This window comes from Solanum lycopersicum, chromosome 8, assembly GCF_036512215.1.
Source record: "Solanum lycopersicum chromosome 8, SLM_r2.1".
Lineage (NCBI taxonomy): Eukaryota > Viridiplantae > Streptophyta > Magnoliopsida > Solanales > Solanaceae > Solanum > Solanum lycopersicum.
In genome coordinates, this window is record NC_090807.1 from 56,125,112 (window position 1) to 56,197,200 (window position 72,089).

The window sequence follows — 72,089 nt, forward strand, 5'->3', positions numbered from 1 at the left end:
TTTGGGAGAAATAAATAAGTTTTATTTGACAGGAACGGTCAATGGTCGTGTGGGTTTATACGTCGTAAATATTATGGTATGTTTGTTATGAACTACCGAAAGAGCAAAAAGAAAGAAGTAATTCTTGCCTATAAAAGTTGTGGCCATGATCAAATATACTGTGGCAATAAAAAATTGTCATTGGTTGTGTACCTATAGTACAACAAAAGTAAAGCTAGAAACATGTGTTGCTCGTAATAATTTTAACCATGACAATAATGATATAATTTCTCCTTTAGGGATGTAAACCATATAGATGGTGTTATGGAATGTGTGATAGTACACAAAATTAATTCCAAGCTCTAACGAGTTGTGTTATTGTCGGAGGAACAATATTGGGGTTGTAGTAAGTTTCAAAAGAAACTTTTTAAGTTTTAGATGAATTGAAAAGAAATATTGAGACTGTAAATTATGAAAAGATTTATTATCTTTAGATTACTACAACCGAAGCAGGTTACAAATATTATGTAATAGGTTACCCATTGTTCCTCTTGTTTATTGTATACAAACATGGACATGCTGATGAATTCACATGCAAAAGTAAACTATACGTGTACTGAAATAAATATCAGTTGGAATGACAAGTTGACCATTCTGGTTTAAATGTACTGCAAATGTAATTGAGAATACATGTGGATTATATGATGAAGAAATAAAAGATTCTTCAAGAATTCTCTTGTGTTGCTTGTTTTCATTGTACCAGCTAAGGTTGAGATTATAATTCCTAAATCTTTGGAACATATAAAAAGGTGATGAGCCCGTCAGCCATATGATCGATGCATCTATGCTATGGTCACATGTGCTTTGTTGTCAACTTACAAATTGGTGTTTGTAAGGTTGTTTTGCTCGAATTGTTAAATTAAGAGCACAGTTCCAAATTATGAAATTATATTGATAATGTTGGTTGATTTAGCAGAAATTGTATGCCTCCAATTATAGATAAATCATGGTTATGAGAACAAAACTCCCCAATAAGATTTGGTATGAGATAATTTTATTTAACATGTAGCAACACATATATGCATCAAGTCAACAAGGTTTTCCCATTGGTTCAGGTCAGCAACCAAATAATTTTCATCTAAAATGTTGCATGTGCGGTTATGATTTTAATTGTTCCACCATGCACAATGATGAATTCTCAAATAAGGTTGGGATGAATGTTAGATTTCCTAACATTAGGTGGAGATATGATTCACAGTTGAAAATTATTTATGAGGTTAATTATGAATTATTTGGGTCCTCATTAAATAAATATGTGAACTTAAAGTTCAAGTGATAATTCATTTGCATAATGTTGCAAATCAATTGTCAAATGAATGTACTGACCCTATCATATAAATCAGTTGCAAATGCTCCAATGTGAAGTTCTTCAAGGGCGGAATCTATGATATGCCGGAAGCGTAATAGATCAATCAATTCCAAATATAAAATTTCTTGACAAAAGAGAGGAGCAAATGATCAATATGATCATGATAATGAGGCAAGTGCTATAAGAGAGCACCACAATATAACACTTCATAAAACCTTGGAAAAGATTCAGGAACCTAAAAAATAATGAAAAATGAAGAGATCTCGATAATTTATGTCATATTGGAATCGATATCAAATAACCATCGAAGGTATCTTTGGTATGAGGTAGCGCTCAATGATATAAATTGTAACGAGGATCTTGAATTCAAATCTGTCATAAAGTGTGGACAGATAAATAATTGGCCAAGGTAAATGCATAATTTAAGTATATTGTTTCACTTAGAAAAGTGACGTTTTGGACTGATAGTCCATAAATCAAGGTATAATGTCAGTGGGGCACAATAAATTATTATGTCATGGTATAATCAAAATATCAAGTACAACTTGTGCCTTGGGGCAGAAACGTTTGTCGCAAAATCCCTGACTATTGGAGATTTTTTCTCCTATGGTGGATGCATTGGGGTTTGTTTTGATCTGACAATATATGAAAAACTTGAATGCAAATAATGAATAATTATCATGTCTAGCTAGACAATAATGAAGCTTATATAAAGATTCTTGAAGTAATCGAGGTGTTTGAAGCATATAAAAGTTTGAATGAAACTTATTCTATAAAACTTCAAGAATTCTTATATGGATTGAAATAATCAAGGAAGAAAAGAGTACAAAAAGAATGACCATTATTGTCCTTGAATTTTATGAAAAGTTCAGGATCTGAATTTGTTATAAATTGTGTATGTAGATGACTTGAAATTACTAACACTCTTAAGGAGCTTTTAAAAGCTATTGAGTTTTTTGAGAAGGGAATATAAAATGAAAAGATTCTGGAAAGACAAAATTTTATCTTGACCTAAGATTGAAAATTTGACGAATAAAATATTTGTCCATCAATCAACATTCACAAAAAAGCTTTGATGCAACTTTATATGCAGCAAGTGTTGCTATGCAGAAATAAAAGCCCTCCATGAAGCAAGTCGAAAGTGCGTCTGGTTGAGATAAATGACACCATATTCAGGAAATGTGTGGTTTTTCCTTGAAAAAGAATATACCAACCACAATGTACGAAGATTGGAGACATCATCACAAGAAATTAAGTGATGTTTTAATCAGGGAGAATATAATACGCGTTGCATTGTTTTTTCCTTTACCGATGTTTTGTCGCACTGAATTTTACTGGCAAGGTTTCAATGAGGCAACAAATAATGTGTATCAAAAGATATGTGTACTCTTTTCCTTCACTAGAATTTTTTTCCACTGGATTTTTTTTCTTAGTAAGGTTTTAACGAGGCACATTATCTATAGACATCAAAGGGGGAGTGTTATAAATCTATTGTTTTATTTGGATGATACATAAGAGTTATCCAACAATTAATTGGATCATGTATAAGTGTTTCCAAGGTGATAAAAACCTTAAGAGATAACTATGTATCTATTAATGTGGTGACCTTTGAGAGTGATATCTCAACACTATAAGTAGAGATATCACTCACCATTTGATAATATACTTGAATAAGAAGAAAAGTTCTCTCTTCCATTTTACTTCTCCTATCTTCTTCTCTTTCTATTATATTATGAGCTTGATTTGATAACATTTTTGACATTTTTCATAATTATTTTTATTTATATGATACGATAAAAAGCCTATAAAATGTTTCTTAATTATTATATCTTTTTTCGATATACAAAGCTTAAAAGATATTTTACTAATTAGTAATTTAATCATATTTATTATGCAATATAATAAAATAAATCTATACACCTAATATATAGCCTAGACATTAGGACTAATTTTGGCGAACATTTTTCTTGTTCTGACTTTTTAATCCTTACATGTACCTTTCCCCTATATAAGTCATTGACAGATTTAAGACTCATAAATACTGATTTAATTTTGCAGGTTCTCATCCTAATAAAGTTTTGGAGTGGGTATCTGTTGTTTTGATTCGATTTTTGAATTTCAATTTGAAATTTTATTTTTTTCATAGTGTGTATCAAATATTATATCAAATTAATCTGATTTGTTTGAGTTCAATTTTTGTAATACAGCCAAAGAGTCAAACTGTCACGACCCAAAACGAGCCGTGAGTGACACCCACACTTATCCTACTATGTGAGCGAACCAACCCATCTAAACCCCAACATTTCAAACATAATAGGCAGAATATAATGCGGAAGACTTAAAACACATTAACGAAATCAATTAAATAACTTCTAAAGCTCAAAACTTATCATTATCCCCAAAATCTGAAAGTCATCATCACAAGAACATCTATCCTCAAATTACTAAATCTAAGAGTATCTAAGAAGCTAAAATAACTAAACAGCTAGTCCATGCCAGAACTTCAAGGCATCAAGATATGAAGAAGAAGATCCAGTCCAAGCTAGAAACAATAGCTCACCCTGAAATCCGACGTGATGAAGACTGGCTAGAGTTGAAGACGACGGTACGTTTGCTGCACTCCACAAATAACAAAGAGAAAACATACAAGTAGGGGTCAGTACAAAACACGAGTACTGAGTAGATATCATCGGCCAACTCAAAATAGAAAGCAATATATATATTAGATAATATCATAAAATCAACTACAATACTCAACAGGTAGCAACAACAAGTACAAGAATCATTGATAACAACGCCAAGTACACCCATGAGGACTCAAGCCTCCATACCATACTCATTTGGGGAAATAGGTTCATTAATTTGAGTATATTAACATAATTCAAGATTCATTCTCTTTATTCCTCTTGTGTCGGAACGTGACACTCCGATCCCCTAATACTACGTGTCGGTTCGTGACACCCGATCCACTAATACTATGTGTTGGTTCGTGACACCCGATCCACTAATACTATGTGTCGGTTCGTGACACCCGATCCCCTAATACTATGTGTCGGTTCGTGACACCCGATCCCCTAATTCTATGTGTCGTTTCGTGACACCCAGTCCCCTAACCTCATTCTTTTAGTTCATCAAGCCTTCTTTTATACCAAGACATCATCATTAATAGAGAGGTTTTAAGGTGTAAGATTCAACAGCCTCATCATGCTAATTCATCACAATTACATAATCATATCATGCAAGCACACAATTAAGCATATAGAAGACTTTACAAAATTACCCAATACGTATCATTTGCTATTAAGAGTTTTACTACGAAATAGCATAAAAACCATAACCTACCTCCACCAAAGAATTCGCGATCAAGCAAGCTACTTTCCCAAAGCTGCGTTCTTCTCTTTCTCTCGCTCGTTCTCTCTTCCTCTTCTGTTTTTTCTATTTTTCCTTATTCAAACTCTTTTTCTTTTACCCTAATTACCATATAATTAAGTATAAAAGATGACCAAAGTAACCCACTAATTAATTCAAGGTTATCTCCTTTAACCCCCAAGTAATTGAATTATTAACATTCACCCACTAACTTTAAAATTATAAGCAGGAATAGTCCAAAACGCCCCTTAAAACTTTTAACAGAAATCTGACCCAGTCAGGGTTACGCAGTCTGTGACGGGCCGTCGTGCCTGCGACGGTCCGTCCTGCTGAGTCGTCACAGAGTTCAGAGACTCAATTTTTATTTTAAGACCCTGTGACGGTCCGTCGTGCCTACGACGGTCCGTCCTGCTCTTCCGTCGCGAAGTTCAGAGAATTGTTCTCAGTACCCAATTTTTCAGAATTCTAAGTGTTTTGGAACGGGACACCCTCGACGGTCCGTCGTGCCCATGACGGTCCGTCGTGGGATCCGTCGACCCAGACAGTTATTACCAGAAATAAATTCTACTGCTCAAAACGACTAACAGATCGTTACACAAACAATTAATATCAGCAACAACATCATAAAAATTAAATTATACTTAATAGGTTGTATGATAGAGCATATTTAAAAAAAAATGCATGTATATTAGCAAAAAAGTTAAGAAGTAATTTGATCTTAAATCATTATGCAATAAAATAACATAAATCTGTATTAGAATCTAAATATAGCTTAAGACATTAGGAGTTTAAGACGTCTCTTCGGCCAACATTTGTTTTTCCTTCATCTGTTTTTTTCTTAAAAAATAAAATAAATTCACTATATTTAAATTTGCAGTTCTTTCATCCTAATGAAGTGAATGTAGCCATTTATTTTATACTCTGCCTTTTCAGTAATGATTTGACACATATTTTAAAGTATTTAATAAATAATAGAAATAATATGACTAAGTTATCCTTTAAATATATTAAATTTAATACTGTGAAAAATGTATTTAATATTAAAGTATAATATTTAATATAAAAAAAAGTTATTTCTTGATTCTTTAAATTTGTGAATAATTGAAGAAATCTTCTTCTCTCGTTGTTTCAATTCATGTGATGTCACATATTTTAAATTTTGAAATTCAAATAAGTCTATTTTTTAATTATAAATTATTCATATATTATTTAATTATTTTGAATTGTTAATTATTATGCATTGTAGTACTTTTTATATAGTTTACAAATATATAAATTTAATTTTTAAAAAGAATTAAAGATTTCATGCACAAATTTTCAATCAAAAAACATATTATTTGACTCTCGAAAACAAAAAATGTCACATAAAGTTGGTACTCAGAAAATAATTTGTTTGTAATGTTATTTTAATATTTTATATTGATCTTTCTCGTTGCTTTTTTCCAATTGTAAAATTCTAAATTTTTAGTAATATATTTTTTAGAAGTGAGAGGATTCAATTTTTTCTTCTCTTTAAGCATCACAATTCTTTTCCAAAGCAATCAAATTAGACTAGAAAAAATCTGGAATGAAAAATAGTAGCCAAAATTAATAAATTTAGTAACTAATGTTTTTTTTTCAAACATTTTAAAACACGAACAAAATTGCTAATGTGTAAGAAAACATGTGTAATATAAAACAAATATAAAAGAGTCTACGTGCATCGCATGAGTACCTATATTAATTTTAGCTTGAAAATAAAAATAATATTTGTTTATTTCAAACACTACCAATTATTATAAAACTGTTTAACTTAATTGGATGCACCAACTTTGACAGGTGTTAATTCACTTCAATATTCAACCAAAAAAAAAAAAGGGTTAAAACGCAAAGCAACTTAATTCATTTGTTATAAATTGGAGGAGCCAAAGATAGTGAGACTCACAAAACTTTCATCTCTAAGAATGGAAATTCAAAAGGTATCATATTTTCTAATATTGTTTTAATTATATATGTCTATCTTAAGTTTCAATCATATACTCATGATTAATTTATTGATTATTTTAAACAATGAAACATATTTTAGATTTAATTTTATTTATTTATTTTTATGACCTAGGAGTTTGATTTAACGGTAGTTCCAACAGAAGGTGAAATTGATGCACCATTATCGCCAAGGAAGAATTTATGTCTCAGTGTGGTGGAATCCGATATTAAAAATGAAACGTCTTTTCAAAAACTTGACATGATTTTGACTCAATATTTAGAGACATTGTCAAAACGGAAGAAGTATCATATAGGTAAGGATATGAATATGTATAGTCTTTCCGTACAAACATAGTTACTTTTTACTCAACGAAATTATACAAGCATTAGCATCGAGGTAATTTAATCTCAATTTTATTTAAATAAATACATTTTCATTTATTTTTACCTGTGTAATAAACATAAAAGTATTTATAAGCAAAATTAATCAAAAGTTATACACTAATAAATCATCCCTAACTTTATTTTACATATCTTTTAATTTTTCTTTTTTTTTTGATTTGGCCAAATAATATGTTACGATTTTATTCATAATTATATCTTTGGTTATTTAATTTACAGGTTATCCAACAAACATGCATTATGAGCATCATGCCACTTTAGCCCCACTTTTGCAATTTCATTTGAACAATTTTGGAGACCCCTTTGCTCAGCACCCTACAGATTTTCATTCAAAAGATTTTGAAGTGGCTGTATTAGATTGGTTTGCACAACTCTGGGAAATAGAGAAAGATGAATATTGGGGATACATTACTAGTGGTGGCACTGAGGGCAATCTCCATGGCCTTTTGGTTGGGTAGGTTTCACTTTCAGAGGCGAATCTAGTTTTTGAGCTACGAATTTATTTATATAGTCGGAGATGTCTAAATGATATAATGTGCTTTTATCACTTTCACTATGCATTATTATATATTTGTGCAGAAGAGAGCTACTTCCAAGTGGGATATTATATGCATCAAAAGATTCACATTACTCAATTTTCAAAGCAGCAAGAATGTATCGAATGGAGCTACAAACTATCAACACTTTAGTTAATGGGGAAATTGATTATGAAGATTTACAATCAAAGTTACTTGTCAACAAGAACAAACCAGCTATCATCAATATCAATATTGGTAAAAATACATACATATATATTCTTACATCTTATAACATCATTTTTGTTAAATTAGTATATATGTGTTTATAGGAACAACCTTCAAAGGAGCTATTGATGACCTCGATTTCGTCATACAAACACTTGAAAATTGTGGTTATTCAAATGACAATTATTATATCCATTGCGATGCAGCATTATGTGGGCTAATTCTCCCATTTATCAAACATGTAAGCTTATTTTTATTCAATTTTCCTTCAACGTTTATTGATCAAAGTTACAATGACATAGTTTCTTTTTATGGTATTTGACAATAGGCAAAAAAAATTACCTTCAAGAAGCCAATTGGTAGTATTTCAATTTCAGGGCACAAATTCTTGGGATGTCCAATGCCTTGTGGCATTCAGATAACAAGGAAAACTTATGTTAGTACCCACTCAAAAATTGAGTATATTAATTCCACAGATGCTACAATTTCTGGTAGTCGAAATGGATTTACACCAATATTCTTATGGTACTGTTTAAGCAAGAAAGGACATGCTAGATTGCAACAAGATTCCATAACATGCATTGAAAATGCTCGGTATTTGAAAGATCGACTTCTTGAAGCAGGAATTAGTGTTATGCTGAATGAGTTTAGTATTACTGTTATTTTTGAACGATCTTGTGACCATAAATTCATTCATCGTTGGAACTTGTGTTACTTAAGAGGCATGGCACATGTTGTGGTTATGCCAGGTATTACAAGAGAAACTATAGACAGTTTCTTCAAAGATCTAATGCAAGAGAGGAAGAGGTGGTTTCAGGATGGAAAAACTCAGCCTCCTTGTCTAGCAGATGAGTTTGGATCTCAAAATTGTATGTGCTCCCATAACAAGATGCATAACTAAACTCCTTGGAACCATGACTTGAAATGGTCATGATTATCAAGTATGTTTTTGATGCAAGAGTGACTCAATAAAATTTATGATCTAAATCGATCTATAGTTTTCTAATAAATTTATATGTATACTTTCTTTGTTGTGCTTTTACACGAATGTTACTCAATAAAATTTGTAATATAGAGTCATTTAGAGTTTTCAAATCAATTTTTATGTATACGTTGTTTACAAATTTTGTAATTTAACTTTTTACAATTAGGAATGGCAATAGTTTGGGTTCGGGTGGGTTAGGGCGAGGCAAACCTCAACCCGCTAAGAGTTAAACCCCCCCTACCCCGTCCCATTTAAAAAATTTTCAATAGTGTTACTTGTCCCGCCCTGCCCCGTTTAAGTTTTAATTTACACTTTTTATATGATCTACACTCTTATTGATCTACAGTCCCATTAATTCATTCACTTGTTACTAACACACGGTTTGACAGTTGATAGGAATTTTGGATTAGTATTACAATTGTACTAGAAAATGAGACATGTTCAGGGGTGGCTCGACAGTATTAAAAAAAAAAAAAGGATATTGAATTTTTATAAGTTATAATTTTTAAAAAAAGGGATAATGCCCAAGTACCCCCTCAGCCTATGTCCGAAATCTCAGAGACACACTTATACTATACTAAGGTCTTATTACTCACCTGAACTTATTTCATTAATAATTTTTTACCCCTTTTTGACCTACGTGGCACTATCTTGTGGGCCCAACGATTGTTGACTTTTTTAAAAAAAACTAGTGCCACGTATGCTAAAAAGGGGTAGAAAATTACTTATAAAATAAGTTCAGGGGGTAATAGGACCTTAGTATAGTATAAGTGTGTCTCTGGGATTTCGGGCATAGGTTGAGGAGGTACTTGTGCATTATCCCTTAAAAAAATATTGAATTGTAGAAAAAGTAAACTTTTTATGAAAAATGAAAGAATTATTAGAAGAAATTTGACTTATTTGGATTACTGTATCTCTAAAAAATATTTTAAAATAAGAAAGGATATATTATCAATTGAAAATTAGAAGAAATCAATCATATAAAAATTAATAACTATTCAGTTTAAGGCCCCGTTTGATTTTTGCTTTAGGCCACTAATATGCTTGAGCCGCTCCTGGACATGTCCTTTTCCAATCAAACCCTTGAGTTAGTGTGTGTTCGGTTGTTTGTCTAAATTTTCGAAAAATATTTTCTTTATGAAAATAATTTTTTAAAATAAGAAAAAATGATTTTTTAGTGGAAGTAATGAAAAATAAATTCCACAAACTCTTTACATTTACTATGTCCTCCCCACTTATTCAATATGATTAGGGTGAAAAAATACATTCTAAGAAGCAGTATATATCAGTTATAGGTTATTAATTCTAAATATAGAAAGATGGAAAATATATTGAACATTCTGAGGATAGATGAAAGAGCTGCTGTTAATTACATGCACTTGTTCACTTATTTCATTCAAATATTGTCTACACATTTATATATACACTACTCTTGGAAACGTGCGTTGCACGTTTGATCTCTACTATTATAGACAATTTATATAAGCCTAACTTCATAGATATAAAAATGATCGTGGTTACTAATTAAAGTCGCGAACATTCAACTCAATCGTCAAAAGATTAATTTCAGTCTCCTTGAAGAATCCAACATGTCTTCTCTCATTGCAAGCTCCATTAGAAGTAGTAAGAATTTGCAAGAGAACATTTGATATTTTCACGATCTTTTTGTAAATATCCAAGAATTTATGAGATACTCGAGATGCATCTTTGAGGAATATATATTAGCCTTTTATAACGACATGATCTAGAGTGTAGAGTAACCTCCAAGAATCCTAACAGAAATAAAACCCGTCTCGTGAAGTACAATTCCAAGGAATTGAAGAACACATCTAAGGATCCAATTCTGGTGGTTCTTGTTAAAAATATCATTTACTAATTAAAGTATGCTCTCTCTAATAGTTAAAACTTTTAGATGAGATGATCACACACTTCAACTTGATATTAGAGCCGACAAAGGTCTTGTAATCGAATCTTACGCCACCCAAATTATATCAAGGCACCCTTATACCTCCAACATTAAGGTAAGTTTCTGCCATATAATTCTAAGCCTTTTAATTAGTTTTTAATAATAAATTACGCAATACAATCCTAGCTGAAAGAGTTGATTTGGTTCTTGTGTAATAAAACTAAATGGAAGATGAATTAACATGAATATTTGGTAGGAAGATAATTAGTACAAAATAAAAATCATGATAGTATCTTAGTAGCCATAAAATGATTTCATATTCTTAACCTTGACATTTTTGACATATAGTGATGTCATGGATGACATCAATATGATGAAATCATTCATATAAATAGGTAGCTCTTAATTCATTTTCAAATCATCCTTTCACTTGACTTCTCACCTTTTAAGGCATTTGTGTTCTCTCTCTAGTAGTATTTCACTTGTATTATTTGTAAAATGAAATACATATTGGTGCAATTGTACTTTAATGGATGTAGGATCATTTTGATCCAAACCATGTTAAATATTGTTGTTCTTCCTTGTTCTTTAATTTCACGTTTTCGCTAACAATTAGTATCAGAGCTAAGATTTTACCTGAGTATGCTATGGGGTTACAGCACGGTCTAAACTTCAACAACAGAAAAGAATTACTTTGATTTTTTGTAGTTCCAAATACATTGTAGTAGAAAAGGAAGACCAAATAAAAAAATGAGTCGTATGAAGTTTGAAATTGATAGATTTAGTGGACGCAACAACTTTAATATCTGGGAAATCCAGATGATTGCGTTACTATGGAGGGAAGGTTCAATCCATGCTATTAATGGAAAATGCCCCGATAAGATATCGGATTTCGACAAGGAGAATATTGAAGGAGATGCATTGAGTGTAATTCAACTGTCCCTTGCACCTAAAGTACTTTTTGAAGCGAGTAGAAGTACCAAAGCAAACGGCCAATGAGTTATGGGAAAAGCTGGAAGGGCTTTACCAGGACCAGTCAGTGACAACAAGAATGTCGTTGAAACGGCATCTTCATACACTTAAGATGGATTTAGGTTGTTTGTTGCAAGACCATCTAGATGCGTTCAATAAACTTGTGATGGACTTACAAACTGCTGGAATTAAAAAGGACGAGGAGACGATTACATGTTCTTTGCTATTTCCATTGACTTCAAAATATCGTGATATTGAGAATTCAATAATGTATAGCAAACAACCTATCAAACTTGAGCAAGTGCCACAAGCATTAAACTCTTGCAATGTGCGGATGGATTTTGAGCAAAAGTGACGAAGCTAGTGGACTCTTTGTAAGAGGTCATACTAGCCAACAGAGAAGGAAAAAATCAAAGTACAAATCAGAATCTCGTGTGAACAAAAAGAACGGGGGAGTGTTGGGGCTGTTAAAAGAAGGGGCACTTTGAACGAGATTGTCTTTTGTCGAAGTCCAAAGAAAAGACGAGTGCATTAATTGTTGAGTAAGTACATGATAATGGTGATGATTATGTATTAACAACATCATGTAATAGTGGAGTCTATGACAACAAATGGGTCTTACACTCTGGTTGTACTGTGCAAATGACATTCCGAAAAGATTGATTCAACATCTATTAAACAAGCAACGAAACTATATCAATGGGAACTAATGCAACTTGTAAAATAGTTGGCATTGGATCAGTTCGTGTTCTCTGTGATGATGGGATCATGAGGACTATTATAGAAGTCTGTCATGTTCTTGATCTGAAGAAGAATTTGATCTCCCTGGGTACTTTGGATAAACAAGGCTATAAGTACATGAGTAAAGGAGGAACTATGAAAGTGACTAAATGATCTTTACTCATGCTGAAAGCCAAGCTGGAAGATGGACTTTACACACTTGCGGTAAGAAGATCAACACACTTGAATATTGTGAGCACTGCGTCTTAGGGAAACAGAAAAAGGTCAGCTTCAGCTCCGGCTAACTTAAGACAGGAGGAGTGCTAGACTACATCCATTCAGATTTATGGGGTCTCTCTAAGCTTCCATCGAAGGGATGAAAGAGGTATCTTCTCACATTCATTGATGATTTTTCACAAAAGGTTTCGATGCGTTTCCTGAAGACAAAAGTTGATGCTTTTGAAATATTTAAAGAGTGGAAGATTTTGGTTGAAAATCAAATGGAGAGAAAAATCAAGTATCTTCACACAGACAATAGCTTGGAGTTTTGTAGTGAAGATTTCAATGATTTATGCAAGGTTCATGGGATCACAAGACATAAGACGGTCAGGCACACACCACAACAGAATGGAGTTGCCGAAATAATGAATAAAATTCTTCTCGAGAAGGCTTGTGTATGCTCTTACAAGCCAAGATGTCTTAAGTATTTTGGGTTGAAGCAGTTCATACCGCTTCTCATATTTTCAATTGATCTCCAGTATCAACAATTGACTTTAAGACTCTGAATGAGGTCTGGTCAGGTGAACCCTCTAACTATTCATACTTGCGAATATTTGGGTGTCCAGCTTATTATCATATTAATGAAGGAAAGCTTGAACCAAGGGCTAAAAAGGTCATATTCGTAGGGTATATAGATGGAGTAAAATGGTACAAACTTTGGTGTTTGTCTTTACTCAAATTTGTAGTTTTTAGAGATATTACCTTTGATGAATCCTATATACTTGATCCTCGTAAAATTTCTGTGGAGTTATCAAGAAATGAAAACAACAAGCAGGTGGAGCTACCGATGGATCTTACCAAGGAACGAGATCAAGAGACTCAAATTGATGAGTCAAAAGATGCAGATCTTGAAGAACTTGGTGTCAATGAACCATACACAATTGCAAAGGGAAGGGACAAAAGGCAGATACAAAAATTGGAACGTCTTATAGAGAAAGAAAATCTAATTGTACATGCGTTCGTAGCTGCAGAAGTAGAGGTTAAGGATCTCGACCCCTCTTTGTATGTTAAGGCAACTTTTTGAGATGTTGCACAATGACAGTTAGCCATGATGGAAGAGATGTAGTCTCTTCAAAAAAATGAGATATGGGTCTTAGTTAAAAGGCCAAAGGGGGATGAGGACAGTTAGATGCAAATGGGTCTACAAAAAAAAGAGGGTATTCCAGAAGTGAAAGATGTTAGGTTCAAGGTGAGATTGACTACAATGAGATCTTCTTTCCAATCGTGAAACATAGCTCAATTCGCGTGCTACTAACATTGGTCGCACAATTTGATTTAGAGTTTCAACAGTTTGATGTCAAAAGTGCTTTCTTACATGGTGATCTAGAAGAGACAATCTATATGGATCAGCCTTAAGGTTTCCTAGCTGAAGGAAAAGAAGACAATGTATGTCAACTGAACAAGTATTTGTGTAGTTTAAAGCAATCCCCTAAACAGTGGTACAAGAAATTTGATGCATTCATGACTACACATGAATTTTTGTTGAGTGCATTTTATAGCTATGTGTATCACAAGAAGATGCTTGGTAATTCTATGATATATCTATTGTTGTATGTTAATGATATGGTTATTGCTGCTAAAAACATCACAGAGATAAATATTTTAAAGAAACTGTTGAGCAAGAAATTTGACATGAAGGATTTGAGAATTTGAAAGAAAATTCTTGGAATGGAGATTTCAAGAGAAAATGGTGTTGTACATATTTTCAAAAGAGGTACATCGAAAAAGTTTTTGAGAGATTCAATATGCATATGAGCAAGCCAATAAGTACATCATTAGCTCCTCAATTCAAGCTCTCAGAGTTACAAATGCCTCAGTCTATGGATGAGGTGGAACATATGTCAAAGGTTCCTTATGCGAACACAGTTGGTAGCATTATGTATGCTATGGTGTGTGCACGTCCAAATGTTGCTCAATATTTAAGTGTAAAAAGCAAGTAGATGGCAAATCCAGGAAAAAGCCACTGGAAAGCTCTCAAGTTTATATTGAGATATCTCAAAGGAGCTCCTGATGTTGGCCTAACCTTCCATAAAAGTGAAGGTATTTCAATTCTTGATTATGTAGATTTTGACTATGCAAGGGATCTTGATCAAAGAAGGTTCACAACTGGATACATTTTACTCTCTCTGGCAGTGTCGTTAGTTGGAAATCAACTTTACAGTCTATTATCGTTTTGTCTTCAACAGAGGCAGAATATATGGCAGCAACAGAGGCAGTGAAAGAATCTATCTAGTTGAAAGGTTTGGTGGCTGAATTGAGTTCGGTTCATCCTGGATCAATTCTAAAATGTGATAGTAAAAGTGTTATTTATTTGATTAAAAATTAAAGATTTCATGAGCGCACCAAACACATTGATGTCAGATTTCATTTTATCCGAGATGTCGTAGAAGAGGGAGCTATCAAGGTTGAGAAGGTTATCACAGACGATAACGATGCAGACATGTTGACCAAAATAGTCCCGCTTGACAAGTTTGCACACTGCAAGGACTTGGCGGGAGTATGCATCAAGTGATGCAACTCTGGCGGAACAACTGCTAGGTGGAGCTAGTATGTTTAACAAAGGTTTGATTCTTCTTGTTTCTTACAACGGGATTGCCCTGTAAGCTTAGAATTTTTGGCCGGAGTTGTTTATACGCATGCTCGAAACACAAACCTAGGTGGAGATTGAAAGAGATGGTTTGGTTCTTGTGGAATCAAACTAAATGGAAGATTAATTAACATGAATATTTGGTAGGAAGGTAATTAGTACAAAATAAAAGTCAAGATAGTATTTTGGTAGGTAAAGTTTAGGCAAACCATAAAATTATTTCATATTCTTAACCTTAACATTTTTGACATATAGTGATGTAATGGATGACATCAATAGGATGAATTCATTCCTATAAATAGGTAGATCTTAATTCACTTTCAAAATCATCCTCTCACTTGACTTCTCACCTTCCAAGGCATTTGTGTTCTCTCTCTTGTAGTATTTCACTTGATTCGTTGTAGAGTGAAATAAATATTGGTGCAATTGTTCTTTGATGGAGGTAGGATCATTTTTATCCGAACCACGTTAAATATTGTTGTTCTTCCTTATTCTTTAATTTCACGTTTTTGCGCTAACACTAGCTAATGCTTTCAAGAAAATCTATTTCATGGTTCAAGAACGAACTTTTGGATTTGTACTTCAAGTATCTAGAGCGATTATACTATATAAGGTTGTTCTCTACTCTTTACGTATCTAATTACTTCTTGTTCATTTTAAAATTGATACACCTATTAAGAATATAATGATTTGTTGAGTTTTAGCAAAATGTCAATGGAAAAAGAGAAGAGAAAAATGAAAAAGTGATTGACTAATAACTTTTTTGGACAAAATTTATTTATTAAATTTTGTTAATTGAATAAATCCCATTAATTATTTTCTCTTATAAATTAATTCAGAATGTTAGTTAAATAACAGAATAATTTTAATACGAAGAAATTTATTTTAAATTCGCGTGCAATGGTAGTACCGGTCTGAAGGGACCTGTTCTTTTTCGATAATTCGTTATTTTTTCCAAAAGACAACTTTCTGGAAAAAACAGGTCTGAACAAATTCATTTGAACATACACGATTCTTGTTGAAAATGGCTATAAAAAGGAGATCTTTTTCATTTTTTCAGATACTGAAAATTTTTTCATCTCTGCATACATTTACTCTCAAAAAAATTGTCGATTGACTGAGTCTGTGTGTTCTTTTTACTGTTCTTGCGTTCGCTAAAATTATTAAAGTTTGAGGTACCGCTACTTCTCTAACAGGTTAATTCGTTTTATCTTGGGAGAAATTAATCTGCAACCTCGGATAAAGTGGGGGAATTAAATTCCTTAAGAAAATACAGTGATTTCTGTGGACTTGGATTAAAAGTTTACTTTCTATTTCATCTTATTTGTGTTTCTGTATTTTTGACTAACCTTAATACAAGAATAACAATCTTGAGAAATTTAATAGTTTCTATATTTGAGGTTTCTAGAGATTAAAACCTTTATGGTTTTATACTCTGTTTGAATTTTTAAAATTCATTTGATTAACGATTAAAAGAATATTAAAACTGTATCACTTAAATTAAAAACAGTCTGAGTAAGGATTTATTCTTTACTATTAGTATTTCACATACTAAAATTTTCTACCATTTTTGACAGAAAAAATGACCAATTCAATTCAAGTAAATGCTGAAATAGTGAGTGTTGCAGCAATATCGATTGGACACAATCGTTCAACTGCTACACTAGCACCGCCTAAGGAACCTGCAAAGTTTTCTAGAATCGACTTCAAGAGATGGCGAAAGAAGATGTCCTTCAATCTCACTAGGTTGAGGCGACTTCGACAAGCATCACTAAATTCTTTTGGGATGGTTTTGATTATGGAGTATGTTGGAGTGACTCAAAAAAATTATTATTAGAGTTTGAAAATAAATTTTCATGTATCTTTTTATTTGATTTTTTTATTTAGTTCTTGAAATGAAAAGTTTCTGATTATCATGTAGTTTGCAATAAGTTTTGAATGTGTGGAAAGTAGATTAATCATAAATAAAATCTAAAGAAATAAGAAAGTTATTGAAACTAACAACTTGATTCTTTTCTAAGGATTTCTCCATGGTTTGAGGGCGGTTGGTAATGTATTTATGAACATAAGCGATCACATTTCGATTTCTTTATGAATATCTCATAAATTTATGAAATTTTAGAAATTTTAATCTTTATGAATATGACTTTTGGAGATTTTTATCTTTATAAATATTCAAATAATAGTATTTTATGTCTTCGTGATCTCATTGTGATTATCCAAGAATTTATAGGATATTTAGGACGCCTCTTCAAGGAATAAATTACCCTTTATATAGGCAAAAAATTACCCTTTGATAGGCAAGACAATATTTTGATGTTTTCTTAATCTTTTTATGAATATCCAAAATTTTATAAGATATTCGGAATGCCTCTTTAAGAGATATATTCCCTTTTATAACGGCATGAGCTAGAGTTTACAGTAACCTACAAGAACCTTAACAGAAATAGTACTCGTCTTGTGGAGTCCTATGCCAAGTAATTAAAGAACACGTCTAAGGAATAAGGATCCAATTTCGGTGGTTCTCGTTTAGAATATCATTAATTAATTAAAGTGTGTTATATCTAATAACTTAATTTTTAAAATGAGATGATCACACATTTCAACATGATATTAGAGCAGATAAAAATCACTCTTATACCTCCAAAAATTAAGGCAAGTTTGTCCCATATATTTCTAAGAATTTTAATTAATTGTGAATAATTAATTACACACTACAATCCTAGTTAATGCTTTTAAGAAAATATATCCCATGGTTCAAGAAAGAACTTAATTTTAGAGTTGTACTTCAAGTATCTAGAGCGATTATAATATATAGCTAGTGTTTGATTACATATTTTAAAATATTCTTGATAAATATTATTTGGTTAAAAATTTAAGTAAAATTTTATCATGTGTTTGATCATAGAATTTGAGAAATATATTTCACTTTTTTTAAAAAATATGATTTATCTCCATAAGTTGTAAAAAAAATATCAAAACTAACCATAAGTTTGTATTACAAGTCAATTAGATCTTCGTTGCAACACATGACTAGTAGTGTCCATGACACTAGAACAATGTGGTAGTTTGAACTGAGTGCAACAACATCATTTTATACATCGTGAAGTAGATAAAGCACAAGACTTTGTTACCCTGAATCCATTCTTCATAATTTTTATCAACAATCATATCATCACTTTCATATTCACTGAATATCTCATCACTACTTTGGTGTTCACGTAAAAAATTATATAATACAACACAAGCAACTATAGAGAGTGTTTTTGTAAAAGACAAAAGTTTGGTGTAAAATTTCAATTTTCAAAAGATCCAAAACAATGAGATTTGATCCAGATACTAGGAAAAACTAGCATTTGGAAATGTGGAATATTTGTCAAATAATAGCAAATTATATGGGCAAACACTATTTATCAATTTTTTTTTCCAAATATTATTTGAAAAATTTATGGCCAAATGTGCCGATAAGTTAGTTATCTACTCCTTCTATACCTAATTACTTGTCCATTTTTAAATTGACACACCTATTAAGAAAACAATTATTGACATAGTGAATTTACCATTTTACCCTATTATTTATGAAGCAAATGAATTAAAAATTTAAGATTTTCAAGAAGTTCTACTTTTTCAAAATAATGAATTGAAGGTATAATAGGTAAAAAAAAAAATTGTACTTTCTAGATTTTTTAAAATAGACAAGTAATTAAGGATAACTAAAAAAGAAAAATGGACAAGTAATTAGTGACATACCCGTAGGGGTGTACATGATCGGGTTGGTTCGAATTTTTCAAATATCAAATCAAACCATTCGTATAAAATTTTTAAATTTATAAACTAAAGTAATAAAATTTGGATTATTCAACCTCGGATTGGTTCGAGTTTTTCAAATATCAAACCAATTATTGCGTCAATTTTTGAATTTATAAATCAAACCAAACTAATAAACTTCGATTTTTTCCAGATTTTAGGATTTTCGATAAAATTTACATACAAACATATAATTAACTTGTGCTTCAAATGTTTCATTAGTCCAACCAAAATACAATTATCTAAGGTGTTTCTTAAAAAATTAACACAAAATATGAGATGAATATTGATGACACAAAAATATTCAATAAAAAATAATAATTAAATCATCATATAGAATCAATATTGTAAAGTCATGATAAAAATAATCATAATTTAAAAGTACTAAATCATGCTAAAATATGTTCAATAAGTATTAGTTACATTACTAAATATTTAAGGAAAATTAAAATTAGATTATGTATTTTAATTGTCTAAACCGATGTAAAATTAAAGAAAAAATATTCAATATTATTGTCATTCTTAGTGTTGAATTGATTTTATTTGTGCATTAGTATTGATTTGATTTTGATTTAAGTTTTGTTATAATTATCAACATTTATGAACAATAATCTTTGTTGGACCATTCCGAATTCTAAGTTTTAAACTTGAAATAATATATTAAAAGATAAAAACTATGAAATAGTATAAGAAATATTTTAAAATGATATCAAAGTAATATTTTTATATATAAAATAAAATTTTAAAATTACATATCTAATGTCGGGTTGGTTTGGTCTCGGGCTGAATTATTTTAGTTAAATCAAATCAACCCAAATATAGTCAGGTTTTTTTTAAATATCAAACCAAGTCAAACCAAATCACTAGTCAGATTTTTTCCCCAATTTAATTCTACTTGTATAATTTGGTTCGATTTTCGATTTAATTTTATACACCCTAGATATTGAAAGCATGTTTGAGTTTTCCTCCGTGAATGGTTGGAGCTAATTATGATGAAAATTCTTGTTTTTATTGTTTTCTTATTAACTTCAAGAATTCTCAATGATGTTATTAATTCTCTGTGGTATATCCACCTCCATGAATTTTATTAAGAAAATTGATATGAATTTGTATTATTCTTGAAAATGGAGACAAGAGAATCATATTTTTTACTCAATGGTATGCGTAATCCTTCGAAATCGCATGTGACAATTATTTAATTTCTACGTAATCTAAATCCCAAACAAATTTATCATTGAGTTTTCAAATTCTTGAGGTTCTTAATGGTTTAGCTCGAAATCGAACATCTTGCCCAGCCTCTGAACTATCCGTATTCAGTAGGGACAATAATGGAGCGATGTGGGTCGAGGCGGGTTTAGTTTAACCCACAAAATAATTACTTCACTCTGCCTTATCCCGCCCTGCCTCGCATAACAATATTTTTATTTTTAACCCGTCCACATGAACTCGCCCCGTAATTTTCTTAAGATTTTATTTTTTTGTTTAAATTTGATATTAAAAATAAAATTTATAAAAATACATTCACTTTCATTAAAATATATTAATTTTATAGATAATGACTTAGATATTTATTTTTTAAAGGTCAATTGGGTGTGAGAAATTGTATTATTTTTTATTGAACCATTTTCATTTATTATCTTAAATATTTTAGTAGCTTCAAAGAAATCATCTTAATAAATAATGTTCTACCTCTCTTATAACACGTAAAAAAATTAAAGTTAAATTTAACTCCATATAAAATCACATATACCGGCAATCCGCTCCACCCTATATTAATTTTTTTTAAAAAACACACTTCAATATATCTCTCCCGTCCCGCACAACCTTAAACTCGCTTGCATAATCTTAAACTCACCCCGCCCTATTATTATACCCAGCGTTCACAACATAATAGTTATTGATGTAATTACAATTATATAACAAAAATAAATGATGCTATAACTCTCCTTCACACCCCATTTCTTTTCTCATTATTTGGATAAATTAGTCATCTATAATATCTTTGAATTTTTAGGTTACCGGCTACACTATTCATTACAACACTAACATATTAGTTAAATCCTAGCTAGATTTGGGAGATATGATGTGGCAGGCTTTTAAAATCAAGAATGATATTTGATTTTTTGAAAAAAAAAATTTGATATAAATTTATTGTTTTATGTGGATGATCCATTAGAGTTATCCAACAATTAATTGGATTTATGTATAAGTGTTTTCAAGGTGATAAGCTTCTCAGGCCATAAGAAGCTTAAGAGATAACTATGTATCTATTAATGAGGTGACCTTTGGGAGTGATATCTCAACACTATAAATAGAGATATGACTCACCATTTGATAAAATACTTGAATAAGAAGAAAAATTTTCTCTTCCATCTTACTTCTCTTGTCTTCTTCTCTTTCTATTATATTATGAGTTTGTGATAAGTTTGAATCAGCCCAATTGCTCCATTCCCTAAATCGAATGTGATAGCAGTATGTGATAAGTTTGAATCAGCCCAATTTCTCCATTCTATCATATGGATGTGGTAGCAGTGAATAATAAGTTTGAAAGACAACATGTGATTAAATGTATGAATAGGGGCGTGAAGGGACAAATCATAATAGTCATCATTGTGGTAATTATAAAAAGAAAGAATAATATGAGTTCTTCAAATAGTCCTTCAAACTATGAAAATTAATTTTATCACCAAAACGGTATGAAAGGTCATTGGATACGCGGTTATCATGCGACCTTATTTTTATAAGTTTTATAAATCCTCCATCAAAATAAAAGAATATAAAGTGATAGTGCATTTTATCTTTCAAAGTGATTTTGAGGTTAATCATGTAAATATGTCAAATATAAAGGTATGACATGTATAAATTGTTATATTCAACTCATGAAGAGATTGTGACTTTAATAAGCATGTGAATGTTTGTCTATTCTTGAAAGTGAATATGGAAAAATATGAAGGAAAAATATGACTAAGAATATATTCATGTATGGTTGGATATATATCAGACTCACATCTACGGGAGGTTTGGGAGAAATAAATAAGTTTTATTTGACACGAACGGTCAATGGTCGTGTGCGTTTATACGTCGTAAATATTATGGTATATTTTTTATGAACTATTGAAAAGGAAAAAAGAAAGAAGTAATTCTTGCCTATAAAAATTGTGGTCATGATCAAATATACTGTGGCAATACAAATTTGTCATTGGTTGTGTGCCTATGGTAAAACAAAAGTAAAACTAGAAACATGTTTTGCTCGTAATAATTTTAACCATGAGAATAATGATATAATTTCCTTGAGGGGATGTTCACTATATGGATGGTGTTATGGAATATGTGATAGTACACAAAATTAATTGCAAGCTCTAACGAGTTGTTTTATTGTCAGAGGAATAATATTGAGGTTGTAGTAAGTTTCAAAAGAAACTTTTTAAGTTTTAGATGAATTGAAAAGAAATACTGAGACTGTAAATTATGAAAAGATTTATTATCTTTAGATTACTACAACCGAAGCGGGTTATAAATATTATGTAATAGGTTACCCATTGTTCCTCTTGTTTGTTGTATACAAACATGGACATGCTGATGAATTCACATGCAAAAGTAAATAAGTGTACTGAAATAAAGATCAGTTGGAATGACCGGTTGACCATTCTGGTTTAAATGTGATGCAAATGTAATTGAGAATTCATGTGGATTATATGATGAAGAAATAAAAGATTCCTCAAGAATTCTCTTGTGTTGCTTGTTTTCATTGTACCAGCTAAGGTTCAGATTATAATCCCTAAATCTTTGGAACATATAAAAAGGTGATGAGCCTGTCTCCTTCAATGTAGATCATTTGCAACCATATGATCGATGCATCTATGTGATGGTCACATGTGCTTTGTTGTACATGTGCTTTGTTGTCAACTTACAAATTGGTGTTTGTAATGTTGTTTGCTCTAATTGTTAAATTAAGAGCACAGTTCCAAATTATGAAATTATATTGGTAATGCTGGTTGATTAAGCAGAAATTGTATGCCTTCAATTATAGATAAATCATGGTTATGAGAATAAAACTCCCCAATAAAATTTGGTATGAGATAATTTTATTTAACATGTAGCAACACATATATGCATCAAGCCAACAAGGTTTTCCCATTAAAATTGGTTCAGGTCAGAGACCAAATAATTTTCATATAAAATATTACATGTGCGGTTATGATTTTAATTGTTTCACCATGCACAAGGATGAATTCTCAAATAAGGTTGGGATGAATATTAGATTTCCTAACATTAAGTGGAGAGATGATTGACAGCTGAAAATTATTTATGAGGTTAATTATGAATTATCTGGATCTTCATTAAATAAATATGTGAACTTAAAGTTCAAATGATAATTCATTTGCATAGCAAATCAATTGTCAGATGAATGTAGTCACCCTATGATATAATTCAGCTGCAAATGCTCCAATGTGAAGTCCTTGAAGGACGGAGTCTATGATACGCCGAAAGCGTAATAGACCAATCGATTCCAAATATAAAATTTCTTGAAGAAAGAGAGGAGCAAATGATCAATATGATCATGATAATTAGGCAAGTGCTCTAAGAGAGCACCACGACATAACACTTCATAAAACTTTGGAAAAGATTCAGGTACCTGAAAAATGATTAAAAAATGAAGAGATATCGATAATTTATGTTATATTGAAATCAATATCAATTAACACCATCGAAGATATTTTTGATATGAGGTAGCGCTCAATGATATAAATTGTAACGAGGATCTTGAATTCAAATCTGTCATAAAGTGTAGACAAATAAATGGTTGGCCAAGTAAAATGCATAATTCAAGTATATTGTTTTACTAAGAAAAGTGAGTTTTGGACTGATAGTCCATAAATTAAGGTATAATATCAATGGGGTACAATAAATTATTATGTCATGGTATAATTGTAATATCAAGTAGAACTTGTGCCTTGGGGCATAAAAGTTTGTCGCGAAATTCCTGACATTATTGGAGATGTTTTCTCCAATGGTGTATGCAATGAGGTTTGTTTTGATCTGGCAATATATGAAACACGTGAATGCAAATAATGAATAATTATCATGCCTAGCTAGACAATAATGAAGGTTATATAAAGATTCTTGAAGTAATCGAGGTGTTTGAAGCATATAAAAGTTTAAAGGAAACTTTTTCTATAAAACTTCAAGAATCCTTATATGGATTGAAATAATCAAGGAAGAAAAGAGTACAAAAAGAATGACCATAATTGTCCTTGAATTTTATGAAAAGTTCAGGATCTGAATTTGTTATAAATTATGTATGTAGATGAATTGAAATTACTAACACTCTTAAGGAGCTTTTAAAAGCTATTGAGTATTTTGAGAAGGGAATATAAAATGTAAAGATTCTGGAAAGACAAAATTTTATCTTGACCTAAGATTGAAACTTTGACGAATGAAATATTTGTCCATCAATCAAATACATAGAAAAGCTTTGATGCAACTTTATATGATAAATCACATTCATTACCCCAATGATTATGAGATCGATTGAAATAAATGATGATTCATTTTTTATCTTAAGAGAAGAATGAAGAGCTTCTTGGTGATGAAACTCCATATCTTAGTGCAATCATGATACTAAAGCATCTTGCTAACAATACTCGACCAGATATCTGTTTGGCAGTAAATTTACAGGCAAAACTCGGTTCCTTCCCAACAAAAGGACATTGAAATGGTGTATGTATGTACTTGAATATCTTTCCGAAGAATTCAAGTCAAAGCTGATTGGTTACGCAAATGCAGAATATTTATCTGATCCGCATAAAGCATGATCTCAAGCACTCTATTTGTTTGCATATGGAGGCACATTAAAAAATATCCTTGCGATCAATGAAGCAAATGTTGCTATGCAGAAATAAAATCCCTCCATGAAGCAAGTCGAAAGTGCGTCTGGTTGAGATAAATGACACCATATTCAGGAAATGTGTGGTTTTTCCTTGAAAAAGAATATATCAACCACAATGTACGAAGATTGGAGACATCATCACAAGAAATTAAGTGATGTTTTAATCAAGGAGAATATAATACGCGTTGCACTGTTTTTTCCTTGACCGAGGTTTTGTCGCACTGAATTTTACTGGCAAGGTTTTAATGAGGCAACAAATAATGCATATCAAAAGATATGTGTACTCTTTTCCTTCATTAGAATTTTTTTTCCACTAGGTTTTTTTCTAGTAAGGTTTTAACGAGGCACATTATCTATAGACATCCAAGGGAGAGTGTTATAAATCTATTGTTTTATTTGGATGATACATAAGAGTTATCCAACAATTAATTGGATCATGTATAAGTGTTTCCAAGGTGATAAAAACCTTAAGAGATAACTATGTATCTATTAATGTGGTGACCTTTGAGAGTGATATCTCAACACTATAAGTAGATATATCACTCACCATTTGATAATATACTTGAATAAGAAGAAAAGTTCTCTCTTCCATCTTACTTCTCCTATCTTCTTCTCTTTCTATTATATTATGAGCTTGATTTTATAACATTTTTGACATTTCTCTTAATCATTTTTATTTATATGATACGATAAAAAGCCTATAAAATGTTTCTTAATTATTATATCTTTTTTTCGATATACAAAGCTTAAAAGATATTTTACTAATTAGTAATTTAATCATATTTATTATGCAATATAATAATATAATTCTATACAGCTAATATATAGCCTAGAGACATTAGGACTAATTTTGGCGAACATTTTTCTTCTTCTGACTTTTTAATCCTTACATGTACCTTTCCCCTATATAAGTCATTGACAGATTATTTTAATTTTTTTAAAAAAAAATTCAGTTAATCAATCGTTATATTTAAGACTCATAAATAGTGATTTAAATTTGCAGGTTCTCATCCTAATAAAGTTTTGGAGTGGGTATATGGTGTTTTGATTCGATTTTTAAATTTCAATTTGAATTTTTTTTTCATAGTGTGTATCAAATATAATATCAAATTAATTTGATTTGTTCGATTTGATTGAGTTCAATTTTTGTAATTCAGCCTAAGTGTCAAACAATTAATATCAGTAACAACATCATAAAAGTTAAATTGTACTTAATAGATTGTATGATAGAGCATATTTAAGAAAAATGCATGTATATTAGCAAAAAAGTTAAAGAAGTAATTTGATCTTAAATCATTATGCAATAAAATAACATAAAATCTGTATTATCTAAATATAGCTTAAGACATTAGGAGTTTAAGACGTCTCTTCGGCCAACATTTGTTCCTTCATCTGTTTTTTTCTTAAAAAATAAAATACATTCAGTATACTTAAGACTCATAACTGAAGATTTAGATTTGCAGTTCTTTCATCCTAATGAAGTGAATGTAGCCATTTATTTTATACTCTGTATTTCCAATAATAGTTATTCATTATTGATTTGACACATATTTTAAAAAATATTTAATAAATAATATGACTAAGTTATCCTTTAAATACATTAAATTTAGTACTTTGAAAAATATATTTAATATTAAAGTACAATATTTAATATAAAAATAATTATCTCTTGAATTTTTAAATTTATGAATAATTGAAGAAGAAATGATTATGCATTGTAGTACTTTTTATATGACGTACTATGTTATATTGCTTAGAACGAAAGATTGAAGAAGTTTACTTTTTAATTATAAATTATCCATATATTATTTAATTATTTTGACTTGTTAATTATTATGCATTGTAGTACTTTTTATATAGTTTACAAGTATATATAAATTTAATTTTTAAAAAGAATTAAAGATTTCATGCACAAATTTTCAATCAAAACGCATATTAGTTGACTCTCGAAAACAAAATGTATCACATAAATTTGATACTCAAAAAATAGTTTGTTTGTAATGTTTAGTTTAATATGTTATGATTGATCTTTCTCGTTGCTTTTTTTCAATTGTAAAATTCTAAATTTTTAGTAATATAATTTTTTAGAAGTGAGAGGATTCAATTTTTTTTTTTTTTAGAAGTGAGAGGATTCAATTTTTTCTTCTCTTTACGCATCACAATTCTTTTCCAAAGCAATCAAATTAGTCTAGAAAAAATCTGTAATGAAAAATAGTAGCCAAAATAAATAAAAATCAAAAGCACGTACGAGTTTATTTTTTTTTACTAAAGTCAAGTACGAAAAGTTTTAAATATATTTAAGAAAGATATTATGTACAACTAAAATTGTTGGATTAAAAAAGTATTTTATGAAGTAATAATAAAAGTAATTAATTATCTTAATTATAGTTAAAACTTATCTTTATTTTTTAAATTTCAATAATTAATTCAACTATGACATCTCTCTCATCCAAAATACTAAATTGAAAAAACGATAATGCTAAATGGGCAGTATTTGGGCAGAAAATTAAAAATCTATGATATTTTTTTTAATTTTAAAATAAAGGGAAAAGAATCTGATATACCCCTCAATTTTGTCATTTGGAGTTGATATACCCCTCATTATAAAAGTGGCTCATATATGCCCTTATCGTTATACAAACGGCTCACATATACCCCTGCCGTTACAAAATGGCTCACATATACCCTTCATTTAACGGATGTTAAAAAATTAGTTTTAAATTTATATTTATTACTTCTAATTTTTTTTAAAAAAATTATTTAGGGGTATATATGGTTCTTCTATCAAAGTTCAAGGTATATTTTTTTTTTTTCACACATAAATTATTTTTTGACTTCTTTTATTATAATTATTTGAATTTCTTATTCTTATTTTGTTTTTCTTTCATTCCTTAGTTTAAAGAATAAAAAATTAAACTATTTTTTTTGTATGTATTGTATTTTAATTTCGTATTCGAAGAAAAAATATGGTCATCTATAATAAGTTTTACAAGAATATTAGTAAAACAGAAATAATTTGATTATCAAAATAATAATTACAAATTAGTCATTGAAATAAAAAAAAAAGTCAAAAAATATGTTTGACAAGGATTAAATTTACTCATATGGGATTATATATTTTAGAAAAAAATAATAAAAATTTAGATTAAATTTTTTTTTTTCATTTCCGTTAGAGGAAAAGGGTATATGTGAGTCATTTGTTTACAAGTAGGGGTATATATGAGTCATTTTCATAACAAGGGGTATATCAGCTCTAAATGACAAAGTTGAGGGGTATATCAGACCCTTTTCCCTAAAATAAATTAATCTTTTTTTTATTTATAGTTAAAATATATTAAAATTAAAATGGTAAAAATATTTAAAATGTAAAATAATATATGTAAAATGCTACTTTAGCCAAATTGTGGCCATATATTCTTGCCAAAAAAGGATTTTTCCTCGTACTATTATTGGATTATAACATCAAATTATTAAAACAATTAGTAAATGGAGTGTAACCGGAATATTGAATAAGCACCCCGGGCAATTATAATTAAGTAATAAATCTTTTTAGGATGAGTGACAACACAATTTTTTTCAAATATACAAATTATTACAATTAATAAGTGAAGAAAATTCTTACTACTAAAGTATATGATAATGTTTTAGACTTCTTGACACTTTCTTTATGACCTTCATAAATAAGAAATTTATTTATTTAAAAAATTTCTTAAGTTGATAAATTTGAAGAAAAATGTTGAGGGTAGAAAATCTAACAATTTTTTACCTCATCTAATATATGGATTGTCGTAATAATTGAAAAATGAAATAGTATTTAGTTAATATAGCATCATTTTTTATGTGATTATTTATTTTATTGCTTCTTTTATATTTTAACAATTATCATGAACCAACATTATTGTTCTTATATTTACATTTTTTACTCTCCTTTCGACGTCTTTTTTTCTTCTCATTACAAAATATTTGAAATTTCTCAAACGAATAAACCTTCTATATTGTGCAAAATATATTGTAAAAAGATCAAATTTAGTTTTGACATCTTCTTCACATTTCAAGCATTAAAACCAATTAACACTGTTTTATTATTATTATTATATTAATTTAAATTTTCTGAGTTTAATTTTATTATTCTAACATTATTTTATATACTTTTCATTGAAAAATTGCATTGTTTATATTCTTACTTCATAATGTACGTATATAACATTCTTTGCAGACTTCATTTATGAAATTACACTATAGAATAATAATTTGATTTATATGTACTTCCTTCCTTTCAAATTGATTAAATTGTTAAGGTGTTTCACACATTTAAAATAAATTAAGTCACATATTAAGCATAACTTTAAATTTTTACAAAAATAAGAGCTCTCTATAAAGTTTGACTTTAAGTCTCCAAATTTGTTAATACAGACCTGAAAGAGTGTAGGAGCTAACAAAACAAATAGTTATAAAAGTAATTTATTCAATTTATAGAATTAAAGCTATATGTGCATACACCAAAATTTTACATCCTTTATCATAGCAAAATTTATAGAAAATAAAAATAAATTTAGTAACTAATGTTTTTTTTTTCAAACACTGTAAAACACGAAAAAAATTGCTAATGTGTAAGAAAACATGTGTAATATAAAACAAATATAAAAGAGTCCACGTGCATCGCATGAGTACCTATATTAATTTTAGCTTGAAAATAAAAATTAATATTTTTTTATTTCAAACACTACCAATTATTATAAAACTATTTAACTTAATTGGATGCACCAACTTTGACAGGTGTTAATTCACTTCAATATTCAACCAAAAAAAAAAAAGAAGGTTAAAACGCAAAGCAACTTAATTCATTTGTTATAAATTGGAGGAGCCAAAGATAGTGAGATTCACAAAACTTTATATCTCTAAGAATGGAAATTCAAAAGGTATCATAGTTTCTAATATTTTTTTTAATTATATATGTCTATCTTAAGTTTCATTCATATACTCATGATTAATTTATTGATCATTTTAAACAATGAAACATATCTTAGATTTAATTTTATTTATTTATTTTTATAACATAGGAGTTTGATTTAACGATAGTTCCAACAGAAGGTGAAATTGATGCACCATCATCGCCAAGGAAGAATTTATGTCTCAGTGTGATGGAATCTGATATTAAAAATGAAACGTCTTTTCAAGAACTCGACATGATTTTGACTCAATATTTAGAGACATTGTCCGAGCGAAAAAAGTATCATATAGGTAAGGATATACATATGTATAGTCTTTCCATACAAACATAGTTACTTTTTACTCAACGAAATTATACAAGCATTAGTGATCGAGGTAATTTAATCTCAATTTTATTTAAATAAATACATTTTCATTTATTTTTACGTGTGTAATAAACATAAAAGTATTTATAAGAAAAATTAATCAAAAGTTATTCATTAATAAATCATCCCTAACTTTATTTTACATATCTTTTAAGTATTTTTGATTTGGCCAAATAATATTTTACGATTTTATTCATAATTATATCTTTGGTTATTTAATTTACAGGTTATCCAATTAACATGTGTTACGAACATCATGCCACTTTAGCCCCACTTTTGCAATTTCATTTGAACAATTGTGGAGATCCCTTTACTCAGCACCCTACAGATTTCCATTCAAAAGATTTTGAAGTGGCTGTTTTAGATTGGTTTGCACAACTCTGGGAAATAGAGAAAGATGAATATTGGGGATACATTACTAGTGGTGGCACTGAGGGCAATCTCCATGGCCTTTTGGTTGGGCAGGTATCATTTTCAAGAAAGGGGGTGGGGGGAGAGGTGGTAGTTTTTGAATCATATGAAAAATCAAAAAATTAAATGGCGTAATCAGCCATTGTCATGGTCAAAATCATTACGAGCAAGACGTCTTACTTTACTTTTGTTGTACCATAGGTACACAATCAATGACAAATTTGTATTGCCACACAATAATGACCACAATCCTTCTATGCAAGAGCTATTTCTTTCTTTTTCCCTTTCGGTAGTTCACAATAAACATACCATAGTGACGTATAAACATACAGTACGATTAGCCATTTTTGCCAAATAAAATTTATTTTCTCTCAAACCTCCCGTAGAGGTGAGTTTTGACATATATTATTTTTTCTCAAACCTCCTATAGAGGTGAGTTGTGACATATATTCAATCCATAATGATTTTATCATATCTTGACCCATTCTCTTATAGAATGGTCGAGCATTCATAATACTCATCACAAGTCACATTCTCTTCAAGGAATTCATAAATTTGTATTATAAGTACATTGTCATGGTTCTAAAATTCATTATATTTCCATGACACACCTCAACATCACTTTGAAAGATCAAGTGTACCATCACTTTATCTTCTTGTCTCATGATAGAGGATTTATAAAGTTGTCAAATTGGGTCGACAACATTCAGAAGTCCAATGACCTTTCATACCATTTTATAATAAAAATTCTCTTCACATTTTGAAGGACTATTTGGAGAACCCATAGTGTTCTTCCTTTTATAATTATCACAATGATGACTATTATAATTTCGTCCCTTCACGCCCTTATTCATATCATTAATTATTTGTCATCTTTCAGACGAATTATTTGTTGCTACTACATTCATATAATTGAATGGAGCAAGTCAACAGATGGATTTCAAAGTTATCACATGTTGCTTCCATATTCTTTTCAAGGAATGGAGCAAATTTAATATGATGAATTTCAATACTTTTCATCAAAAATATATTATTTTGCCTCAGTCATCATCTTATCATCAATTTGGTGCATGGAGACTCAAACTCAATGTCTTATCCATACAAGGCACATTAGGCCATAATTCTATGGGACTTGAACCCAATACCTTATCATTATGGTGCATCAAAACTCGAATTGATGTCTTACCCTCTTGGTGCGATAGAACTTGAATCTACCGTCTTACCCTCAAATATTTTTCATAATGAATGACATAAATGAGTCTTTTTTAAACAAATTTGATAACATATTTGAGTTTTTTTCTTATGGTTAAATGATGCAAGTGCTTCATCACTTTCATAAAGCATTTGAACAATATTATATATTTGTGCAGAAGAGAGCTACTTCCTAATGGATATTATATGCATCAAAAGATTCACATTACTCGATTTTCAAAGCAGCAAGAATGTATCGAATGGAGCTACAAACTATCAACACTTTAGTTAATGGGGAAATTGATTATGAAGATTTACAATCAAAGTTACTTGTCAACAAGAACAAACCAGCTATCATCAATATCAATATTGGTAAAAATACATACATATATATTCTTACATCTTATAACATCACTTTTGGTAAATTAGTATATATGTGTTTATAGGAACAACCTTCAAAGGAGCTATTGATGACCTCGATTTCGTCATACAAACACTTGAAAATTGTGGTTATTCAAATGACAATTATTATATCCATTGCGATGCAGCATTATGTGGGCTAATTCTCCCATTTATCAAACATGTAAGCTTATTTTTATTCAATTTTCCTTCAACGCTCGATCGAAGTTACAATGACATAGTTTCTTTCTATGGTATTTGACAATAGGCAAAAAAAATTACCTTCAAGAAACCAATTGGAAGTATTTCAATTTCAGGGCACAAATTCTTGGGATGTCCAATGTCTTGTGGCGTTCAGATAACAAGGAGAAGTTACGTTAGCACCCTCTCAAAAATTGAGTATATTAATTCCGCAGATGCTACAATTTCTGGTAGTCGAAATGGATTTACACCAATATTCTTATGGTACTGTTTAAGCAAGAAAGGACATGCTAGATTGCAACAAGATTCCATAACATGCATTGAAAATGCTCGGTATTTGAAAGATCGACTTCTTGAAGCAGGAATTAGTGTTATGCTGAATGATTTTAGTATTACTGTTGTTTTTGAACGACCTTGTGACCATAAATTCATTCGTCGTTGGAACTTGTGTTGCTTAAGAGGCATGGCACATGTTGTAATTATGCCAGGTATTACAAGAGAAACTATAGATAGTTTCTTCAAAGATCTAATGCAAGAGAGGAACTATAAGTGGTACCAAGATGTAAAAGCTCTGCCTCCTTGCCTAGCTGATGATTTTGGCTCTAAAAATTGTATGTGCTCCAATAAAAAGATGCATAACTAAATTATATCAAGAGTTTTCAAATAAATTTTCCATATATATTTTGTTTGCTATGTTTTTATGTAGGAGTGACTCTATAAAAGTGGAATAATAAGTTGATTTGACTTGAATTTCATTTGATTTTGTAAAATTCTGTAGAAGGAATAATAAGTTTTATTATTATTCATTGTATTATTTAATAATATGTATTATTACAGTTTCTAATAAACTAATTATTATTGATTGGTAAAAAAAATAATTCATAAAATTACAATTAAATATATCTTTATGTTTTTTTAAAAATAGATGGTTTAATAAAGTTGAGTTTGAGAATTTAAAGAAATTGAAAAGCTAACATCCTTAATTATAGGAGTTAAAAACAAGAAAAAAAAATAATCTCACATCTCCTTAATTAATGTGGCTTGGTTGCACATGATTAAAAGAAAAAAATATAAAACTTAGTTTTATTTCTTTTATTAGGCTAATACATGCAAAAAAAAAAAAAAAATTGACTATTAATTGTTAATTATTATTGGGTTATATGTTGCCAATTTTATATAATAGTTGTATATATGTTGTCAATTCCTCATTTTCCCAAAAATAAGTTTTAGGACTTTATTTTTACGGGCTTAAATTACGGCCTGTAGATGAATTTATGATCCGTAATTGGGTCTGTTAAAATCTGAACAAAAAATGAGTTTATGAAGTTGGTTTTACGAGTTAAAACTACTAGTCGTACTTCAATTTTCGACCCATTATAAATTGAACTCGTAAAAATAAGTCTCTAAAAAACTTTGTTGGGATAGTCTTTGGTAAAACCCAGTCATATCATTTTACTTCGAACTCTGATTGATGAAAACTTGGTGACGTTGAAAAGAAAACTCATAGATTTTTAATTTGATAGGTTACGAGACATCTAATTCATTATATGTAGAGAAATATGGTGATTTGAATTTGACCTTGTATGAACTAATGCGAAAACTTAAATGGTAGGAAAGTTTTGAACTCGACTTCGTACTAAAAGTTTCTATGACCCTAATTCACTTTCAATACGCTTCCCACATATAGGAATGAGCCTTAACACATAAGCACAACTAGAACATCACGCAGTTCATGCTTCTATATTTATCAATGAAGATTTGAATTCTAAAAATAAAATTGCAAATTGTTACATAATTTGCAGTTTTTCATCCTACATAATTAAGTCATTGAAGTTATTTATTTATTTTGAATAAAATTATGCATAGTTAGGCACCGGAGAGGAGATGTGCATGACTGTAAAGTCAAGAATAACATTTTTCTTCTTTTTTGTAAATTTTTTGATAATTTACTTAATTATATTTATTTATATGATAAAACATTAGAAATATATCTTATTACATTTACTTAAAAATTGATCTCCTTTTTCAATTCAGAGAACTCAAAAGTCATTGCCATTAATTAGTAATTTAATGGTTATTTAATAGGTAATAAAATAATATAAATCTATACATCTATTTTTTTCACCCAATCTATATATATATATATATATATATACCTCTCTTTGGTCAATATTTTTTTTCCTTTGACTTATTAATCCTTATTAGTGTATTTATCGTGCTTCGCGTGAAGAAGTATTAAATATATTTTTAGTAATTAATGACATTATTTGATGGATATTCTAATAAATAATATAACAAAATAGAAATAGAAATTAAATTTACGATTATGATATTACCTATTTTTAAAAAATGCTATAAAAGTCTCATTCTATATTTTCGAGAAATTGATCAAAATAGTCCTTAATGTATGAACTTAGATTGATTTGGTCCCTCATATATGTAGCTTATGGAAAAACGTCCTTTATCTATGTTAAAAAGTTATCAATTTTGTCTTTCACCCGAAAACTCTAACTACACAAAAAAAATTCTGGCAAATTATACAGAAATGTGCAACTCACATGACATACAAAGATTTAAACAAAACCTCTGTTTTCTTGTCTCAATTCCAAAAAATGAAACCTCTGTTTTATTTTTATTGTTGGCTTTTTTTGGTTTGTGTATTCAAGAATATTTAGATGTTATGGTGTAAAAAGTATACATGTTTTTTAACACCTAGAATGTGGTCTTAATCGGCTAAAATATGTAATTTTTTAACTGTCGATTCTGCGTTCAATGATATCATAAAGGATTGATATAATATCAACCAGCCAAACAGTATGTTAGTAGTATCATTAATTATTTTGATTATATTGAATTGAAGAATCTCAATCTTACTGACTCGAAAAAGAATTGAATATTATGTGGTTACATGAATGATTCAATAATATTTTGACATAAAAAAATTCATCCTTAAAGATAGAGTAGTAGAGTTATATTTTGAGCATTTGGACTCTTATATTGGAATAGACGATACAATTGAGTTTGGTTGCATTCCAGGGAATGAAAATCGATGTCGTTGGACCTGTTGACAAAGAGTTTGAAAGGGAAAACTTATCCTCGGGAGATGATTTTGAGGATTATGAAAATGAATTCTCCAGTGACGAGCTGATGGTTGATAAAAAAAAAAGGACACTATAAACATAGTTTTGAGGATGACAGAGAGCTTATTACCGATGAAATTTAAAAAAAGATGTTACATGAAAATGGAGATCCTTATTGTGTTAACTCTGAAGAAAATAAGAGTTTGGATGGTGATTATGACAATGAAAGTTTTGATTTTCCGAAGCACAATGCAAATGTTATGCCTCGTATTTTTTTATACGTAGTGCGCATCGTGATCTAGAAGACGTAAAGAAATATTAGACAAGGATGTTATTTCCAAATGTGATATTAAGTATGAGTTGGCTAATGTAAGTGCCATTAACTTTAAGTGAGGGATTAATTAGTGGCTAATTTGGATTGATTTAATCCAATGGGCCCCACCACTCATAATTGGTGGCTGATTAGGATTAATTTAATCCAGTGGGCCCCACCACTCAAGGCAAAAATTAAAAAGGGATTAGATTGTGGGTCGGCCTTAGTGGACAGGTGTAGAAGGGGGCTGCCTCCACTTCATACTATTAAATGAGGTGGAGAAATCCACTCCATGCTAAATAAAGTGGTGAAATGCATTGCTGCATATCATCTTCTTCTTCACCAATTGTCTTAGGCAGCCATGGAAATGGAGAAACCAACCCTGCAACTCTTGGCCAGCAGTTGCAAATAATTTGGTTAGTAATTTCCTTGTTTGGTGTGTTAATTCTTTAGAATACCCTTGTTAATTATCCATTAATTTTAAGAAGGGGGCGTGACCAGTAGCTTAGGAAGTTTATTTTAGTTATTGAATGTGCTAAGTATGAACGGAAACCATAATCGGATTATTAGTGGTGTCGTGTTGGTGCTTGGGCTGTTTTGATTAAAGCAAACTGCGGGAAAATTCTGTTTTGGCATTATGTATATGTTAAATGTGATTATGAGTATATAATCCAAAGGATGAATACAATAAGGTAGATGTGTTGCGAATTATAAAACGAGTTATCGCTCGGTGTGTCGTTGCTTCGCTGCTATGGTTGCCGAGACGGAACTATTTTGGGGAGGGAGCTGTTTAATATGATTTGTTGGGTTATATGTGTTATTGGTATTGCTGTAGATAATTTGGGTTGTTGTCGGATTGGGACGAAGTAAGGAAAATAGGGGAAGTGCTGCCGAATTTTCGTTAGATTATTAGCTAGCTTACAAGAAAGTAAAGCGCGATGTTTATCTAATTGCGGCACGATTGTTGCTTGTTATAGATTAATAGCTTGAGCAGTAAATATTGGACGTGCGGCTCGATTATATGGTATGTAACGATGTCCCTTCTTTCTTTGTTTGACATGACTTTTAGAAATAAGCGAATAACGGACATGTTTGATACTTACCTCTAGAGCGTCTAGGTGACGTATATTCTTGCTTCCACAATTATTCCTCTATATATCGGCTATGTCTAAGGCTATGATGATCACTAATATCTATGATAGTGCTTCTTATAGTCATTGAGATTTTACGTTTCCATATCGTATTAAAGGTTCATAATCTTGATAAAACATTAATCTTTGGTAATACTCCTTGATGGTTCACGTTGATTGTTCTATTGAGTTATAAGAAATGATTTTAATTGCATATGGTTGCTCATAATATTCTGCTCGTGCATAGAGTCATTTATCATTTCACCGAGTCCCGGGCCGGGTAATGTTAGTGCGGAGTTTCTTGCATATGTCACCGAGTTCCTCACTAGAGGGCCGGGTATGTATATTATATATAGGATTGGTGATGAGGATGGTTATGATGATGATGATGACGGAGATGGCGTGATGATTATTTTGCGGAGCCCCTTACTAGGGAAGCTGGCACCTTATATGTTAAATATATGCATGATTTTCACTTAAAAGGGTATATGTGTAGCGATATTTTGTTTCGACTTGCCATATTGGTATCCTGTCATCTTTACCTTATGCTTTACATACTCAGTATATTATCCGTACTGACCCCCCTTTCCTCGGGGGGCTGCGTTTCATGCCCGCAGGTGTAGACGCACAGTTCAGTGATCCTCCCGCCTAGGATATCTATTCTGCTGATTGGGAGAGCTCCACTGTTCCGGAGCCCAGTCGTTTTGGTACATAACTTTTATGTAGTCTTTTGCTCGTCTATGGGTATGGCGGGGCCCTGTCCCGTCGAGTTTCATTACTGTACTCTTAGAGGTCTGTGGACATTATGTGGGTTGTATATATATGTTTTGGGTAATGGTCTGGACATGGTTTGTTTGGGATGTCCGCTTGTACAGGGGTAGCCTTGTCGGCTGCGTACATCATTGTGTATTGCGTAGTGGCAGCCTTGTCGGCTTACGTATGTTATTATGCTTTGAATAGTGGCGGCCTTGTCGGCTCGCGTATGTTGTTACGGTTGAATGGTTATGACTCCTTACGAGGCAGGTCCTCTTTATATATATATGACGTTGGGGTTGGCTTGATTTAATTAAATTCCATATTGTCTTAGTTTCAGTTGGTTATACTTAGCAGGTTTGTATGTGGGTGTCCAAAACGGGCACTAGTCACAGCCCATCAGGTTGGGTCGTGACAAAGAGTGGTATCAGAGCGGTTCTTCCTCAAAAGTGTCTACAGACCGTGTCTAGTAGAGTCTTGTTTATCGGTGTGTTGTGCACCACATCTATAAACAGAAAGCTACAGGACATTTAGGATGTCATTCTTTCTTCTTATTCTAGATCGTGCGATAGAGCTATATTAACAGGATAATCCCTCTTTAACGAATCCGTGTGTTTTCAGTTATGCCTCCAAAGAAAGAGACAACGACCCAGAAGGGAAAATCGATAGCAGAAGGTACTAGTCAGACCCGGAGAGTTACTAGGGCCCGTGCCCAGTCTATGCCTGGTATGATGCTCCAGTCGGAGAGCTCTGCTACACCCCCACCGCCAGAAGAGCTTAGAGCAGCAGCAGCTCCAGTTCGGGGGACACCACCAGCCCCCGAGGCCCCAACATCTGAACCTCTAGCTCCTCAGTCAGGGGCGGAGGATTGGGCCATGAGAGATGCGGTTCAATTGCTGACTAGATTAGTGGCAGATCAGGCTCGCAGGCATGGACTAGGAGTTGATCATGCGGACAGATCTGATAGTTTAAGGGCTCGTGACTTCTTAAGTTGTAATCCTCCAGAGTTCTTTGGGTCAAGGCCCCAGGATGATCCGCAAGAGTTTATTCGTCAGATGCAGCGTACATTTAGGATAATCAAGGCTTCGGAGACCGAGTCTGTTGAGTTGGCTACGTATCGTTTGCGGGATGTAGCTATTAATTGGTATGAGTCTTGGGAGTTATCTAGGGGTGAGGGTGCTCCTCCAGCGGTATGGGATGAATTTGTGGAGGCTTTCCAGGGCCACTTCCTGCCTCCAGAGATGAAGCGAGCTAGAGTCGATAGATTCTTGCGTTTGAAGCAAAATGGCAGGAGCGTTCGAGAGTATAGCCTCGAGTTTGATTCATTGTCTAGGCATGCGCCTACTATTGTGGCTGATATGGCAGACAGGGTACATCATTATGTGATCAGAGAAATCCATTCAAGGAATTGGAAAATTCCTTGACCAGGTCTTGAAAACCTGGATTGGATCGTTATCTGATTGATGGTTGTATGGTAGTGACTCTTCAGCCAGGTATGCACATTGCTCGGGTGCAGGCATATGCACAGGGGGTAGAGGATCGGCATCGGGGACGTCAGCCAGATAGAGATTATAATAGAGGCCAGCATAAGAGGGCTAGATCAGCAGGTTATCCTGACGAGTTTCGAAGCGGACAGTCTCAGCAGCATGTTAGATTTTCTTCCCAGCCAGCACAGAGTGCACCCCCGCGTTTCATGGGTAGGGGGTTCGATCGTATGGGATATTCGGAAGCTGGTCAGAGCTCTAGGGCGTCAGGCTCACAGATGGGTCGGGGTTTGAGCCAGTCGAGGCCACCTTTGCCTCGGTGTTCTCGTTGTGGTAAGTCCCATCCTGGGGAATGTCGTTGGGATACTGGTGCGTGTTTTTCTTGCGGCCGTCAGGGCCATACTATGAGGGAGTATCACCTTAGAGGTAGTGCAGGTGGTATGGCACAACCTACAGGGTCCGTTGCTGGTTCATCTTCTTCTGTGGCTATGCGCCCTACGGGGCAGGGTATTCAGGCGCCAGCAGGCCGTGGTAGAGGACGTGGTGGAGCTTCCAGTTCTAGCGGTGCCTCGAACCGTATATATGCTTTGACTAATAGGCAGGATTAGGAGGCGTCACCTAATGTGATCACAGATATATTATCACTATTCTCCCGAAGTGTGTATACATTGATAGACCCAGGTTCCACCTTATCATATATATCTCCCTTTGTTGCTAGTAGGATCGGAATAGAGTCTGAGTTGATAGAACCATTTGAGGTAGCTACACCTATAGGAGATTTTGTCATAGCTACGCGAGTATATAGGAATTGTTCAGTAGTTATATATAGTCGTCGTACCGTAGCAGATCTAATAGAGTTAAATATGATTGAGTTTGATATTATCATGGGCATGGATTGGTTGGCTGCTTGTTATGCTAATGTTGATTGCAGAGGAAAGATAGTTCGATTTCAATTTCGAGGGGAACCGATTATAGAGTGGAAGGGAAGTACAGTATCGTCGAAAGGTAAGTTCATTTCATACCTCAAGGCCGGGAAGATGGTTAGAAAAGGCTATATTTACCATTTGATTCGGGTGCATGACATAAAGGCAGAGGCACCGACTCTTCAATCAGTCCCGGTAGTTAATGAATTTCCCGATGTATTCCCCGAGGAACTTCCAGGCCTTCCTCCAGAACGAGAGATAGAGTTTACTATAGATGTACTGCCAGATGCCCAGCCTATATCTATACCTCCTTATAGAATGGCACCTGCTGAGTTGAAAGAATTGAAAGAGCAATTGAGTAATTTGCTAGAAAAGGGCTTCATCAAGCCTAGTACGTCACCTTGGGGAGCACCGGTACTGTTTGTGAGGAAGAAGGATGGGTCTCTGCGGATGTGCATTGATTATAGGCAGTTGAACAAAGTAACAATAAAGAACAGGTATCCCCTCCCAAGGATTGACGATCTATTTGACCAGTTGCAGGGTGCAAAGTGTTTTTCAAAGATAGACTTGCGGTCAGGTTATCATCAGGTGCGGGTAAGGGAGGCAGATATTCCTAAGACGGCATTCCGGATCCGATATGGGCATTATGAGTTTAGAGTGCTGTCTTTTGGGCTGACTAATGCTCCAGCGGTGTTCATGGATTTAATGAATCGAGTATTTAAACCATTCCTTGATATGTTTGTTATTGTATTTATAGACGATATTCTGGTCTATTCACGTTCAGAAGAGGAGCATGCAGATCATTTAAGGAAGGTACTTAGGGTGCTTTAGCACCAGAAGTTGTATGCTAAATTTTCTAAGTGCGAGTTCTGGTAAGAATTTACTTTGCTTCTAGTCGAGACAATACAAGGGCCAACGGCTTTTGGTATTCAAAATGTGTTGGGTTGTTAGTACTATTTTTCCAATGTTCATTTTTTTCTTTTTGGTGATATGAAAAATTGACTTTTTTATTTTATTTTTATTGTTGGCTTTTTTTGGTTTGTGTATTCAAGAAAATTTAGATGTTATGGTGTAAAAAGTATATATGTTTTTTAACACCTAGAATGTGGTCTTAATCGGCTAAAATATGTATTTTTTTTAACTGCAGATTCTGCGTTCAATGATATCGTAAAGGATTGATATAATATCAACCAGCCAAACAGTATGTTGGTGGTATCATTGATTACTTTGATTATGTTGAATTCAAGAATCTCAATCTTACTGACTCGGAAAAGATGATCGATTTATGTGGTTACATGAATGATTCAATAATATTTTGACATAAATGTGAGAAGCTTGGAAACAAATGGAGATTTGTCTCTACGGAGGTTGTAAAAGCGCATAACATAAAAAAATTTATCCTCAAATATAGAGTAGTAAAGTTATATTTTGAGCATTTGGACTCTTATATTGGAATAGACGATACAATTGAGTTTGGTTGCATTCCAGGGAATGAAAATCGATGTCGTTGGACCTGTTGAAAAAGAGTTTGAAAGGGAAAACTTATCCTCGGGAGATGATTTTGAGGATTATGAAAATGAATTCTCCAATGACGAGCTGATGGTTGATAATTTTGAGGATGACAGAGAGCTTATTACCGATGAAATTTAAAAAAAAATGTTACATGAAAATGGAGATCCTTATTGTGTTAACTCTGAAGAAAATAAGAGTTTGGATGGTGATTCAGACAATGAAAGTTTTGATTTTCCGAAGCACAATGCAAAGACTGGTTGGGGAAAAAAATCCAATTTTGGCTTTGAAATACACTTTTGAATGCAAGGAAGAGTTCAAAAATGTTTTACCAACTCATGAGGTAAGCCAAGGAAAAGATATTCAGTGAAAAAAGAATGATAAAGGATGACGGCACAATGATTGTACCTGGGAAATAATGGCATATTCATTCTTTGGAACTGAGCCAAGAAAACAGAGGTTTTGTTTAAGATCTTTGTATGTCACGTGAGTTGTATATCTTTGTTTAATGTGACACAAAAAAATTTGTGTAGTTAGATTTTAGGATAAAAGACTAAATTGATAAGTTTTTAACATAGATAAAAAAACCTTTTCATAAGCTACATACACGAGGGATCAAATCAATCTAAGTCCATACATTTAAGGACTATTTTCATCATTTTCTCCTACATTTTCAATTTTAAATTATCGATTTAAAAAAATGAAAATATAAATGTTGATATGAAAAGCTTTATTAATTAAATAAACAATCTAATTATCGTAGTTTCATTCTAAATTACATGATTTTATAGCAATATTATTGGTTCAATCAACAATATTCAATCTACTTGATCGTAAATTATGTGACTTTACGTTTCTATAAATGACTATATAATAGAAATAAACAAATTAAAGTATATTTGTGCAAAATTATGGTGAGGAAAGAAATACTTAAATTTTATTCAAATATAGTTATGCACAAAATTCAAAAGTTAGAAAGATTTTTTTAATTATTTTTTTGATATTCGTTGCTCGTAATAACACTCATTTAATACATACTTGTGTCACATAAGATCCATTAATATTAAAAATTTATATTTCAACTTTCAATCTTGTAGGGTGCATTGCAAGAAGAAATAATTAAGTTGCTATACTGAAACATTACCGTTGAGATTGTACTTCTATAATAAAATTAAACACATAATTTAATCGTATCAAGATTATCAGAGTGTTGAATAAATGATTTTTTTCAAAAAAAAGACTACGCATGTTTAGCGTTGAAGATGTAGAAAAAGTATCAAGAGTTGTTAATACTTTGGACACCCTTAGCATAATAAGTTACTATGGCTTAGCAATTGGATGCTCTCTTGTAGGGTCCAAACGCGCAGGTTCGAACCCATGTACCAACTCATCTTTGTAGTTATTTATTAAGTAACTCTTCTTTTTTTTTTTGAACTCGTAATTTATAAGTTTTAAATTCGAAGCTATGAGTACGTATATTATTTTTGACTTAAAATAAGTATTAAATCTTTTATTTATTTATTTTATTCAAATCTTACAAATTGCTCAACGAACCCACTACAGAAACACTCAATCTGATGCAACAATTTTGGCAACTGACAAGTGTTCATTTCGAACTCCTTGTACAAAATGATATATATGCGAATTTAAATTTGAAATCTAAATATAAATTTTGAACTTTTAAATTTGTGAATCAAATTCTTATTTTATGTTTAGGGGATTAAAGAAAAATAAAAATTACCTTATAGGTTTAGTATAATTTTTTATTGAAAAAAAGTTCTAAAAACACATCTCTCTTTTTTATACTACTTTTATCATGGTGTGTGTAATACACTCTTTTATTTTAAAAAAATTGTCACAACACACTATACATGGATAAAATTAGGGGTGTGCATCAGTCGGTTCGGTTCGATTTTATATATTATCGATTCGATTTATTGATTTTTTCGATTTTTAAATATGTTAACCCGATAACAAACCAATAAGATATTCTTTGTCGGTTTTCGATTTATCGATCTTTTATCATTATCTGTTCGGTTTTCGATTTACCCAATAAGAAAATGTCCGTAAAATATTATATGTCTTCTCACTTCTCTAAATGTTTTTGATATAGTGAAACAAGAAAGATGATGAAAGATTACATCAATAAGATAAAATATAGTACGACTGTTATAATTACATGTTATCAACAAACATAGTATGCATTTTTTTATGTTAATCAAGTTACAGACCTTTACAAACTTGCAAATTCTACAACCTAAATTTACAAACTAAAACCGGAAAATGGTCTAAAATGCCCTTGAAGTATCAGAAATGGTACAAAATTACCCTCCATCCACCTATTGGCTCCAAAATACCCTTCTCATCCACCTTTTGGCTCCAAAATATCCTTCTCATCCACCTTTGAGTTCAAAATGAACCACTTATTTAACGATTTTAAATTTTATCTAGTTAAAAAAAATTTTAATACACGACGCTCAACTATTTGTTATAATTTAACTTATTAATATAATTTATTAACCAATCTACTACCCACTCATCGCTAATTAAACCACAGCCAATTAATAAATCTGCTTCATTACTAATGCAGAACAAGAAAGCTACTAAAATGAGTATTTCTAAAAATTTAAGGCAAAAATGTCTATAGAAGTACATTATCATACATTCAAGTCCTTAATCAAAATTATAATTCAAGTGTCTGAATAAAAATTAACGATAAACTTAAAAGTCTGACTATATTCATCTTTATTATTCATTTGTCTCAATTATGTGATGTTACTTAATAGATAACTTTTTAAAAAAGAATATATTAAAGTTTTATTATATAAAACAAATAATAAATATTTATAAAATTATATTTAAAAGTGCATGAATTAATTCGAGAGGTGCTACTTCTTTACCTTCAATCATAAATTTCGAATTCAAGCTTGAAACAAAATCCTATTGAATGCTTCCTCCTAAATAAGCGGCTCAACCTAAATTTAATTGGGGCTTCAATTCGGACTCAATAATTTTGAATGTCATTTTCAGGAATCGATAATTTCGTCGTGCTTTAGTAGTGTTAAGTGTAATTTTGATATTAGAAATGGTTTGTTAATTGGGTGGGACTTAATTTGTAATGGGTGGTAGTGGGTTGGTTTATAAATAATAATAATAAATTAAATTATATCCAATAGTTGAGCGCCAAATATTTTAAAAAATATTTAAATAGTTTAAATTTGAAACCGTTAAATAAGTGGTCAATTTTGAACCCGAAGGTGGATGACAAGGGTATTTTGGAGCCAATAGGAGGGTGAAAAGGGTATTTTGGAGCCAATAGGTGGATGGAGGGTAGTTTTGTACCATTTTCAATATTTCGAGGGTATTTTAGGCCCTTTTCCGAAACTAAAACTAAAATAAACTAGTCCAACAAGACTAAAACTAAAACTAAAATCAAATAGCTTCAATTGTGAACCCTTAATTTAATCTTTAGGTTTTGAGTAAATAGTAAAATCTAGTAAAGCGGTCTAGTGTGAAGTTGCTAGAGTCCTAATAATTTGACATAGTTATAGTGTTTAATTATATATTAAATTATTTATACTTAATAATTAGACAGGATAAAATAACAAATTATTATCGTCGTATTGAGTTATCGATTTTCCAATAACCCAATAGTAAAAATTGATACCGAATCAATAACCCAATTTTTTTTATAAACCCATTAAAAACTCAATAACCCAATAAAAATAACTCAATAACATTTTTCGGTTCAATTTCCGCACACCCCTAGATAAAATATTCAACTTTGACAAAAATTAAATAAATTATTAACATTAGTTAAAATTAAAAATTAAAAATTACTATCCAAAAAAATAATACTTCTTTTATAAAATAAAATATAAAATATTTTTCTTACCCCACTTCATCACTTTCTCTCACTAGACCCACCCCACCCCACACCCTACCATATTTTAAAATTCTTTTGTTTTGTTTAAATTTCTTTTATAAAAGAGTTTAACTTCTTCTTTTTAATTCATCTCCCCGCCGCGCTGAAATACTAATTTAGAGATTATTTTATTTTTTTTAAAAAAACAATTCTGCCCACCCCACCTAGCTAACCCTCTGCTTCCAATTTTTTTTCCATTTTGTGTTATATATATATATATATATATATATATATATATATATATATCTTTTACTTGTCGCGACAAGACATTTTTTAATTTTTACTTATTTATGTAATATTTGGTATACTAATATTTTCTTTTTTTCTAAAAATATATGTATGTACATATCTAACACAAAATGAAAAAAAGAAAAAAAAATTAGGTTTGGAGGGTTAAATAGGATGGAATAAGAAAATAAAATAATATTAATTTTTTTTTTGGCTGGGGTGGGGGAATGAGTGGGTGACCTTTTTTGGGAGGGAGAAGTGAAGTATGAATTTTTTAAGAATATTTTATAAAAGTTTTTTTTAATAAAAAAAAAAGGATGTGGGATTGTGTGTGGGGGGTACGTAGAGGAGGTGGTGGAGTGGGGTAAGAAAAATAAAAATAAAAATAAAAATTTATAACTATTGATAGTTAATTGTTTAACTTTGTCAAGGTAAAATATTTATCTATGTGAAATGTCATGTGTCAATGATTTTTTCAAATTAAAAGAGAGACACACTGAGGTGTATTTCTCAAATTAAAATATCACAATCTCAATAGTTTACGTGTGAAACTCAAAAAAAAAAAACATAATTTAGATATATTTTTGATACTTATTTCTTTTTTTTAATTGAAGACTAATAAATACCCTCCAATTCCCTAGATCCACCCTTGCCCTTCTCTCTCCTAATGGTAAAAAAATTTAGGAAATATTTTCTTTTAAGGGTCCTAACATGATGGTGATGAAATTCAAGATTTACCAAACAGAAATTAAGAAGGCAAAAGCGACATTTTATTGTTATAAATTGGAGGGAGCCAAAAGGTAGTAATAACCACAAAAATTTCATCTCCATTTTGATTCCCATAAGTTATACACACATCTTTACCTCTAAGAATGGGAATTCAAAAGGTATAATATGTTTTTTTTCAAGATTTTTTAGAAGTTCAAAGACCAATTCATTATTTATCAACCATATACTCATGATTAATTCATTGATCATTTTGTTAAATCATAAAACATATGTTTGAATGTTTATCTAAAGTTTTTTCCCTTTTTTTATGGGTTTTGAAATAGGAGTTTGATTTGATGGCAGTCTCAACCAAAGGTGATGACACACCATTGATATTGAGGAAGAATTTGTGTGTCAATGTGGTGGAACCTAATATTAAAAATGAAATATCTTCACAAAAATTGGACATAATTTTGACTCAATTTATGGAGATACTGTCCAAGAGGAAAAAGTATCATATTGGTAAGCATACGTTTAAGTCTTTTCGTAAAAACATATTTACTTTTAACTCAACATAATTAAACAAACATTAGAGAGGTAAAATCTCTATAGACGGTATGACTTTGAGGTTTAAAATTCACTTTTTATATTAGAAAATCACTCAATTTTGTGTTGTAACTCAAAGTCATTCAAGTATAGATTTTTCACTTAGAAAGTTATTCAGCTTTGTTTTATATCTCAAGAGTCTTTCAATTATATTAATGATATTTCACTCTGAAAATCACCCTAAACAATTTTTAAATTAATGTTGTTGAAATACATTTTATATTAAGCTAAATTTTTAAAGAACAAAAAGATACTCATTTGAACTATTCTATTGATTACATAACTCAATTCCTTTGTTTATCAAAGTATTTATGAGTTGAAAGGCATACATTGGTTATCCCTAACTAATTTTATAACTTATTTAAACGTTTTGATTTGATCAAACACTTATGATTTTATTCTTAATTTACAGGTTATCCAATTAACGTGTGTTACGAACATCATGCCACTTTAGCCCCACTTTTGCAATTTCATTTGAACAATTGTGGAGACCCCTTTACTCAGCACCCTACAGATTTTCATTCAAAAGATTTTGAAGTGGCTGTTTTAGATTGGTTTGCACAACTCTGGGAAATAGAGAAAGATGAATATTGGGGATACATTACTAGTGGTGGCACTGAGGGCAATCTCCATGGCCTTTTGGTTGGGTAGGGTTTCACTTTCAGAGGCGAATCTAGTTTTTGAGCTACGAATTTATTTATATAGTCGGAGATGTCTAAATGATATAATGTGCTTTTATCACTTTTATGCATTATTATATATTTGTGCAGAAGAGAGCTACTTCCAAGTGGGATATTATATGCATCAAAAGATTCACATTACTCGATTTTCAAAGCAGCAAGAATGTATCGAATGGAGCTACAAACTATCAACACTTTAGTTAATGGGGAGATTGATTATGAAGATTTGAAATCAAAGTTGCTTGTCAACAAGAACAAACCAGCTATCATCAATATCAATATTGGTAAAAATACATACATATATAATCCTACATCTTATAACATCACCTTTGGTAAATTAGTATATATCTGTGTATAGGAACAACCTTCAAAGGAGCTATTGATGACCTTGATTTCGTCATACAAACACTTGAAAATTGTGGATATTCCAGTGATAGATATTACATCCATTGCGATGCAGCCTTGAGTGGCTTAATTCTCCCCTTTATCAAACATGTAAGCTTATTTTTGTTCAATTTTCCTTCAACGTTTTTCGATCGAAGTTACAATGACATAGTCTCTTTCTATGGTATTTGACAATAGGCAAAAAAAATTACCTTCATGAAACCAATTGGAAGTATTTCAGTTTCAGGGCACAAATTCTTGGGATGTCCAATGCCTTGTGGCATTCAGATAACAAGGAAAACTTATGTCAGCACCCTCTCAAAAATTGAGTATATTGCCTCAATAGACACAACAATTTCTGGTAGTCGATATGGATTGACACCAATATTCTTGTGGTACTATTTAAACATGAAAGGACATGCCGGATTGCAACAAGATTCCATAACATGCATTGAGAATGCTCGATATTTGAAAGATAAACTTGTTAAAGCAGGAATAGGTGCTATGCTCAATGAATTTAGCATTATAGTTGTTTTTGAACGACCTTGTGATCATAAATTCATTCTCCGTTGGCAACTGTGTTACTTAAGTGGCTTGGCACATATTGTGGTTATGCCAGGTATCACAAGAGAAATAATAAATAGTTTCTTCAATGAACTAATGCAAGAGAGGAAGAGGTGGTTTCAGGATGGAAAAACTAAGCCTCCTTGTCTAGCAGATGAGTTTGGCTCTCAAAATTGTATGTGCTCCCATAACAAGATGCATAACTAAACTCCTTGGAACCATGACTTCAAATGGTCATGATTATCAAGTATGTTTTTTATGCAACAGTGACTCAATAAAATTTATGATCTAAATCCATCTACAGTTTTCTAATAAATTTACATGTATACTTTCTTTGTTGTGCTTTTACACCAAAGTTACTCAATAAGATTTGTAATGTAGAGTCATTTAGAGTTTTCAAATAAATTTTCATGTATACGTTGTTTACAAATTTTTTAATTAAACTTTTTACAATTAGGAATGGCAATAGTTCAGGTTGGGGTGGGTTAGGGCGGGGCAAACCTCAACCCGCTAAGATTTAACCCCCCCCCCCCCTTACCCCGTCCCATTTAGAATTTTTTCAATGTTGTAACTTGTCCCGCCCTGCCTCGTTTAAGTTTTAATTTACACTTTTTATATGATCTACAATCTTATTGAACCACAGTTCCATTAATTCATTCACTTGCACTAACACACGATTTGAAAGTTGATAGGATCTTGAATTAGTATTACAATTGTACTAAAAAGTGAGACATGTCCTTTTCCAATCAAATCCTTCAGTAAGTGTGTGTTCGATTGTTCGTCTAAATTTTTGAAAGGTATTTTCTTTATGAAAATAATTTTTCAAAATAAGAAAAATGACTTTTTAGCGAAAGTAATGAAAAATAAATTCCACAAACTCTTTACATTTACTATGTCCTCCCCACTTATTCAATATGATTAGGGTAAAAAAATACATTCTAAGAAGCAGAATCTATTAGTTATAGGTTATTAATTCTAAATCTAGAAAGATGGAAAATATATTGAACGTTCTGAAGATAGATGAAAGAGTTGTTGCTTATTTACATGCACTTGTTCACTTGTTTCATTCAAATATTGTCTACACATTTATATATATATACATGATTTGTACCATTAAATACTGATCAATACAAAACTATTAAAATCTCCTAATTGAATATCACCAATTATTCATTGTGTTATTCTGCATTACTTTTATTTATCTTTTGAGATCAGCCAAAGCACAATTGAATTAATGGGCCGTTTGGCCCAACAAAACCCATCCTTACCCTTCCCTTTTAATGTTCTAAGAATATTAGCTTTGACCCGCCTCGCCCTGCCCTATCCCATTTAAGTGGTGTCCCCTGTCTTGTCCCGTTAAACCCTTGCCTTGCCCCGCTGCTCCATTGCCATTCCTACTTATAATATAAGCATACTATTCATTTGTAACTGTAAATTACTACTGATGCAAACAAGTAGAAGACATGCTTTGCTAACAGAAAAAAATGAGAGTCATACAGACAAATTTCATGTAAAATATGGTATGAGAAATCATGTAGATTTTAATCTTGAAATAGGATTAGTCACAAGGAACCGTGAAGTTTTTTATAATCTTCAAAACCAGTTCATGGCAAATGAATAGATACTATTTGCATAAATAATCAAAGACTCTAATCATCTCTATTTACAATTATGTCCGTCTCTCTCAAATATTAGAGTCTCTGCAGCTTTGGAGAACATAGCAAACCTCCTTCATTGATGGCCTACCAGATGGTGATGCTCCTGTACACATCAATCCTAGTTTAAAAACACTTCTCATTTGTTCCAAATTACTTGTTTCCATCACTTCTTTATCGAGGGCATCGAGAATGGAATTCCCCTCTCTGTAACGCTGTAGCGCCCATTCTGCTAGATTCATTTGCTCATCCCTGAGAACGGGTTCTCTCCCTGTTGTCAATTCTAATAGCACCACTCCATAGCTGTAGATATCAGTCTTTACGTTCACTTTGAATGTCGAGGCATACTCTGTCAGGACCAAATATTAAAATTTGATATATTAGAATTGGATTTTAGAAGATTGAATATTCATAAATGTTTGAACTGTTATGTACCTGGTGCAATGTAACCAAATGTTCCAGCAATAGCAGATGCTGTCTCGGGATCGTCATCCCGCCTGGATAGTATTTTTGCTAGTCCAAAATCTGATATTTTTGCATTGAATTCTGAGTCCAGAAGGATATTGCTGGACTTAATGTCTCTATGAATGATGGCTCGAGTGCAATGATGGTGCATATAGCATAGTCCTTGAGCTGCACCAATGGCTATATTTAGTCTCTTTCGCCAATCCAGGGCCGGGGTACTACTTTGACCTGGTGATGCTGCTTTTTTCTCTCCGTGAAGCCATTTGTCGAGGCTTTGTTTCTCAAAGTATTCATAGACTAGAAGCTTTCTGTCTAAACTTGAGATGCAACACATGAGCTTGACAATGTTGTTGTGTCGAATGCTACCAAGTGTTCTAACTTCTGCCACGAACTCCTTTTGGTTTCTTCCACCTGATTTTCCCCCATGACCTATGCTTTTAACAGCATAAGTATTGCCTGTTTGGTCGATCACAACTCGATAGACCTTCCCTGATCCTCCATTTCCTATTATGTTTTCGTCTTTCAAGCTACACAAAATGCCTTCTGTAGTCACCTTCAACTTCTGAAATGAAATGAGCTTCATGTCATCTTTAACATTCCGCTTCTTTGTTTTCCACCAATGCTTTCTGACCATGTAAAAGATCCATGTTAACTGTATTGCTACCCCAAATCCTACAATAGGAATAATAATAATCAAGTGTTTTGGTCTCGAAGATTTTTGAACCTCATCACCAGAGGAACAGCTTGGTAGGCTAGGTACGGATAAGTTCTTGGATGCAGAACAAAGATTGGACTCGTCAAAACAATTCTCTTCGTATGTTAACTTCACAAATTCAGCAGAAATGCTTCCTGAGAATTTGTTGGAACAAAGCTTTAAAGTATTTCTAGGCCTGAGATGCTCTATACTTTGCGAGATATCTCCTGATAACTGATTATACGACAAATCCAGAGCATGCAGTCCAGGTAAATACTGAAATCCCCTTGGTATAGAACCAGTCAATTGGTTATGTGAAAGATCCATATCATACAAACTAAACAAGGTCATTTCATCAGGTATCACACTGGACAAATAGTTGAAACTTAGCGACAGGTGACGCAAATGATGCAACTGAAACAACTTGTTAGTAATTGAACCACTTAAAGAATTATGTGACATGTCCAATTTCACAATATTTTTCAAGTTACCAATATCTTCTGGTATCGAACCGTTCAGGTAGTTCTCAGAGAGATTAAGATTTTTCAGCTGGGATGATGCTATTTCTTTTGGCATCTCACCAGACAACATATTACCATTAAGATACAAATTGAGTAATTGTTTCATCTCAAACAACTCACCTGGAATCCGGTCGCTCAATGAATTATTGGACAAATCCAAATGTTGTAACATGGAGCAATCTTTCAGGCTTAGTGGTATGATTCCTGAAATATTATTGTTGGAGAGATCAATGAAGGTAAGGTTCTTGAGCTCACATAGTATCGATGAGATTGTTCCGGTTATGTTTTTTCCTCCAAGATGTAGTTCTGTGACTACCCTGTCATCGATGCACCAAACTCCAGACCAAGTGCATTCTGAAGAATTTGAATTCCATGACTGGAGGAACTCCGAATCGCTCCAGTGTTGTTTCAATTTTAACAACACGGTCTGTTCTAACTGTAAACTTGGGCTAATTAGGACGAAGTAAATGAGGAAAAACAATTGCATTTTTTCATTGATACTTTCCATTTTTTTTCTTTTAATTTTGGCAGTGAAGTCACTTAAATACAATAAAGAGCTCATACTTGAAGTCAACGTAGTTATTTCCATTTGAAGTAACTTCAAATTTGCGTTATTTAGGGTGGAAGCTGCAGTGTACTTTCCTAATAAATTAGTGTGAAGCAACACTCATTGACTAGTTGTCTCCTTCTGATCAACTCCACATGCCAATTGACATTCAGTATGAGTTGTAAATCATCGGTTCATAAACTCTCATTGGATGGTTATTACGTCATATTGTATCGGACTAATATCATGATTGAATAGATTGTCCCATTTTTCGTTGTTACATAATATGACATATCAATAATTTGAAGTATAAACAAAAGTAGGACATGCAGTAGAACTATAAAAAAAAACATGATTATTAAATCGGAAAAAAACTCAAATATGTCATCGAACTTTCAGAAACAACTCATTTATGCCTTTGGCTCATCTATACCATTTCCTTTTGAGAAAAGGCTCATATATGTCATTATTTATTAACCAAAAATAGTTTCATTTTGCAGTTTTTTACACATAGTCAATTATGATTTGGCCACATCATTAAATAATTTTTTTTTAAAAGGGAAAAAGCTTAAATATGTTATCGCACTTTGAGAAAAGTTCTATCTCTATCTTATTCGATCTGTTAAAAGTTTATCTATTTATATCATTTCAATTAACAAATAATGACATGGATAAACCTATTCTCAAATGAAAATATCATAGATGAGCCAAACATTTAACGGATGATATAGATGAGATTTTTCTCAAATTTCACTGAGATATTTAAGCCTTTATGACGAAAAAAAAGAAGGTGATCACACCAAATTGATAGGTGGTTACAAGAAATAGGACTTTTTGTTACCTCATGTGTTACTTAATGATACAATATAATAAAATTTAAATAAAAATCAAATCAAATGTTAAATTTAAATTAACAACACAAAGCTATGTAATAAGTCCGTCCAAACAGGCTTAAAGATGACCCACTGGACTATATAATAATATGTTCTTTGCCGGAAAAAAAAAAACATATTAGTATTTTTCAATCTATATTACTGTTCGGTTCGAAACTCGATGGATAATTAGACTGTCCCTTCATCATTCTCAAAAGGAGACGGTAGCATGAAAGGCTATTCTCCTATTTTACCAACCTTTAGATGCAATTTGGTATATTCTTCAATGGGAAAAGGGTCTGATATATTCCTTAACTTTGTCATTTGGAGCTGATATACCCCTCGTTATAAAAGTGGCTCATATATGTTCTTATCGTTATACAAACGGCTCACATATACCCCTGCCGTTACAAAATGACTCACATATACCCTTCATTTAATTGAAGTTAAAAAATTAGTTTTAAATTTATATTTATTATTTCTAATTTTTTAAAAAAATTATTTAAGGGTATATATGATTCTTCTATCAAAGTTCAACGTATATTTTAATTTTTTCATACATAAATTATTTTTTGACTTCTTTTATTATAATTATTTGAGTTTCTTATTCTTATTTTATTTTTTTCTTTCATTCCTTAGTTTAAAGAGAAAAAAAATTAAACTATTTTTGTGTGTATTGTAATTTGATTTCGCATTCGAAGAAAAAATTTGGTCATCTACGATAAGTTTTACAAGAATATTAGTGAAACATAAATAAATTTGATTATCAAAATAATAATTTTAAATTAGTCATTGAAACAAAAAAAAAAGTCAAAAAAAATGTTTGACGAGGATTAAATTTATTCATATGGGATTATATTTTTTAGAAAAAAATAATAAAAATTTAGATTAAAATTATTTTTTTTCATTTTCGTTAGAGGAAAAGGGTATATGTGCGTCATTTGTTTACAAGTAGGGGTATATATGAGCCACTTTCATAACAAGGGGTATATTAGCTCTAAATAACAAAGTTGAGAGGTATATCAGACTCTTTTTCGTTATGCTAATTAGTTGATTCATTACAATGAGTGTGATGAAATTTGTTATTGTATATATGTAGTATGCAAGACAAGTTGTACCAACTGAAACGACGTCATATCGCCCAAAGTAACTCTGTTAGAGATATAATCTAAGTGACTCCTTATGCAAGTTAAAAATGCATAATTTCTTGTGAAATGTAATAATAAAGGGAAGAATTTGTATAAACATTAATTAGAGTTTATTAATGAACAACTTTCACATATAGCAAACATAAAAATTATATTTGTATATAGTTATAATTAAAATTTACTATGGAGCATCGGATTGTATAACGTGCTGGCTCCTCTTCAAATTTATATAATTTCGCTAGCATGCCATTTGTGTAAATCGTTGTCAGCCTCTCGTTTGTATAAATCATTGGCAGCCTCTCAATTCAATTTTATGTGTTTGTATATCTGCATAAAATTTGAATTTGTATGCGATTGCATCAAAATAAAACGCTTGTATATCATATCTCTCTCACACACACTCTCACTCACTATATATAAACATAAATTATACATTGTATTTTGTATAATTTGTGTTTGTATAAAAGGAAGAAAGACAACAGAGAACTAGGTGGGAAAATATAAGTATTGCATAATTATACGTGTATTGAACAAAAATATATGTATATGGATGTGTATATAAATTTTCTCTCGTTTTATATAAACATAAACACAATTTATACTTTGTGTTTGTTTAAAGAGAAAGCGGTAAGGGAGAGACTGGCAAGCGAGAGAGGAAGAGTGGCGAGGGAGAGATAGAGAATGTCGGGAGAGAGAGAGAGAAGAAGAGTGGCGAGGGAGAGATGGAGAATGCCGGGAGAGAGAGAGAGGGAGAGTGGCGAGCGAAAATTTTAGGGAGAGAGACAAATTGACAATAATTTGCTATGAGATACAATTAAATCAAACTATAGTTATATTATTTAATTTAAATTAATAATTTGCAATTATATATAATTTGCCCTTTATTAATTAGAGTTAAATCTTATAATATGTTGTGAATTCATGAGTTTAACATTTGAAAAGTAAGGTCCATATATTACTTTTGACCCTTTTTTTCTTTGTATAGCACGAAAAGTTTAGCCCATAAAATCACATTTGGGCTTAATTGAGTGATACTCTAGATTAAATAGTGTTATTTTAAAAAGTACAACATTAGAAATTACTTAGTTTTGATATAAAAATACAATTTATCTTTATTTAGATTGTAATTACATTAATTCCTAAAAACTAAAATAAACGAGATACATAATATGTAGCTAGGATACATTAAAAACTAGCTATTATATATTATAAAATAAACTAAATATATAATATGTAGGTTGAACATATTATAAAATAATTTAGAATTAGGAGAAATACGAAATTTTAGAGATTTTTAAAATAGAAGAGAATATTGAAAAACAAAGGAAACATAAGACGTGTATAACCCAAATTTAATTATACAAAACTTTGTTGAAATTTTTTTATTTATTTGATATTCATATCATATAACGTCATGATAAAAAAAAATTAAATACTCAAAACATTATACAATAAACTAAAATCCATTTGATACATTTTCAACTACAATATAAACAAAATAGAAATTAAAGCAATATATTTGTAACTATCAATTCTTCACATTTTATCCAAATTGTCTTAGCTATGAAAAAAAAAAAAGAGAACGACTCACCTTGGTTCACGTTATAAGTGCATCATTACAAACAAAAATAGATATGCAACTCAACACTTGTTAAAATATATTTTGTAACGTAAACATCAGTTACACTAAAATTTTAAAAAGAAAATAACGTCAAAGAAGAAAAGCTAAAAAGGAAAGAAGACAAATTAAAGACTATTTAGGTGTTATGTGTTGTTATCACATGTGAAAATATAAATATTCATCTAAATAAAATATATAATAAAAACACTTATTAAAATATTTTTGTAACTTAAAAATCTTTTGAAAACGGAAACACTTGTATGGAAGAAAGATAACAAAGAAGAGCATAAAAATAACAAATAAAAAATTATTCATATTTTCTGTGTTATTTTGTTATTACAAATAAAAATACAAACATGCAATAAAACACACACAAATAAAAGAAAACATTTTTTTGTAACGTAAAAATTTGTTACACAAAAGTTATAGAGTCGATAATGCTAACATTAATACATCGTATTTATGAGAACACATTTTTCGTTTATTTCAATTAATTTCAGTTTATGTTTTTAACGAACTTTATTCCTACGTCCTCCTTAAATTGATTTTTTTAAGAAAGAAATATCACAATATATAAGCAATTTCACAAGGAAGGTAAACATTTTGAAAAAAAAACAAAACTAATAATTAAACTGTAAAAGGGATAATCTTGCACTAGACAAAACAGAAACACTAAATCAATTTAATTTTGTCAAAAAAGTATCAAAATAAAGCATATAAATATAATATTTAAAAGCTCAAGGGTGGTAAGTTCTATGGATACAAATATGGAAGGATATTGTAACGATCTGTTTAGTCGTTTTGAGCAGCAGATTTTATTTCTGGAAAAACAGGCTGAGGCGACGGACCCCACGACGGACCGTCATGGGCACGACGGACCGTCGAAGGGTCTCGTTTCAAAACACTTAGAAAATCTGAAATTGGGTACTGAAAATCGACTCTCTGAACTTCGTAACGGAATGGCAGGACGGACCGTTACAGGCGTGACGGACCGTCACAGATTATTTAGTGGAAATTGAGTCTCTGACCCTTGCGACGACCTGCAGGACGGACCGTCGCAGGCACGACGGGCCGTCGCAGGTTGCGCAATCCCAGTCTTGGTCGGATTTCTTGATACGTTTTAAGGAACGTTTTTGACTATTCTCGCCTTAATTATAAAGTTAGTGGTTAATGTTAGTAAGTCTAATTACTTGGGGGTTAAAAGAGGTAACCTTAAGTTAATTAGTGGGGCATTATTGCCATCTTGTATTCTTAATTATATACTAATTAGGGTAAAAGAAAGAGGGTTGGAATAAGAAAAATAAGAAAGAACAAAGAGAGACAGAAAAAGAAAGAGAACGAGTAGAGAGAGAGAGAAACGAAGGGGATAGCAAGGATTTTGAGAAGATAGCTTGTTGATCGCAATTCTTCGGTGGAGGTACGTTATGGTTTTCATGCTATTCGTAGTAAACTCTTAATAGCGAATGATATGTGTTAGTAGTATTGTAAACCTTCTATATGCTTAATTGTATGCTTGCATGAATGATGTGATTATGTAATTGTGAATAAATAAGCATGATGAAGCTATTGAATCCCAAATCTTGAAAAGAAACCCTAATCTACTTTGTTAATGATGATGCCTTGGTATAAAACAAGGCTTGATGAACGAAAGTGGTGAGATTAGGGGATCGGGTGCCACGTTCCGGTACCAGGATAGAATATATGGATCGGGTGTCACGTTCCGACACCAGGATAGTATATGGATCGGGTGCCACGTTCCGGTACCAGGATAGTATATGAGGATCGGAGTGTCACGTTCCGACACCAGGATAGTATATGGATCAGGTGCCACGTTCCGGTACCAGGATAGTATATGAGGATCGGAGTGTCATGTTCCGACACCAGGATAGTATATGGATCGGGTGCCACGTTCCGGTATCAGGATAGAATATGGATCGGGTGTCACGTTCCGACACCAGGATAGTATATTGAGGGGCGGAGTGTCACGTACCGACACGAGAGGAATAAAGATAATGAGTCTTGAAAGATGATAATATATTCAAATCTAATGAACCTAATTTCCAAATGAGTATGATGAGGAGGCGTGAGTCCTCATTGATGTGCTTGGTGTTGTAACCAAGGGTTATGGTAACTGTAAATGCTGCATGCTAAGGATATTAGTTGATTTTATGATATTATCTGACATATACTGTTTTCTATTTTGAGTTGGCCGATGATATCTACTCAGTACCCGTGTTTTGTACTGACCCCTACTTTTATGTTTTCTTCTTGTTTATTTGTGGAGTGCAGCAAACGTGCCGTCGCCTTCGACTCAACAGTAATTCAAGCCAGTCTTACTACACCGGAAATTCAGGGTGAGCTAATGCTTCTAGCTTGGACTGGATCTTCTTCTTCAAGTCTTGATGCCTTGAACTTCCGGCATGGACTAGCTACTTATGTATTTTTAGCTTTTAGAATACTCTTAGTTTAGTCATTTGATCGTAGATGTTCTTGTGGTGATGACTTCCAGATTTTGGGGATAATAATAGTTATTGATTTTATTAATGAGTTTAAGTCTTCCGCATTACTTTATGTTGATATTATATTGAAATATTAAGGTTTAGATTGGTTGGTTCGCTCACATAGGAGGGTAAGTGTGGGTGCCAGTCGCGGCCCAGATTTGGGTCGTGACAAACTTGGTATCAGAGCCTTGGGTTCGTTGGTCTCATCACACAAGAACGAGTCTAGTAGAGTCTTGAGGAACGGTAGGGGGACGCCTTTACTTTTCTTTGAGAGGCTATAGGACTTTAGGAAAATTCCATTCTTTCTTTCTTTCTTTCGTGCTACTACTTGAATCCAATTGGTATCTAGGTGATACAAATTGGTATCTGACCATCTTCACTCTCTTTCGCAGATGGTTAGAACTAGAGCAACGACTACGCCAACACCAACACCAACACCAGCAGGACAGGGTGCGTCTGAGCCAGCCACTGGGGTTGTGGCTCGAGGAAGAGCAACGGCAAGAGGCCGTGGTAGAGGTCGTGGGAGGACGTCCTCTAGAGGAAGAGGACGAGCACCTAACCCATCTGATACTAGGGCGGTGACTCCTCCACCGACTGAAGAAGTAGTAAGAGAAGGGGAGGATGGGGAGAATGAACAAGTGCAGAATGAGGAAATGCCACCCCAACCTACCCCAGAGATGATCAATCAGGTTCTGGCTTATCTTAGCGGGTTATCTGATCAGGGCCAGACACCCCCAGTGTTTTCTGCACCAGCACCTCAGGCTCCGGAGGCACAACATGCGGCTACTATGGCTCCCCGCATGGATGTTCCATTGGAAATAAGCACATTTCCTCGTCTGACTACAGGGCCTGTAATGACAAATGATCAGCATGAACTTTTCACTAAGTTCTTGAAATTGAAACCTCCAGTCTTCAAGGGTGCTGAATCGGAGGATGCTTATGATTTTGTGGTTGACTGTCACGAGCTACTACACAAGATGGGTATAGTAGAACGGTTTGGTGTTGAGTTCGGGAGTTATCAGTTTCAAGGGAACGCCAAAATGTGGTGGCGATCACATGTTGAGTGTCAACCGACAGAGGCACCACCTATGACTTGGGCCTCATTCTCTAGCTTGTTTATGGAGAAGTATATCCCTCGGACTTTGAGGGATAGGAAAAGGGATGAGTTCTTGAGCCTAGAGCAAGGTAGGATGTCGGTTAATGCTTATGAGGCTAGGTTTCGCGCACTATCCAGATATGCCACGCAACTTTGTTTCAGTCCACAAAAGAGGATTCGCCGGTTTGTGAAGGGGTTGAGATCAGAGTTGCGAATTTCGGCCTTACAGGTAGCGGCTACAGCAAAATCCTTCCAAGAAGTGGTAGACTTCGTGATAGAGGTGGAAGGAGTGAAGCCCGATGACTTCACCTCGACATCGACATCAAAAAGGTTTCGAAAGGGAGGTGAGTTTAATGGTTCTTACTCTAGAGGACAAGGTTCCGGAGGTTACGCAGTTCGACCCATTCAGTCTTCACTACAGACTGTAGTTGGGGGTCCACCTCCGACCGGTCAACACTTCTCTGAGAGACCTATGCATGAACCCAGAGAGTGCTATGGATGTGGGGAGATTGGACATATTAAGAGATATTGTCCAAAACAGAGTTACAGACCTCCAAATGTTAGAGGTAGAGGTGGTCATGGCAGAGGCCGTTATTCTGGAGGACGTAGTGGTCGAGGTAATGGTGGTCACCAGAACGGCCGAGGTGATGGGCAACCTGGATCCACTACATCACAACATGGTAGGGGCAACGGACAGACGGGTGAGGGGGCCCATTGCTACGCTTTCCCTGGGCGGTCTGAAGCGGAGGCATCTGATGCTGTCATCACAGGTAATCTTCTAGTTTGTGATTGCATGGCTTCTGTATTGTTTGATCCTGGATCCACATTTTCTTATGTATCTTCCTCATTTGCTAATGGTCTAAATTTACATTGTGAATTACTTGATATGCCTATTCGTGTTTCTACTCCGGTGGGTGAGTCTGTGGTAGTTGAAAAGGTATATAGGTCTTGTTTGGTGAAATTTGTGGGGAGCAACACTTATGTAGATTTGGTTATCTTGGAAATGGATGATTTTGATGTAATTCTGGGTATGACTTGGCTTTCTCCACAATTTGCGATCTTGGATTGTAATGCTAAAACGGTGACGTTAGCCAAACCTGGGACAGATCCGTTAGTTTGGGAGGGTGACTACACTTCCAATCCGGTGCGTATCATCTCCTTTCTTCGTGCTAAGAAAATGGTTAGTAAAGAGTGTTTAGCTTTCTTGGCACATCTCAAGGACGACACTACCCAAGTACCTTCGATTGAGTCGGTTTCGGTGGTCCGTAAGTTTCTGGATGTGTTCCCTGCAGATCTTCCTGGTATGCCACCAGATAGGGATATTGATTTCTGTATTGACCTTGAACCGGGTACTCGCCCCATTTCTATACCCCCTTACAGAATGGCTCCCGCGGTGTTAAGAGAGTTAAAAGCCCAACTTCAAGAGTTGTTAAACAAAGGCTTTATTAGACCAAGTGCATCTCCTTGGGGTGCTTCGGTTTTGTTTGTGAAGAAGAAGGATGGGAGTTTTCGAATGTGTATAGACTACAGACAACTAAACAAGGTAACCATAAAGAACAAGTATCCACTTCCCCGCATTGATGACTTGTTCGATCAGTTACAAGGTGCTTGTGTCTTCTCTAAGATTGACTTGAGATCCGGTTATCATCAATTGAAAATACGGGCAACGGATGTGCCAAAGACTGCTTTTCGAACGAGGTATGGGCATTACGAATTTGTAGTGATGTCTTTTGGTCTTACGAATGCCCCTGCTGCGTTCATGAGCTTGATGAACGGGATTTTTAAGCCATATTTGGACCTCTTCGTGATTGTATTTATTGATGATATATTGGTATATTCTAAAAGTAAGGAGGAACATGAGGAGCATTTGAGGATGGTATTGGAAATGTTGAGGGAGAAAAAGCTTTATGCCAAGTTCTCTAAGTGTGAGTTTTGGCTAGATGCAGTGTCCTTTTTGGGGCACGTGGTTTCTAAGGATGGAGTGATGGTGGATCCTTCTAAGATTGAGACAGTGAAGAATTGGGTAAGACCTACTAATGTGTCAGAAATAAGGAGCTTTGTTGGGTTAGCTAGCTACTACCGCCGCTTTGTCAAGGGATTCTCTTCTATTGCTTCCCAACTGACGAACTTGACTAAGCAGAATGTTCCATTTGTATGGTCGGATGAGTGTGAGGAAAGCTTTCAGAAGCTCAAGACTCTGTTGACTACTGCACCAATTCTCACCTTGCCAGTGGAAGGTAGGAATTTCATTATCTATTGTGATGCATCCTATTCGGGTTTGGGTGCAGTGCTAATGCAAGAGAAGAATGTGATTGCTTATGCTTCAAGAAAATTAAAGGTGCATGAACGTAAATATCCAACTCATGATTTGGAATTGACAGCGGTAGTGTTTGCATTAAAGCAATGGAGACACTATTTATATGGGGTTAAGTGTAAGGTCTACACGGATCATCGTAGCCTTCAGTATGTCTTTACTCAGAAGGATTTGAACTTGAGGCAACGGAGATGGATGGAGCTACTAAAGGACTACGATATCACTATCTTGTATCATCCGGGAAAAGCGAATATTGTAGCGGATGCTTTAAGTAGAAAGGCGGGAAGCATGGGAAGTCTAGCTCACTTGCAAGCTTCTAGACGCCCATTGGCTAGAGAGGTTCAGACTTTAGCTAATGACTTGATGAGATTAGAAGTAAATGAGAAGGAAGGATTGTTGGCTTCTGTGGAGGCAAGATCTTCCTTTCTTGACAAGATTAAGGGAAGACAGTCTGATAATGAGAAACTGCGCAGAATTCAAGATAAGGTATTGCGAGGAGAGGCTAAGGAAGCACAAATCGATGAGGAAGGTGTTTTGAGGATCAAGGGAAGGGTATGTGTACCCCGCGTCGATGATTTGATCAACACTATTCTGACAGAGGCTCATAGTTCAAGGTATTCTATACATCCGGGTGCAACCAAGATGTATCGTGACCTAAAGCAACACTTTTGGTGGAGTAGAATGAAGCGTGATATTGTTGACTTTATTGCCAAGTGTCCAAACTGTCAACAAGTAAAGTACGAACACCAAAGGCCCGGAGGAACACTTCAGAGAATGCCCATTCCAGAATGGAAGTGGGAAAGAATTGCAATGGACTTTGTGGTTGGTCTTCCAAGGACAATGGGTAAGTATGACTCTATTTGGGTGATTGTTGATAGGTTAAATAAGTCTGCTCATTTTATTCCGGTTAAGGTGACTTACAATGCCGAGAAGTTAGCCAAGATCTATATCTCAGAAATCGTTCGATTGCATGGGGTTCCACTATCCATCATATCAGATAGAGGTACGCAGTTTACTTCTAAGTTTTGGAAAACATTGCATGCGGAATTGGGTACTAGGTTGGACCTTAGTACTTCGTTCCATCCTCAGACCGATGGTCAGTCTGAGCGAACGATTCAAGTGTTGGAGGATATGCTTCGTGCGTGCGTGATAGAATTTGGTGGCCATTGGGATAACTTCTTACCCTTAGCGGAATTTTCATACAATAATAGCTATCACTCGAGCATTGATATGGCTCCATTTGAAGCATTGTATGGTAGGAGATGTAGGTCCCCAATTGGTTGGTTTGATGCGTTCGAGGTTAGACCTTGGGGTACTGATCTTCTGAGAGATTTGATGGAGAAGGTGAAATCTATTCAAGAAAAGCTTCTAGCGGCTCAAAGTAGACAGAAGGAGTATGCAGATCGGAAGGGTAGAGACTTGGAGTTTATGGAGGGTGAACAAGTCTTGCTGAAGGTTTCGCCCATGAAAGGGGTGATGCGTTTTGGTAAAAGGGGTAAGCTAAGTCCAAGGTACATTGGTCCCTTTGAAGTACTTAAGCGAGTAGGGGAGGTGGCTTATGAGTTAGCCTTGCCTCCAGGGCTGTCCGGAGTGCATACGGTATTCCATGTGTCGATGTTGAAAAGATACCATGGGGATGGAAATTACATTATCCGTTGGGATTCAATTTTGCTTGATGAGAATTTGTCTTATGAGGAGGAACCTGTTACCATTCTAGATAGAGAAATTCGCAAGTTGAGATCAAGCGAGATTGCATCCATCAAAGTTCAATGGAAGAATCGACCCGTTGAAGAAGCCACTTGGGAGAAGGAGGCGGATATGCGAGAAAAATACTCATATCTGTTTACAGATTCAGGTACTCCTTTTCGCCCTTGTTTTCCTTCTTGTGATCGTTCGGGGATGAACGATGGGTAAATTGGTATCTATTGTAACGACCTGTTTAGTCATTTTGAGCAGCAGATTTTATTTCTGGAAAAACAGGCAGAGGCGACGGACTCCACGACGGACCGTCATGGGCACGACGGACCGTCGCAGGGTCTCGTTTCAAAACACTTAGAAAATCTGAAATTGGGTACTGAAAATCGACTCTCTGAACTTCGTAACGGAATGGCAGGACGGACCGTCACAGGCGTGACGGACCGTCACAGATTATTTAGTGGAAATTGAGTCTCTGACCCTTGCGACGACCTGCAGGACGGACCGTCGCAGGCACGACGGGCCGTCGCAGGTTGCGCAATCCCAGTCTTGGTCGGATTTCTTGATACGTTTTAAGGGACGTTTTTGACTATTCTCGCCTTAATTATAAAGTTAGTGGTTAATGTTAGTAAGTCTAATTACTTGGGGGTTAAAAGAGGTAACCTTAAGTTAATTAGTGGGGCATTATTGCCATCTTGTATTCTTAATTATATACTAATTAGGGTAAAAGAAAGAGCGTTGGAATAAGAAAAATAAGAAAGAACAAAGAGAGACAGAAAAAGAAAGAGAACGAGTAGAGAGAGAGAGAAACGAAGGGGATAGCAAGGATTTTGAGAAGATAGCTTGTTGATCGCAATTCTTCGGTGGAGGTACGTTATGGTTTTCATGCTATTCGTAGTAAACTCTTAATAGCGAATGATATGTGTTAGTAGTATTGTAAACCTTCTATATGCTTAATTGTATGCTTGCATGAATGATGTGATTATGTAATTGTGAATAAATAAGCATGATGAAGCTATTGAATCCCAAATCTTGAAAAGAAACCCTAATCTACTTTGTTAATGATGATGCCTTGGTATAAAACAAGGCTTGATGAACGAAAGTGGTGAGATTAGGGGATCGGGTGCCACGTTCCGGTACCAGGATAGAATATATGGATCGGGTGTCACGTTCCGACACCAGGATAGTATATGGATTGGGTGCCACGTTCCGGTACCAGGATAGTATATGAGGATCGGAGTGTCACGTTCCGACACCAGGATAGTATATGGATCGGGTGCCACGTTCCGGTACCAGGATAGTATATGAGGATCGGAGTGTCATGTTCCGACACCAGGATAGTATATGGATCGGGTGCCACGTTCCGGTACCAGGATAGAATATGGATCGGGTGTCACGTTCCGACACCAGGATAGTATATTGAGGGGCGGAGTGTCACGTACCGACACGAGAGGAATAAAGATAATGAGTCTTGAAAGATGATAATATATTCAAATCTAATGAACCTAATTTCCAAATGAGTATGATGAGGAGGCGTGAGTCCTCATTGATGTGCTTGGTGTTGTAACCAAGGGTTATGGTAACTGTAAATGCTGCATGCTAAGGATATTAGTTGATTTTATGATATTATCTGACATATACTGTTTTCTATTTTGAGTTGGCCGATGATATCTACTCAGTACCCGTGTTTTGTACTGACCCCTACTTTTATGTTTTCTTCTTGTTTATTTGTGGAGTGCAGCAAACGTGTCGTCGCCTTCGACTCAACAGTAATTCAAGCCAGTCTTACTACACCGGAAATTCAGGGTGAGCTAATGCTTCTAGCTTGGACTGGATCTTCTTCTTCAAGTCTTGATGCCTTGAACTTCCGGCATGGACTAGCTACTTATGTATTTTTAGCTTTTAGAATACTCTTAGTTTAGTCATTTGATCGTCGATATTCTTGTGGTGATGACTTCCAGATTTTGGGGATAATAATAGTTATTGATTTTATTAATGAGTTTAAGTCTTCCGCATTACTTTATGTTGATATTATATTGAAATGTTAAGGTTTAGATTGGTTGGTTCGCTCACATAGGAGGGTAAGTGTGGGTGCCAGTCGCGGCTGGGATTTGGGTCGTGACAATTTATGACATTAATTGTGTAATCTAGTCATTATTAAATAGGAAAAGGGTCTGATATACCCTTCAACTTTGTCATTTAGAGTTGAAATATCCCTCGTTATGAAAGTGGTTCATATATGTCCTTACCGTTATACAAATGCTCACATATACTCTTGCCGTTAAAAAATGACTCATATATACCCTTCATTAAACGGAAGTTAAAAAAATTAGATTTAAATTTATACTTATTACTTTTAATTTTTTTTAAAAAAAATATTTAAGGGTATATATGATTCTTCTATCAAAGTTCAAGGTATATTTTAATTTTTTTCATACATAAATTATTTTTTGACCTCTTTTATTATAATTATTTGAGTTTCTTATTCTTATTTTATTTTTTTCTTTCATTCCTTAGTTTAAAGAGAAAAATTTAAACTATTTTTTTTGTCTATATTGTAATTTGATTTTTGTATTCGAAGAAAAAAATTTGGTCACCTACAATAAGTTTTACAAGAATATTAGTGAAACATAAATAAATTTGATTATCAAAATAATAATTTTGAATTAGTCATTGAAACAAAAAAAAGTCAAAAAAAAATTGTTTGACGAGGATTAGATTTACTCATATGGGATTATATTTTTGTAGAAAAAGATAATAAAAAGTTAAATTAAAATTATATTTTTTTCATTTCCGTTAGAGAAAAAAGATATATGTGAGTCATTTATTTATAAGTAGGGGTATATATGAGTCACTTTCATAACAAAAGGTATATTAGCTCTAAATGACAAAGTTAAGGGGTATATCAGACACTTTTCCTAAATTAATGAAAAAGAATTTTTGACAATTTCATATATTAATGTATTTGGCAATTCCATAATCAATGATTGATTACTGCAATAATTAAAGTGTTGCAAAATTAAAAATATAATTGACAATAATTATGTTTATATTATTTTATTTAATTCATCATTTATTTATTAATTTTCTGAAATAAATTACAAATCAAAAGTAAATAATCAGTTTTTTGAATTTTCATGTTTTGAGTTATTCTTTTTATGATTTTAGAAAAACGTAATGATAAAGTTACTTACATTAAAAAGAAAAAAAGAAAAAATTAGTATAAGAAAAAGTAATTTATGCAAGTAGAGAAATACTTGCGACAGACAAATATTAATAAATATTACAATTTTATAGAAATTAAAGTTACTTGATTTATTTATTTTAAAAAAAGAACTAACAAATTACGAAGAATTTTTATTAGTAAATATAATTTATGAAAACAATGAAAAAATGTAATAGATAAATGTTTGATAAAATGAATACTAAAACTGTTAAAGAATGACAAAAGTCCCACATCGGTGATTAATGAGATGTGTGGACTCTTTATAAGGCTTGGGCAATCCTCCTTCCTTTGAGCTAGCTTTTGGGGTGTGAGTTAGGCCTAAGACCTAATTTCACATGATATCAGAGCACTGGGCGTGAGGTGGGTGTTAAAGAATGACAAAAGTCCCACATCGGTGATTAATGAGATGGGTGGACTCTTTATAAGGTTTGGGCAATCCTCCTCCCTTTGAGCTAGTTTTTGGGGTGTGGGTTAGGCCTAAGACCTAATTTCACATGATATCAGAGCACTGGGCGTGAGGTGGGTGTTAAAGAATGACAAAAGTCCCACATCGGTGATTAATGAGATGGGTGGACTGTTTATAAGGCTTGGGCAATCCTCCTCCCTTTGAGCTAGCTTTTGGGGTGTGAGTTAGGCCTAAGACCTAATTTTACATGGTATCAGAGCAGGGCCCGTCTCACCCGATGTTGGGGTCCCCAAAATTAAAAATTGCCCACGCACCAGATGCTAAGCACTGGGCGTGAGGTGTTAAAGAATGACAAAAGTCCCACATTGATGATTAATGAGATGGGTGGACTCTTTATAAGGCTTGGGCAATACTCCTCCCTTTGAGCTAGCTTTTGGGGTGTGAGTTACGCCTAAGACCTAATTTTACAAAAACTAATGAATACTAACAGATTTGACAATTTTATCTATTTATTTATTTTCTAAAAGAGTCATAATTCAAAACTAAAATATCATATTTTGAGTTGATTCTTATTATGTTTTTTTTATAAATAATGAAGTTAAAGCTACTTAATTTTAAAAAAGGACAAAAAAAAGATATAAGAAATGTATTATGCAAATAAGGAAATGTTTATAGGTGGTGAATATTAACATATATGACAAGTTCATTCGTTTATTCATTTTCTAAAAATGGCATACATTCAAAAGTAAAATATCATATTGAGTTTATTATTTTTATGATTTTAAATAAAAAGAAAGTTAAGTTTTATTTGTCTATTTGTTTTCTAAATAAAGTTATAAATCAAAAGTAAAATATGATTTTTTGAATGTTTAATTTTGAATTGATCTTTCTTATATTTTTTTTTAAAAATTTGATGAAGTTAGAGTTACTTCAATTTAAAAATTAAAACAATAAAATATTAAGAAGCCATGTTTTATATTATTATTATTATTATTATTATAAATTTATGCTTTAAAATTTATTCGTTATTATCTCTATTTCACAAATAACCTTTTGGTATATAAATATAAGTTTTACTTTACATATTATCAGTATTAAAGTCGTATATTTTTACGATTTTTTTTTGTATTCTCTCTGATTCTCGCTCAATTTGCATTTTTTTTTGTCATCACAGGTTAAATCTCCTTTCAACTTTTTATAAATAATGTAGAATGGACCGACTCATTCTCAAAATTCAAAAAAAAAATAAAACATAACAAAATCATTTATTTTCGTAACACATCTACTCGACTTGTCATTTATTTGACTATTTAATATATTAATTTCTTTTTATCAATTTTATAATCAATGATGGACACTACTAATAATTAAAGTGTTGCAAAATTAAAAGTCTAATTTGACAATATCATATTTATTTAATCTGATCCATCAATTATTTATTTAATTCTAAAATGAATCATAAGTCAAGAGTAAAATATCTTATTTTGAGTTGGTCTTTTTTATGACTTTTTAAAAATAAATGTAAAGTTATTTACATAAAAATAGAAAAAAAGAAAATATTAAAAAAACATTTTAAATAAAAATAATTTATGCAAGTAAAGAAAAACATGTGACAGATAATTATTGATATATATGACAATTTTTTTTTTAAAAAAATCTTTTAAGTCCAAAATAAAATATTATGTTTGAATAAAGATTTTTAAAGTTGAACCTTTTAATGATCTTTAAAGTTACTTAAATATATTTTAAACTAATAAAATATTAAGATTTTTTATAAGTAAATATAATTTGTGCCAGCAAAGAAACATCTGTAACAAATAAATGTGGATCAATATAACAATATTATTTATTTTCTACTTATATAACTGAAAATATCAATAGGTATATGACAATTTTATTTATATGTTTATTTTCTTGTGGCTCTTAAGTGCAGGAGAATCACGAACGAAGGGGTTTTGCCGACTCTTTAACCCTAGAAATAACAATGATTTCTATCTGTCAATTTCGATAATCGGTAAGTAACAGTGATACAAATTTATTTGATTACTTGATTTGATTGATTATTTTTCTTTACCAAAGTTGAAATCTTACTTTAGATTTTTGTGGTTTTTGAGTGTTGGAGAAATGAAGACGGAGGGTTTTTGCCGACTCTTTGACCTTAAAAATAGATGATGATTTCGATAAGGTCAGTGGTACCGATTTACTTTTTACTCAAGGTTGTAATCTCTTTCTAAATTAAAGTTTTTGTGATTTTTGAGTGCAGGACAATAGATGAATCAGAAACATATGGTTTTTGCTGACTTTTTGATCTGACAAATGGAAGGCGATTTTTTTTCCGAGCGATTCCGATAAGTATCAGTTGCACATATTCATTTTATTTATTGATTGATGGATATTCTGCACTTACCATGAATATCAAACAAAACAAAAGATAAAAAAAATAGGTCAATGTTTTAAAAAAATTATTAGGGTTTTTTGGTAAAATGTAAATTAACAAACAAAAGAACCATTACATTTATAGAGCACCTAAATCCATAGCCACATTCTACGAAGGTTTTATGTCTTTAAGCCTCCAACTGAACAAGAAAATAGTTACATAGAAAAATGTTGACTCAACCTATTACTTCTATTAGCCTTTTTAGATCCCATAAACAATGTCATTCTTTCCATAAATTCTGATGTTTATCTGTGTAATTACTATGTTACTATTCACAATTGTGCCTCTACATAACTTCCAGTTTCTTTCCCTCCAAGTGTGGTAAACTATGGCACTCCAAACTACTGCAATCACTCTATACAACTTCCAGTTTCTTTTCCTCCTAGTGTGGTAAACTATGACACGCCAAACTGCTGCAATCACTTCTTTACAGAATCGACTCCACTGTTTTCTCTTGATTCTTTCTAGTACCTATTGCACCTCACTTGTATACACATGTATGTTAGCACAAGGTAATAATAGCTTTCACTTGTCCCAGCCAAGTGAAGTGGGTAAAGAGATGCAACTGGGTCTCCATTACTTGGCTGTGGCATAAACAACATATCTCATTATCAATAGGAATGTTCAAACATAACACCCTCTTCTTGGTAAGTAGTCTGTCTTGTACTGCTAATCAAATTATCATTCAAGGTCTTGGCTGTGCTACAAAAGTCCAAATAAGATAAACTATCTTTAGCCAGTTCAATTCACCTAGCATTGCTTTGTAGCTGGCAGAGATTGAATATTGGACAAAATAAGTTAGATTACACCTGCCTTGTAATTACCAGTTCCTCTTGTTGTTCGACAATATATTTAAATTTTTCAAATACCAACTGCAATCTAGAGGCAAAATATGTTCCCTAATGGAATCATCATTCCTTATAGAGATCTCATGTACCCATTTCACCCACAAAATATTTTTGTTTTTCTGATAACTGCCATAACAATTTGCCTATTCATGCAATATTTCAATTACTGCAGCCCTTAACATTCAACCTTTCAAACTCCTTTGGACAACAAATTTTCTCCTATGCGATACTTTCCTCATCTCTTCATTACTCACCCAAAGATAGTTCCTACAAATTCTATCAACCTCCTTGAGAATACTTTGGGGTAGAATGAACACAAACCCCTATAAATTATGTATAGAGAGCAAAACGACAGTCACAATTTAAATTCTACCAGCATAAGATATAACCAATTTTAACCGGTTATTGATCTTATTTATCAGTAGTTGAAAATCCACTCTCTTCCACTTCTTGGAGGCTAATAAAAGCCAAGATATCTCATCGGGAGATGTCCTAGAGGGACCCAGTCAATCCTAAGAATTGTCCGAAAGTTCCTATGGTCTAATCCGACTACAAACAAGTTAGATTTATCTACATTGGCCACAAAACTCGTTGCTTCACTAAAATGAGTTAAAGCTTCCATCTTTCTAGCCACAGAACTAGTGTCACATTTACAACATATCATTAGATCATCGATAAAGTTTAAATGAGTCAAATTCAGATGCTTACACATTGGATGAAAAATGAAAGCCATGTATTCATTCACTTTAAGACCCTCGACAAAAACTCTATTACTAGGACAAAGAAGAGAGAAGACATTAGATCCCCTTGTCGTAAACCTCTCTTGCCAAAAAAAAATCATGCCCTTCAACATTTACTTTTACGGTAAAATATAGTGAAGTTACGCATATCATTCATTACCAACTATGTAGAGCTTTTAGGAAATTCATATCCAATTAGTGCTTCCTCCAAAATTTCCATCTTACCAAGTCATAGGTCTTTCTTAAATATGTTTTCATCAAATTATTAAAGTTTAAAATTCAACTAATTAACTCTCATTTTTAAAATAAAGAAAAAGTATCAAATAGATTTTCGAGTTATTAGGTGAAATCATTCATTAATTAATTATAAATGAGACTGAAATTAGTCTAGTTGTTTTCCATTGTTGGAATCGAATCAAGAATGGTACATCTGTATTCTCAAAATAAAGAATTGGGTATTTCAAACCCAATATCCAACAAAAAATAGAGCAAGTAAGTTCCAAACATACTTTTCAATTCTGACAAG

The 72,089-nt window shown here is 32.4% G+C and overlaps 4 protein-coding genes and 2 long non-coding RNA genes across 7 annotated transcripts; 4 read left to right on the forward strand and 2 right to left on the reverse strand.

Moving 5' to 3' along the window:
* Nucleotides 1-3,694: 3,694 nt before the first annotated feature.
* LOC138337778 (uncharacterized) lies at nucleotides 3,695-5,452 on the reverse strand. Its single transcript, XR_011211191.1, has 2 exons — nucleotides 4,691-5,452; nucleotides 3,695-3,962 (listed from the first exon to the last, which is right to left on the reverse strand). It is a non-coding gene; the product is annotated as an uncharacterized lncRNA (long non-coding RNA).
* A 122-nt stretch (nucleotides 5,453-5,574) lies between these two features.
* LOC101248029 (histidine decarboxylase) lies at nucleotides 5,575-8,926 on the forward strand. Its single transcript, XM_004245096.4, has 6 exons — nucleotides 5,575-6,675; nucleotides 6,816-6,996; nucleotides 7,304-7,538; nucleotides 7,664-7,857; nucleotides 7,932-8,068; nucleotides 8,156-8,926. Exons 1-6 carry the CDS (start codon nucleotides 6,661-6,663, stop codon nucleotides 8,726-8,728), a joined length of 1,335 nt encoding a protein of 444 aa, XP_004245144.1. The 5' UTR covers nucleotides 5,575-6,660; the 3' UTR covers nucleotides 8,729-8,926.
* Nucleotides 8,927-29,782: 20,856 nt separating this feature from the next.
* On the forward strand, nucleotides 29,783-33,171 carry hdc (histidine decarboxylase). Its single transcript, NM_001247207.2, is given in 8 exon segments — nucleotides 29,783-29,892; nucleotides 30,034-30,214; nucleotides 30,515-30,738; nucleotides 30,740-30,753; nucleotides 32,070-32,093; nucleotides 32,096-32,262; nucleotides 32,337-32,473; nucleotides 32,558-33,171. Coding segments are annotated over 8 exon segments (1,338 nt in total). The 5' UTR covers nucleotides 29,783-29,877; the 3' UTR covers nucleotides 33,134-33,171.
* A 2,940-nt stretch (nucleotides 33,172-36,111) lies between these two features.
* LOC138337779 (uncharacterized) lies at nucleotides 36,112-38,084 on the forward strand. Its single transcript, XR_011211192.1, has 3 exons — nucleotides 36,112-36,299; nucleotides 36,861-36,907; nucleotides 37,631-38,084. It is a non-coding gene; the product is annotated as an uncharacterized lncRNA (long non-coding RNA).
* An 8,402-nt stretch (nucleotides 38,085-46,486) lies between these two features.
* LOC101248320 (histidine decarboxylase-like) lies at nucleotides 46,487-49,074 on the forward strand. 2 transcript variants are annotated; one of them, XM_004245097.5, is made up of 6 exons: nucleotides 46,487-46,722; nucleotides 46,888-47,065; nucleotides 47,562-47,796; nucleotides 47,920-48,113; nucleotides 48,188-48,324; nucleotides 48,412-49,074. In XM_004245097.5, exons 1-6 carry the CDS (start codon nucleotides 46,708-46,710, stop codon nucleotides 48,982-48,984), a joined length of 1,332 nt encoding a protein of 443 aa, XP_004245145.2. In that variant the 5' UTR covers nucleotides 46,487-46,707; the 3' UTR covers nucleotides 48,985-49,074. The 2 variants fall into 2 exon arrangements, with proteins under 2 accessions (XP_004245145.2, XP_069144223.1); XM_069288122.1 differs by having other exon boundaries at nucleotides 46,506-46,635.
* A 1,207-nt stretch (nucleotides 49,075-50,281) lies between these two features.
* LOC101246458 (leucine-rich repeat receptor-like kinase protein HAR1) lies at nucleotides 50,282-52,775 on the reverse strand. Its single transcript, XM_004245337.5, has 2 exons — nucleotides 50,868-52,775; nucleotides 50,282-50,781 (listed from the first exon to the last, which is right to left on the reverse strand). Exons 1-2 carry the CDS (start codon nucleotides 52,699-52,701, stop codon nucleotides 50,462-50,464), a joined length of 2,154 nt encoding a protein of 717 aa, XP_004245385.4. The 5' UTR covers nucleotides 52,702-52,775; the 3' UTR covers nucleotides 50,282-50,461.
* Between the last annotated feature and the right edge of the window lie 19,314 nt (nucleotides 52,776-72,089).

Coding starts and splice junctions, on each gene's coding strand:
- LOC101248320 (XM_004245097.5), top strand. Junction 48,114..48,187: donor TATCATCAATATCAATATTG/GTAAAAATACAT, acceptor ATCTGTGTATAG/GAACAACCTTCAAAGGAGCT. Junction 48,325..48,411: donor TTCTCCCCTTTATCAAACAT/GTAAGCTTATTT, acceptor ATTTGACAATAG/GCAAAAAAAATTACCTTCAT.
- LOC101248029 (XM_004245096.4), top strand. Junction 7,539..7,663: donor CTCCATGGCCTTTTGGTTGG/GTAGGTTTCACT, acceptor ATATTTGTGCAG/AAGAGAGCTACTTCCAAGTG. Junction 8,069..8,155: donor TTCTCCCATTTATCAAACAT/GTAAGCTTATTT, acceptor ATTTGACAATAG/GCAAAAAAAATTACCTTCAA.
- LOC101246458 (XM_004245337.5), bottom strand. CDS start 52,701: ATGGAAATAACTACGTTGACTTCAAGTATGAGCTCTTTATTGTATTTA. Junction 50,782..50,867: donor ATTTGGTTACATTGCACCAG/GTACATAACAGT, acceptor TGGTCCTGACAG/AGTATGCCTCGACATTCAAA.